This window comes from Armigeres subalbatus, chromosome 2 (assembly GCF_024139115.2).
Source record: "Armigeres subalbatus isolate Guangzhou_Male chromosome 2, GZ_Asu_2, whole genome shotgun sequence".
In the NCBI taxonomy this organism is placed as follows: domain Eukaryota; kingdom Metazoa; phylum Arthropoda; class Insecta; order Diptera; family Culicidae; genus Armigeres; species Armigeres subalbatus.
In genome coordinates, this window is record NC_085140.1 from 283,811,162 (window position 1) to 283,863,771 (window position 52,610).

Below are 52,610 nucleotides of genomic sequence, written 5' to 3' on the forward strand. Positions count from 1 at the left end.
AAGTTACGTACGCTCGTCTGACAACGCGGATTTGTAATAAACGAGCCTATTGCGATTGAATGATCCTGCAAGTGAAACGTTGGTATTTATTGTTTGACTATGACTATGGACGGTGATCAATCACAAGCCTGTCAGCACCTTCTTGACATCAGCCAAGGGTGTTTGGCGTGGCTCACTCACGCAGATTTTCGCCGAGAAATCATTTTACGGGAAAGAATAAATGCCTAATGAGAGGTAACTATTTTTCCCTCACTTTCAGTGCCACGAAAAGTTGGTTTACTCGTTTACTCACTTCTTTCGTCCTTTTCGTGCCTTCACCAATGCAAACAAGAGTACCTTTTATGAAACAAATAACCTATCACCAATAAACTCTCGATGTGGTAGTGTGGCTAGAATGAGCGCAATCCAGGTACATTTTTATTAGTGTTTGGGGTTCGAATCGTTGCGGTTATAAAAATTTTCAAATGACATCGGAAATTGTCGCGAAAAAGGAGTGAGGCTTGTCTTGAGAAAAAAAGTAGCGAGAGATGTTTCCGTTACAGACTTCAAAAAGACTTCTTCGGCCCGAAAATCGTCTCATCGAAACGAAAAATACGAACCCTGGTACTTAGAATGTAATCTGCGTTTCCGCTCGACCCTTCTTCAACCGAATTGTGGTATCCTGGATTTCAACGCCACATTGTTTTCTCAGTGCAGCCACCAGGTCTCCGGCTTCGGTTATTTCACCCAGGCCCCGACACTGGACTACTTTCTACATAGGCCTTAAATGCACCTCACTCAGCACCTCTTCTGTCAACTTTTAAACGCAGCATCATCTTATCCTTCTGTGTTCTGCGGATGCAGTTGGCATCATCACCCATGCCAGCGAGTTTTTCATCGCTTCTCATGGCCCGCGGTACATCGGTGTAGCTTTTGCCCTCAGCTTTGACAATAATTGCCTCGCATCTGTTCCTTCGACTACAGCCATTGGAATGTGCGCTCTTTCGCATCGAGCGTTACCCTTCTTGGCAATCGCTCCTTTCTCTCTCAGTCGTTTCCTTTACGGCTTCGTTTTCTGCTTGTTTCGCCCTTTTTGTAGTTCATGACCTCCCTCCACGGAATGCCTTCTTCAACGCGTACTTCATCACTCTTTTTTGGTGGGGACACTTGCCCCCGACTTTCCTTAGGATCAGCCGTTTTTCTTTCTGTTCTCTCCTTTCTGATAGTTCCCTATAGATAGATGGCTAACCGCAAGTCGAGCACATCTGATATGGGCGTCCATATACGATGTGCTCGACTCGTTACGGCAGTATAGTTCCATAGATGAGCTGAGGCGAAGACGAGTGTACAAACGAACTGTCAGTTAGTGTAGCTAAAGAGCTGACGTCACTATTGCAATCCAAGCAATCGAAAGGCGTGTGGACGTCAAATTAGCGCCTGCTGGTCGACGGCCATGTGGCGTCGGAGTTCTGCAGTCTGGCGCCCCGTCAGCTGTTTTCCTCAGTAAGGAGCGGAATCTTCAATTAGGCTTTCTTCATGACCTACGCAGCCTGCCTCACTACAACTCCTTCTCCTCAGTAAATAGGCGGATCTTTCGTTCCGTCCTGACCTCCATTCCTGCTTTGCCTCTACAACGATGTTGCAGGATGGATACCTCTTTAGATCCTGCTGTATTTCCGCGGTTATCCAGGAAGGACCAGAGATCCGAGATGTTCACCTGAAGTAGTCATTTGTGATCCCATGGTTATCTATGCTTGCCGAGGTAGCAGGAGGATGAGGGTTGACACTTACGTGTTCAGAGCCAGATCAGTAGTCACGAATTATCATCTGAGACTCCCCACTAGTTGGCAAAACTGGTGGCAGGCTTGGACGAGGCTGCAATGTCCGCCACCCTTTATGGGACGGAAAACAGCCTAGCGCGCTGCCAGAACCATAATTGAGGCTTAACTGGCATCAGTCTTAATGCCCTTTTACCCTTAAAGGCGCAAGGCGATTTTTTTTAGAATTCGTCGGAAATATTTTTAACGTCAATAACCAATTATTAACATTAAACGATTTTTGGTTTGTTGTTAAAACAACATTGCGCATTTAAGGGTTGCCCTTGGAGGGCCGTCATATTGCCATCCGAGCCTGACGATATGACCAGATTATCTATATCCCAACGTAACGGGGAAGGTCTGTGTAGATGGAATTAAACTAATGGACAATCTCCGAACCAAACGGTAACTATTTTAGCAAATGGTGTGGGATCGCAGGGCCAAAATTCGAATAGATAGCATAGCAATCAACGGGCAATTTAAAATTTGCTTGTTTGGTTATGGTCATAATGGCTATCAAACGCGCTGACGAAGGAGATCAAAGTGCTATTTAGCTATACGACGCAAGTAGCGAGAGTGAGAACTGGGGAGAACAAGATATATTGGCGGTGTTCTTGATCTCACTCGATGGTGCGGTCGTATTTCCACCAAAGAAAAATTGGATAAGGTAATTTGGGCACACTGCTATTTATAGTCATTGAAGCATAGCTTTAATCGACGAGGGACACAACGCTGATGGTTTCACACAAAACGTGCATTTTAGAAGAAAACAAGGGAAATTTTATTCTCGGATACCTAATGTCTCCGATCTTAATCAAGCTAAAGATCTACTTGGCTCTTTTGCACGATAAAACAATAAAATAAAAAATCACTTAAATAAAGAATAAAAAAACGATAAAACAACCTATCTCGAACTACCGGAATAGTACTAATAGGTACATTCTGATGTTATTTTGATCTTTTTTAAGGGATATTTTCCATTTTGAATTTTTTTAAGAAATATTTTTAGAAGATGAAAAAATCGTCAGCCATCGAAAAACCACAAACATTTAATTAGTTCTGCACTACGCCAAATTTAGGCTCAATCAGGCATGGTTTGGAGGTGCCTCTCAGCGATCGAAATTTAAGTTTGAATTTTACTATTGAACAACAAGAAGAAAACCATAGGACCACCTGTGAAGGTGTTGTGCACATCGGGAACCGGTCATCCGAAATCATTCCTCAAGGTTTTCAGAAATCTTTCTGGAAAAAATTCTGGAAAGATTGTAATGTAAAGATTGTAAATGAACCTTTGTTTACTATCGCCCATCAAGCGGGACGTTGTCAATAACTTGTTCGATGTCAAGATAAGAAACGTATCTCTATAGTAGGATCGAGGAGAAATCAGACCGGAAGCGTTTTAAAGCATACATAAGTCAAGCTGCTAATATCTAAACTTTATTTTTCCATTCCCATTTCAGGATCAATATCAATTCTGCTACCGAGCTGCTCTGGAATACCTGGGCTCATTTGACCACTATACAACTAAATAATCAAAAGCAACCCAGGAGACAACGTAAAACAATGATAGCAACACTTCAATTACCCAAATATGTGAGAAAATGGAACAATCGCCAGTAGAACAGTGACACGTACCAGAATAAGTGAGAACCATTCCAGTAGCAGAATAAATCAAATCATCATCCACTCGCCATCTTCGCCATGCGCATCATCCTCATCGCCATCGACTGATTCTGACTGGTTTAATTAATTAGTGTGTTATCATCATGTTTAAACAATTACTCGCACCATCATGAACCAATCAGAGCGAAGAAAATTACCGGCTATAGATGCCCGAACAGCTCTCCTCTAGTATAGATTTCTTTGTATTGCAATCAATACAAACTCAGATTACTTTCGCATTGTCACCGCATTCACACTCTAGAATATAAAGCCAGCATCAAATAGAAAACATTTTCATTCCTAGACGACGTTTTGTCAAATGAACACTTTTCGATGGAACTTCTTCCTTCAATAAGAAAGGATTTTAATCATACGAAACGAAATTTTGTCGTTTGACGATCCAGAACAAAACAACATTTCACTAGCTAGAATGAAATCTTATAGAGAAAAAATAACGAATTAATTGAATATCAAAAATATAGCATCAGGTTTTAGATAAATTTCAACCAAATATGGAACAATGAAGCATTTTCAGGATAAAAGTTACTACTTAAATAGCAAGTAATTAGCAGCATCCATTCAAATTAAAGAATAGCAACAATATGACTGAGCTGGCAGAAGTGAAACCAACTGAGGAGCACAATAAACTCATATTTGTAAAAAGATGAAATAATGACATAAAAAGCAGGTGAACTAAATAGAAAGGACACAAACAAAGCTTTATTTCATTTACATGATTCAAATAAGACGCTTATGGAAGTATAATGAGAATGAGTGCACAGCGAGAATTCGTCTATATTACAAAAGTATATTTTTAAGGAACGAGTGAACGGTGAAAAAAGGAAATGTTGAACAATATGGAAATATTTGTTAGAGAAGAGGGTTAATATGTCAGACTGATATTGTAAAGAAACTAACAACTACTGTAAAAAATGGTTTGAAGTCGACACTTGCGTGTGACACCTGGTAGCTATTGGAAGAAAGAGGTAGTAGTAGAAACATAAAGTTAAACGAATTAAAATCCGAAATATTAGAAGAGTTTATCTGTTTCTGGAAGATGTGAATACAAGAAAGATTATTAACACAGTATAAGAAATCAGCTTGATGAACATGACGCAAATATGAAGGTGTTTAGGAACACAGAAGACGGACAGAAAACGCATATATCACGCTATAGACTAAGACAGTAAACAGCTAGAGTTGTTTATACAGGAAGCAGACAGAAGCATAGGAAAACAATGTCGCATCAATAATTTTCTGAAGCATTTAGCACGCGCAACACAATCATCATATGCGCGCAAACACGATGAGGCGGACAATTTTTCCTGATGGGCACTATCGTTCCACATTTCCATGGATCTGTTTTGATGAATGCATGGGCTGATCAGCAAATTACGCACGAGGTTTTAGAGTACTTAATTCAAATAAAAAACGGGAACCGTTTATAGCTATATTTCGGATATCGCAAAAGAGAACTAAATAATACAAACATATAGAAATATATGGGTGCAAATTAAAATTGACTTTCACAGCTAAGCAGATCTAATTAATACTTCAAAACACTGTTTCTGCGGAATACAGTATATCAATGAATGCATGATAGTTATTGCTTAAGCTCCCGTTCTCCATAGGTCAGATAACTGACTCTAGCTAACCTAATATCATTGTGGCAACTCTATATGCGGCAGGAAAACTATGCTATTAGCGCGCTAAGAGTTGTTAGACACTGATATAGGCGCCAATTCGTGGGTGACGAGTCGTGTGGTGACATCACAGCGAACTTAACTATCTTTGTCGCTTATCGACTGTAGAATTATTCGAATAAAATAATAGCCCAAACTTTGTTTCGTATATTTACTATAAGTCAATAATCACAAATTCAAAAAATGTGTTCATTCGTTCCGATTAAACTGTAATGTGTTGTATTTTATAAATCCTCCTAGTTGCGTATTCAATACTATAACTGAATTAAAACTCATACCACCGTCCACCAAACGAAAACAGAGATATCAATTCATAGCAATCAAACAAAATAAAGTCGTATAAAGTCTACCAGCAATCTTCGTTGTGTCTATGTAGGTGAGTATGTGAAAATATGAATTAAATTCCCCGCGACACTCAATACTGACATCTTAATAAAATATATGTAATATATAACTGTAATTGTCATTCTTATAATTTCTTCATTGTTCAATTTACCTTCTTTGCCGCATAATTGACATCTGAAATATTAGTATAGGTCACAACACTTAGTCAAATTATAATGCACAGTTTTATATCAATGTCTTACGAAATATATGACTTCAAATTGACTCAACCACAGATAACAGATATTGAAGCTAGAACAAATTTTATTGAAAATCCTGTGTAAACTTTTGAATTGATATACGTTGGCCCACTACTGCCATCTACTCAAGTGATTGCGGCAGTACCTAAGGATGCAGCTGAATTACAGCCGTCGAACGCAGCCAATGCATTTGACAGCTGCATTCGGGCTGCGTTTTCAATAACAATGATCTTTGCGCCATCTCCAATCGATTGCCAAACGCGGTCCCAATTTAAAATACATTTGAATTAACGGTTGCGGATGTTTACACACGTATGTGATGCCAGCCTCAATATCTGTTATCTGTGACTCAACTAAGCAGATCTTATGAATACTTCAAACATTTACTTCGTTGAAATGTATTTTAGTTTTGCAAACATGATAGTCATTGCTTGAGCTTCCGTTTCCCACTGGTCAGGTAACTGGCCTTAGCTAACCTAACATCATTGTGGCAACTCTGTATGCGGCAGGAGAACTATGCTATTAGCGCGCTGAGAGTTGTTAGACCACTGACACTATAGTGTGTACGTGTCGAATAGGGTGTGCAGGTCGGATAGTGAATGCGTGTAGAGATGTCGCAAATTAATCGATTACTTCGATTAATCGATTCATCGTTGCGATAATCGATTAATTTTGAATCGATTACTATCCAACGATTAGTTTCTAATCGATTAATAGGGATTTTACGACATCTCTTAATGCGTGTCGCATAGTTTGTGAGTGCGTATCGGACAGAGCATGCGTATCGGTTGGATAGTGTGTGTGTGTGTTTTTTTTTTTTTTTTTTTTTGCAAGGGTTAAAGGCCATCAAAAATCTGCGCGACAGACACCTCGAGCATCCACACTATGCTTGAAGGCGAACAGGGATGGGCTCCTCCCGACCTGCTAAAAATGTGCCTCCCGGATAAACCGGGTCCCTTATCCTCCTTGCCTCGATCCCCAGGGACCACTGGATGCTGCGACTACTTCGGGGGCTGTGCTCATGCACTTCTTCTAAAATTCCGGCCCCTAGCTTAGGCTAGTTCGCCGACTGGCTTGCTGAGATCCACTACTACGTCTCGATCCCTCGGCGGTTGTGCCGCAAACTTCCTCACTCGAATCCTCCTGACTTCCCCCGGCGTCGAGGGTGGTCCACCAGTTCCGATGAAGGAAACTTCCGCAATGATGGTGCCCCGACTACCGGCGGCTATCGCAAGGGACGCTTTCGCGCATTGCGCCGACTTCGTCTTCGGGTTGCAGAGGTGGTCCGATAGTTCCGGTGGTGGATGACGTCCGCACTGGCGGTGCCCTACATACCCGAAGCACTTCCTTCTTCTTCATTCTTTCTTCAGCAGGTTTGAGGTTCGAGTGCCGAGGTCGGTCCGACGATTCCGGTTGGCAGAAGACTTCCGGTTCGCTGGCGCCCCGACGACTCGAGACCCAACACTGCTCACTGTGCTGGATTTTGCTCCAAACCGACGCTTACTTGCTGGTCCCTTCTCCATCGACGCTGCAGCTCTGACATTATTTGTGTCACGACTCTGGTTACCGCATGCCACGTACCTTCATCGCGACACATTCGCTCTGCGATGTTGTCCGCCCTTATGGCAGGCATTCTCCTACGTGCCTCCGCAAACCTCGGGCAGTCGAATATCACGTGCTCTGGAGTCTCCTCTACGTCGATACACGCCGGGCAGAATGGCGATGACGCATGGCCACACCGGTGCAAATATTGGCGGAAACAACCGTGTCCGGACAGGAACTGTGTGAGGTAAAAGTTCACCTCACCATGCTCCCTGTTCACCCACGTCGACACATTGGGGATGAGCCGATGGGTCCACCTTCCATTATCCGCATTGTCCCACTCCTGCTGCCACTTCACCATAGAGTCCAGTCTCACCGCCTTCCTCACATTTCTGGTATCCCTCCGTTGGTAGCACTCGATGTCCTCTGCTAGGGTTATGCAGACTGGAATCATCCCTGCGATAACGCAAACTGCCTCCGACGAAATAGTTCGGTACGCACTCGCGACTCGAATGGCCATTAGACGAAACACGCTATTCAGCTTCCTCCGGTTACGTTTCGTCTTGAGCGCAGCTCCCAGGCTGGAACTCCGTACCTTAGTATCGAGGATGATACTGACGCAAGAAGACGCCTACTGCTGCCTTTCGGACCGCCGACGTTCGGCATGATCCTTGCTAACGCACTGATCATTTGAGCCGCCTTTTCACAGGAATAGTCCACGTGGGTGTTGAAGTTCAACCGGTCATCAATCATCACACCTAGATGTCTCAGAGTCCGCACCGACGGGATGTCGTGCCCTCCAATGGTAATCTGCATCCGCTGGATTACTTTGCAGTTGCTGACCAGCATCACTTCCGTTTTGTGATGAGCCAGCTGCAGCTTGACTCCATTCATCCAGGTTTCTACTGCGTCGGTCGCTTCCGCCACCAGCATTTCCACCTCCTCCAGTGACTCACCGGTTATCGTTAGGACGACATCATCCGCGAATCCGTAAATCTTTACACCTTTGGGCAACTTCAGCATCAGCACCCCGTTGTACATCACATTCCATAACGTCGGGCCTAGTATGGACCCTTGTGGAACGCCCGCCCTAACCCTGATCGACTTCTGCCCCGAGTTCGTGTCGTAAACCAGAATCCGGTTCAAGGATCTTACACAGCAAGTCGGGGATTCGCATTCCATGCAGCGCTGCGGCGATGGCCTCCCAGCTGGCGCTATTGAACGCGTTTTTGACGTCAATCGTCACTACCGCGCAGAACCGATTGCCGCTCCTCTTCTTCTTGGACGCCCTCTCTGCATCTTCAATGACTGTCCTGATTGCATCCACAGTCGATCTGCCTTTGCGGAATCCGAACTGTTTATCCGATAAGCCAGTCTCACCCTCCGTGAACTGTGTGCCTATTAAGGATAACCCTTTCCAGAAGCTTCCCCAGTGTGTCCAGCAGACATATGGGCCTATACGATGCTGGATTCCCGGCGGTTTTCCTGGTTTCGGCAGCAGCACCAGTTTCTGGATCTTCCACGTGTCCGGAAAATTACCGTCTACTAAACACTTCTGCAGCACCATCCTGAACAGATCCGGGAACGCCAAAATCGCGGATTTTAGAGCCACATTTGGAATTCCATCCGGACCCGGAGCTTTTTTCAACTTCAAACCTTTCGCCACTGATAATAGCTCGTCATTGGTGACTTGCATACCTGCAGCGGTTACTCGGTCTTCATCTTCGTACGGCGTACGCGGCCACGTCGTAGAACCATGCTGCGGGAAAAGACCGTCCACGATAATCTTCAGCTTGTCTGGACACATTTCGGCTGGCGTCGCTGGACCCCTGATCTTCTTTGTCACAACTCGATAAGCGTTACCCCAAGGATCAGCGTCAGCTTCCTGGCACAACTCCTTGAAGCAGTTAGACTTGCTGATTTGGATCGCCCGTTTGAATGCCGCTCTAGCTTCACGGAAAACTATCTTTCGCTCCTCTCTGACCATTTCAGACCGTGCCCTCTGAACGTGTCTCCTAGCTCTGAGACAGGCAGCGCGAAGGTTAGCAAGATTTTCGTTCCACCAGTAACTTGGCCGTCGGCTATTCGTTGGCTCCAATTTCCTCGGCATCGTCGCATCGCAAGCCCTCGCTAGCGTTTCCGTCAGTTGGTCTGCGTCAAGGTTTGTAGCGTCGCTGTTCACTCGAAGTGCTTCGATAAAAGATCCTTATCGAAGTCCTTCGTCTTCCATCTTCGCCAACTAGACCTTGTCTCCCGTCGTACCGTCGGCGTTCGCGTTCCAACACTATATCGGATCGCCTGGTGATCGCTATGGGTATATTCTTCACAAACTCTCCAGTTCATGTTCCTCGCCATCGACGGACTGCAGAACGTGACATCGATGATGGACTCCCTTGCATCTCTGCGGAATGTACTAACGGTACCTTCGTTGCACAATCTTACTTCCAGCTTAGCCAGCGCCTCCAGCAAACTGTAACCTCTGGCGTTAGTCAGTCTGCTTCCCCAATCCACTGCCCAAGCATTGAAATCGCCTCCGATGATCACTGGATTTCGGCCGATCAGCTTCTCCGTGAGTGAGTCCAGCATCCGGTTATACTGCTCCAAAGTCCACCTTGGGGGTGCGTAACAGCTACACACAAAGATCCCGTTAATTTTGGCGATTACGAAACCCTCGCTTGAACTGTCTACCACCTCTTGGATAGGAAATCTGCCCATCACTTGGATAGCCGCAATCCCCGTAGCATCCGCCACCCAGTTGCCGTTGTCAGAAGGAATCCGGTACGTCGCACATTGCTTCTGTTGTCGACTGCCACAACAGCTGCTGTGCGGTGCCGCAATGGTTGAGATTCAACTGGATGATCTCCATTAATCTCGGCCCGCCATCGCCTTCTTGTAGGCAGGGCATTGAAAGCCACCCGTCATGTGGTCGTTTCCATCCTCCGGTTTGCAGAGCAGGCATCTTGGTTGCTTCGTGCAGTCCCTAGCAACGTGTCCTTCTCCACCACATTTCCTACAAAGACCGGATCTGTCTGGGCCACTGCAGTTTCGCGCCTGGTGTCCAAATGCCATACATTTGAAGCATCGCTCCATCTGTTTGGTGATTCGAGGGTGAGTCTCAACGGACACATAGACCATCCGACCTTCACCTTGGCCACCTCCACCATTTTGTTGGCCGCATCTACCGGTAGTCGTATCGCTGCTATTTGTGTACCACCGTACGCTTTCCTCAACCGAATGGTCATCTGAACTTCGCCCAGCATGCATTGTGAGATCAGTGCATCCCTCAGTTCGTCTATCGTGGTGATCTCGTCCAGGTCTATGCATTCGACCACGGCCTCCTGCGTTAAAGCCCTTACGTTTCCTTCACTACCTAAGGAATTGGCAATGGGCTCCCGGAGGGCCGAGCTCTTGACCGTGGGATCCTTCTTCAGCTCGAACAGCAATTCCCCTTCTGAGTACGCCTAGTCCTCACCACTTTTTCACCCAAGTCCTTGAGCACCGGGTCTTCTCTCACCTTCCGTAATATCGCTGCGTATGTCGTCTTGTCGCTCACTTCGACTATCAAGGCGTCCCCTTGACCCGCTCACGAGAAGAGCGATGTTTTTCTTTCTTCTTCTGCTCCTTCTTCTTTTCCACGTACTCCTTCTGCTTCTTTCTCTTCTCTCGCTGACTTTCCACTGTTTGCCAATCACCGCTCTTGACGCCTTCCTTCAGTACGCTAGCACTATCTTGCACGTTCCGCTGCTTCTTCGGGATTTCCTGCTCTCCTGAGAGTCCCTGCTTCGCTTCTCCGTGCGAGTATTTCGGGAGCTCATTGGTGTTTGCAGTGCCTCGACTGTTGTATGCTCCGCTGCATCTTTCAGTGCTTTTCAGCTGCTTCCGCTCTTCTTTTGAGCGCGTTCTGTTCGTGCTCAGCAGATTTAACGGCGGACTTGATGCTCGTCACTAGAAGCTTGATCTTCGTGTGAACATTGTGCTTGTCCTTCACGAAGTCATAGAGCTCGTTGACTCGCTTCCGCACCTCCATCAGGTTGGACCTCCCAAATTGTAGATCCTCCTGAATAGCACTACTTTCCGATTTTGGGGTGGACACCCTATTTCCGGATCCTAGCTCCTGTTGGCCTGCCTGGTTCTCAGCAGCCTTGGCCATACTGCTGGTACTTGCTACTGCTGCCTGCGCCATCACTGGAGATCGCTGCAGCCTCCCACTCTTTGCGAAAACATTCGCACCGCCTGCTCCTTCGTTGATTGTAGAATTTGTTTCCATGTAAAGGGTCCCCCTCCGGGCCGTTATCTCTTCCTGTTGTAGATAGTCGCCTCTTGTGATCCCATGGGTGCCTTTGTAACAGTGAGGTCCATGCAAGGGTTGACTCCGGTGCCTTATAACACCGTGTTCAGAGCCGGATCGGCGTAAATCAGGAATGGTGCATCTGAACCTACTACCCACCGGTATAGGTGACAGGTGTTGAGCGTTACCGGAGGCCTGCCAGGTTGTTTACCGGGACGGAGGCAGTCGAACTATTAGCCTGCTTGCCATTTCGAAAAGATGTCAATCTTCTTACTCAGGAAACAGAATAGCTCGACTGTCGGCCCATATACGCCTAATCCTATCCAAAAACCGAGAATCGTCCAATGTCGTTTGCCGTGACCAGTATACCATAATCAGGATCTTACTGGCATCAATCCTGATGTGCCGGTTGGCACACCTGTTGGGCTTGTGTGCTTTGAGCGGCGCACGGTCGCTGTGATAGGGCCTGCTTGCAAACACATGCAGCTTTTTATAGAGGTTCAACAGAGCCCACTGTCAAACCCCACCACGTTCTAGACAGGCCCCCTAACTCGCAGTGGCCATGGGGAGGGGTCGTGTGTGTGTGTGTGTGTGTGTGTGTGTGTGTGTGTGTGTGTGTGTGTGTGTGTGTGTGTGTGTGTGTGTGTGTGTGTGTGTGTGTATTAGTTAGTGATTGCGTGTCGGAGAGTGTGTGCCTGTCGAACAGTGTGCGTGTCGCATAGTATATGTATGTTGGATAATGAGTGCGTGTGTATCGTTTAGTGTGTGAGAGTGTCGAATAGTGAATGCGTGTTGAATAGTGAATGGTGTATAGTGAATAGTGTATAGTGTGTCGTGTCAGATAGTGTATGCGTGTCGAATAGTGAGTACGTGTTGGATTGTGTGTGCGTGTCGAATAGGGTGTGCATGTCGCATAGTTTGTGCATGTTTGATAGTGAATGCGTGCGTGTCGTAAAGTGTGTCAGAGTGTTGTATAGTGAATGCGTGTCGGATAGTAGGTACATGTCGGACAGTGCGTACGTGATGGATAGTGTGTCGTGTTGGAAAATAAGTGTGAGTACTAGATAGTGTGTGTGTGTGTGTGTGTGTGTGTGTGTGTGTGTGTGTGTGTGTGTGTGTGTGTGTGTGTGTGTGTGTGTGTGTGTGTGTGTGTGTGTGTGTGTGTGTGTGTGTGTGTGTGTGTGTGTGTGTGTTTTTTTTTTTTACAAGGGAGAATGCATTTACACACTAACCCAGTACACGTGCATTGTAGTTGCCAAACTACCACACGGAAGTGTACTGGAGTGTCGGACTCGACCATACCGGTAATACCGACTAAACTCCCTTGGGCTCCACCATCGTTTCCCCCAGGAACTACCTCGCAGTACTACTTCTGGGGGGACGGCAGTACTAAGCGTACTCGCTCATTATCGCTCACACAGGCACTCGTCCCACGCGAGACTGACTTCACTCCATTTGAGTCTTACTTGGATGCTCTCCTGGGCGCTCCGCTGCCATGCCTCGAGGTGTCAATAGCGGTAACTGCCTGGGCCTACAGATATTACGCTACGACACTCCTGCCTCAGCACGAGCAGATCAATCACACCACTGCCGAAGCAGACCACACGCTACCCTGCCGAAGCAGGGACACTCCCCATGCACCACATGTGCACAACTGTAGGTGTGTGGGTACAACCCACTGCTACCCTGCCGCCGAAGCAGCTTCTCCAAAGACCATTCGCTCCATGTGGCCCTTTTTCGGGTGCTCACTCTAACACTCCACTGCCATGCCTCGAGGTGTCGAGAAGGTACCTCGACTCCTACCTCAGCATGTGCAGTCCATACTCAGACTTCTGCTGCGCTTCGAGGTGTCGATAGCAGTAACTGCCTGGGCCTACAGATATTACGCTACGACAGTCCTGCCTCAGCACAAGCAGATCAATCACACCACTGCCGAAGCAGACCACACGCTACCCTGCCGAAGCAGGGACACTCCCCATGCACCACATGTGCACAACTGTAGGTGTGTGGGTACAACCCACTGCTACCCTGCCGCCGAAGCAGCTTCTCCAAAGACCATTCGCTCCATGTGACCGTTTTTCGGGTGCTCACTCTAACACTCCACTGCAATGCCTCGAGGTGTCGATGGGATACCTCGACTCCTACCTCAGCATGTGCAGTCCATACTCAGACTTCTGCTGCGCTTCGAGGTGACAATAGCGGCGGCGACACGCTATGACACTCCTGCCTCAGCACAACCAGATCACTCACTCCCTGCCGAAGCAGCTCACGATACTACACTACCCTACCGAAGTAGGGACACTCCACATGCCGATTGGCTGTGTGTGTGTGTGTGTGCGTGTCGAATAGTATGTAGGTGTCGAATAGTGTGTGCGTGTCGGATAGTGAATGCGTTACCAATAATGTGAGCCTGCCGAACAGTGTTTGCGTGTTGGTTGGTAAATGGATGTCGGGCAATGAGTGCGTGCCGGATAACGTGCATGTGTGTTTTTTTTTTTTTTTTTTTTTTTTACAAGGGTTAAAGGCCATCAAAAATCTGCGCGACAGACACCTCGAGCATCCACACTATGCTCGAAGGCGAACAGGGATGGGCTCCTCCCGACCTGCTAAAAATGTGCCTCCCGGATAAACCGGGTCCCTTATCTTCCTTGCCTCGATCCCCCCGGGACCACGGGATGCTGCGACTACTTCGGGGGGGGGGCTGTGCTCATGCACTTCTTCTAAAATTCCGGCCCCTAGCTTAGGCTAGTTCGCCGACTGGCTGGCTGAGATCCACTGCTACGTTGTCTCGATCCCTCGGCGGTCGTGCCGCAAACTTCCTCACTCGAATCCTCCTGACTTCCCCCGGCGTCGAGGGTGGTCCACCAGTTCCGGTGAAGGAAACTTCCGCACTGATGGTGCCCCGACTACCGGCGGCTATCGCAGGGGACGCTTTCGCGCATTGCGCCGACTTGCAGAGGTGGTCCGACAGTTCCGGTGGTGGATGACGTCCGCACTGGCGGTGCCCTACATACCCGAAGCACTTCCCTCTTCTTTCTTCTTTCTTCAGCAGGTTGACTGATCGAGTGCCGAAGTCGGTCCGACGATTCCGGTTGGCAGAAGACTTCCGGTTCACCGGCGCCCCGACGACCCGAGGCCAAACACTGCTCACTATGCTGGATTTTCCTCCGAGCCGACCCTTGCTTGCTGGTCCCTTCTCCATCGACGCTGCAGCTCTGACATTATTTGTGTCACAACTCTGGTTACCGCATGCCACGTACCTTCATCGCGACACATTCGCTCTGCGATGTTGTCCGCCCTTATGGCAGGCATTCTCCTACGTGCCTCCGCAAACCTCGGGCAGTCGAATATCACGTGCTCTGGAGTCTCCTCTACGTTGATACACGCCGGGCAGAATGGCGATGATGCATGGCCACACCGGTGCAAATATTGGCGGAAACAACCGTGTCCGGACAGGAACTGTGTGAGGTAAAGTTCACCTCACCATGCTCCCTGTTCACCCACGTCGACACATTGGGGATGAGCCGATGGGTCCACCTTCCATTATCCGCATTGTCCCACTCCTGCTGCCACTTCACCATAGAGTCCAGTCTTACCGCCTTCCTCACATTTCTGGTATCCCTCCGTTGGTAGCACTCGATGTCCTCTGCTAGGGTTATGCAGACTGGAATCATCCTGCGATAACGCAAACTGCCTCCGAGGAAATGGTTCGGTACGCACTCGCGACTCGAACGGCCATTAGGCGAAACACGCTGTTCAACTTTCTGCGGTTACGTTTCGTCTTGAGCGCAGCTCCCCAGGCTGGAGCTCCGTACCTCAGTATCGAGGATGCTACTGCTGCCAGAAGACGCCTACTGCTGCTTTTAGGACCACCCACGTTCGGCATGATCCTTGCAAACGCACTGACCATTTTAGATGCCTTTTCGCAGGAATAGTCTACATGGGTGTTGAAATTCAACCGGTCGTCGATCATCACTCCTAGATGCCTCAAAGCCCGCACGGACGGTATGTTGTGCCCTCCTATGGTAAGCTGGATCCGCTGGATCTCGCGGCAGTTGCTAACCAGCATCACTTCTGTTTTGTGGTGAGCAAGCTGCAGTTTGACTCCATTCATCCAGTTTTCAACTGCGTCGGTCGTCTCCGCCACCAGCATTTCTACCTCTTCCAGCGACTCTCCGGTTATCGTTAGAACGACATCATCCGCGAATCCGAAAATCTTCACGCCTTTGGGCAACTTCAGTTTTAGAACTCCGTTATACATAATGTTCCACAGCGTCGGGCCTAGAATGGAACCTTGCGGAACACCTGCGGTAACCCTAATCGACTTCTGCCCCGAATTCGTTTCGTAAACCAGGATCCGGTTCTGGAAGTAACTTTCAATGATTCTACACAAGTAGTCAGGAACCCGCATACCGTGCAGCGCTGCGGCGATAGCCTCCCAGCTGGCACTGTTAAAAGCGTTTTTGACGTCAATCGTTACTACAGCGCAGAATCGATTGCCGCGCCTCTTCTTCTTGGCCGCTTTCTCTGAAGCTTCAATGACCGTCCTGATTGCGTCCACCGTCGATCTGCCTTTTCGGAATCCGAACTGCATTTCCGATAAGCCGGTCTCGCCTTCAGTGAACTGCGTCAGCCGATTAAGAATAATCCTTTCCAGAAGCTTCCCCAGTGTATCCAGCAGGCATATGGGCCTATACGATGCTGGATTCCCCGGCGGTTTCCCTGGTTTCGGCAGCAGCACTAGTTTCTGGATCTTCCACCTATCCGGAAAGTTACCATCTGCTAGGCATTTCTGCAGCACCATCCTAAACAAATCTGGAAACGCCAGTATCGCAGTTTTTAGAGCCACGTTTGGAATTCCATCCGGACCCGGAGCTTTCTTCATCTTCAGACCTTTCGCCACTGATGACAGCTCGTCGTTGGAGACTTGCATACCTGCAATGGTTACTCCGTCTTCATCTACGTACGGTGTAGGTGGCCACATCGTAGAATCATGCTGCGGGAAGAGACCATCAACGATGATCTTCAGCTTGTCCGGACACATTTCCGCTGGCGTCGCTGGACCCCTGATCCTCGCTGTTACGACCCGATAAGCGTTGCCCCAAGGATCAGCGTCAGCTTCTCGGCACAACTCCTTGAAGCAGTTGGATTGGCTGACTTTAATCTCCCGTTTGAAGGCCGATCTAGCTTCACGGAAGATTATCTTACGCTCCTCTCTGACTGTTTCAGACCTTGCTCTCTGAAAGTGTCTTCTGGCTCTGAGACACGCAACACGAAGGCTAGCAAGAGTATCGTTCCACCAGTAATTTAGCCGCCGGCTTTTCCTTGGCTCCAGTCTCCTTGGCATCGTCGCATCGCATGCCCTCGCAAGAGTTTCTGTCAGCTCGTCTGCATCGAGATTTGTAGCGCCGCTGTCCGCTCGGAGTGCTTCGATAAAAGATCTTTGTCGAAGTCCTTCGCCTTCCATTTTCGCCCGCTATTCCTAATCTCTCGCCGTACCGTCTGCATTCGTGTTCCAACACAATACCGGATCGCCTGATGATCACTATGTATAGTCCTCACTAACTCTCCAGTTCATGTTTCTCACCAGCGATGAACTGCAGAACGTGACGTCGATGATGGACTCCTGCCATCTCTGCGAAATGTACTAACGGTACCTTCGTTGCACAGCCTGACGTCCAGCTTTGCCAACGACTCCAGCAAGCTGTAACCTCTGGGGTTAGTCAGCCTGCTTCCCCACTCCACTGCCCAAGCGTTGAAGTCGCCTCCTATGATTACCGGTTTTCGGCCGACCAGCTTCTCCGTGAGTGAGTTCAGCATCCGGTTATACTGCTCCAAAGTCCATCTTGGGGGTGGGTAGCAGCAACACACGATGATCCCGTTGATTTAGGAGATAACGAAACCTTCGCTTGAGCTGTCTACCACTTCTTGAATAGGGAATTTGCCCATCACTTGGATAGCCGCCATCCCCGATGAATCCGCCACCCAGTTGCCGTTGGGATCCGATACGGTTCAGCAATAATTACCACGTCACACATTGCTTCTATTGTCGACTGCCACAACAGTTGCTGTGCGGTGTCGCAATGATTGAGATTCTACTGGATGATCTCCATTAATCCCGGCCCGCCATCGCCTTCTTGTATGCAGGGCATTGAAAGCCACCCGTCGTATGCTCGTTTCCGTCCTCCGGCTTGCAGAGCAGGCATCTTGGTTGCTTCGTGCAGTCCCTAGCAACGTGTCCTTCTTCACCACATTTCCTACATAGACCGGATCTATCCGGGCCTTTGCAGTTTCGCGCCTGGTGGCCAAACGCCATGCATTTGAAGCATCGCTCCATCTGCTTGGTGACTCGTGGGGCGAATCTCAACGGGCACACCGACCATCCTACTTTTACCTTGCCCGCCTCCACCATTTGGTTGGCAGCCTCTGCTGGTAGTCGTATCGCTGCTACTTGTGTGCCACCATACGCTCTCCTCAGTCGAACCGTCATTTGCACTTCCCCAGCTTGCATTGTGAGACCAGTGCATCCCTCAGTTCGTCTTCCGTCATGATCTTGTCCAGGTCTCTGCACTCGACCACTGCTTCCTGCGTTAGAGCTCTTACGTTACCGTCACTGCCCAATGAATTGGAAATGAGCTCCTGGAAGGCCGAGCTCTTGATCGTGGGATCCTTCTTCAGCTCGAACAGCAACTCCCCATTCTGGGTACGCCTAGTTCTTACCACTTTTTCACTCAAGTCTTTTAGCTCCGTGTCCTCTCTCACCTTCTTCAGGATCACTGCGTACGACGTTTTATCGCTCGCTTCTGCTTCTACAATCAGGGCATCACCTTTAACTCTCTCCCGAGGAGAACGACGTTTTCTTTTCTTCTGTTCCTTTCTCTTTTCTACAATCTCCTTCTTCTCTTCCTCTCCTCCCGCTGGCTTTCCACAGTCTGCCAGTCACCATCCTTGACGCGTTCCTTCAGCACGCTGGCAAAGTCTTGCACGTTCCGTTGCTTTTTCGTGCCTTCCTGCTCTCCAGGCGAATCCCTTCTTCGCTTTTCTGTGTGAGTGATTCGGAGACTTTTAGGTGCTTGCTGCGTCTCAACTGCTGTATGCTCCGCCGCATCTTTCAGCACCTTTTCAGCTGCTTCGGCTTTCTTTTTTAGCGCGATCTGTTCGTGGTCGGCTGCTTTTACGGCGGACTTAATGCTTGTCACTAGAAGCTTGATCTTCGTGTGAACATTGTGCTTGTCCTTCACGAAGTCATAAAGCTCGTTGACTCGCTTCCGCACCTCCATCAGGTTGGACCTCTCGAATTGTAGCTCCTCCTGAGTAGCACTACTTTCCGATTTTTGGGTGGACACCCTATTCCCGGATCCTAGCTCCTGTTGGCCTGCCTGGTACTCAGCAGTCTTGGCCGTACTACTGGTACTCGCTACTGCTGCCTGCGACATCACTGGAGATCGCTGCAGCTTCCCACTCTTTGCGAAAATATTCGCCCCTGCCTGCACCTTCGTTGTTTGTAGAATTTGTATCCATGTTAAAAGGGTCCCTTTTCCGGGCCGTTATCTCTACCTGTTGTAGATAGTCGCCTCTTATGATCCCATGGGTGCCTTTGTAAACAGTGAGGTCCATGCAAGGGTTGACTCCGGTGCCTTATAACACCGTGTTCAGAGCCGGATCGGTGTAAATCAGGAATGGTGCATCTGAACCTACTACCCACCGGTATAGGTGACAGGTTTTGAGCGTTACCGGAGGCCTGCCAGGTTGTTTATCGGGACGGAGGCAGACGAACCATTAGCCTGCTTGCCATTTCAAGAAGATGTCACTCTTTTTACTCAGGAAACAGAATAGCTCGACTGTCAGCCCATATACGCCTAGTCCTATCCATAAACCGAGAATCGTCCAATGTCGTTTGCTGTGACCAGTATACCATAATCAGGATCTTACTGGTATGAATCCTGATGTGCCGGTTGGCACTCCTCTTGGGCTTGTGTGCTTTGAGCGGCGCACGGTCGCTGTGATAGGGCCTGCTTGCAGACACATGCAGCTTTTTATAGAGGATCAACAGAGCCCACTGTCAAACCCCACCACATCCTAGACAGGCCCCCTAACTCGCAGTGGCCATGGGGAGGGGTGTGTGTGTGTGTGTGTGTGTGTGTGTGTGTGTGTGTGTGTGTGTGTGTGTGTGTGTGTTAAAGTGGCTAACTTTTGACAAGGGCCTATGCAAAACACCTTGAACACTTTCAAAAAAATATAACTTGAAAACGACTAAGTCTTGTCCGATCGTTTTGGTGTCTGTTTTCTGCAATGTTTTAGGTAATCATCGGGGCTCTTTGAAAAAAATATACACTGTGAAAAAAAAGTTCAATCATTGAAAATAAAACTTAAAAATCAATTTTCTCAAAAACGAATTTTTCGATATTTTTTTTTATTTTTTGATATGTTGTAGCAGAAGATATACGTAATTTTTTGCACTATGGGTCAAAATGAAGAAATGATGGTCAAAAAAATTATAAATTTTTCACACAAGTTGTTTTTTTTTTTAATGTTTGAATTACTTTTTTCACGTTTTTATCAACTCGATTTTATAAAAGTACGTAAAATTTCCAAAGGAAAAGGTGTACATTAATTTTTTTTACAAGTTCTACCGTTTCTGAGATACAGCGGTTATAAGATAAAATACACCGATTTTTAAAATTTTCAGTCGTTTTCGAATGTTTTTCGATTCTATTCAACCTAGAATCCAATTTTACAGAATCATTAATATTTATTCACAAATGCTAGTAATGGATCAGTATACGGCCATTTTCTTGGTGTGAGTTTGTGGAAAAAATACTTTCCGGAGAAAAAAAAAACAAATAATTACAAATAAAAAAAAAACAAAAAAAAAATACAAAATGATAACCCCGAAACGTATATATCATATAAAGATATATGATATTTCAATCAAACGCCCTCATGTTATAGTTGGCAAGTATAACAGAAATTGCATTTTATTCAAGTGACAACGACGAGCAGATAACAAGCTTAAGATAGTTCAATCTAGTGGTTATGATTTATTGTGTAATGGAGAGGAAGATATTCGAATGATTAATCTTAGTTCAATGAAGTTTTCAAGCAGACTCACTGTTAGGACTCTACAATTTCAACTTTTGGCTATATTTCTCAATTCATGCAAGGCCAAAATAAATTGAATACAAGTTCATATTTCTCTATCACTTGTCCATCCTGATCCACCTACAATATTGAATATAAGTCTTCCACTAAATTGTATAACAAAAATTAGTAAGGTAGAATTTTGATTTACTTTTTGCTAAGTAAAGAATTTTTTCTGCACCATTTCATGCCATGAAAATGTACAATCACTACTCCATTACTAGCATTTGTCAATAAATTTCAACGGCTCAATAAAATTCGATTCTAGTTTGAATAGAATGGAAAAACATTCGCAAATGACTGAAAATTAAAAAAACGGTATATTTTATCTTATAAGACGATCCCCACCGATGTGTATCCAAATGAGTGTCTAGTATAGGAACGAAATGCGTTCATATTTTATTTATGCACTTGTTCTCGCACCGGTTGTTTCTATCAAGGTTGTTGAAGTGCAATCATGCTTCGCACCGGTGGTGAATATCCGGTTGCTATTGAGGCAAACACGGAAATAAATAAAATCAGGAAAAAAATATTATTTATTTTCAAATCTTTCAGAACGCGCTCCAACTTTTGTAATATAAATATGTGCGTAATGCATTTTGTGATTATCAGATTAGCTAGACACACATCTGATAGGTGGCGCTAGCTTATATGCAATAATTTAGTGAGGTGGATATCTCGAGATCTATAAGACTTAGAAAAATTTTGTCTTCTACAAAGTTGTTCGGGTAGCCATAACATTTATGATGGAGACTAGTTTAGTTTGGAATTCATACGCATAGCGGCGCTAGTGTATGAGAAATAACCTGTTAGGTTAAATATTTCTAAATCCGTTAGAGTTAGAAAGTGGCCATCTTCTACAAAGTTATCCGAATTATCCGTTAGGTTGATTATTATGTAAGATTTAAAAGGGTAGTCAAAACCAGAAGTTTCCCGAATAAAAAAGTCCAATAGAATTACAATAGAAATTATTGTAACAATACGATAAATTTTATTGTATTTACAATAATCTCTATTGTTGCTCACAATAGAATAACAATTAAGAATATTGTTTCCCACCATAAATCCTATTGTAAATGGCAGTTTTACAATAAAAAATAGGGGTTGTTAGTTACCGTAACAATAAAAAAAACGTTTTTTTCTCGAACAAATGTTTGCCATTACTATAGAATTTATTGTTATTCTATTGTCAACATTTTTCTGTCAATAGATTTTATTGTAAGTTTATTGGAACAACAATAAGGCAATTTAATTGGTACAATAGAAGAACAATAGAATTGAATGTTCATCAATAAAATGTATTGTAATTTAATGATATTTTAATGTAATTCTATTGTATTTTCTATTCGGGTTAGTTTGAAACCGCAATACTCGTTGGCGCTCGAGTTGAGTCGAATCGAGTCAAGTACGAGACACTGAAGATGGTCTTACTGTAGTATCTGCCAAAGGTACAACCAAGTGGTGGAATTAAATGGAATTGTACGAACTCGTCTTATGGCAAGTAACTTTGTAGAATACGGCAATATTCTGAAAATTTTAGATTTTGAGTTATTTAACCTATCAGTTTATTTCTTATACACTAGCGCCGCTAAGCGATTGTGTTTAAAACTAAACTTGCTTGCATCATGACGGTTTTCACCACCCGAACAACTTTGTGGAATACGGCAATATTCTAAAAATTTCAGTTTTCGAAATATCTAACCTAGCAGGTTATTTCTTATACACTAGCGCCACCAAGCGGTTATATCTTAATCTAAACCTGCGTTGGTCATAATGGTTTTGACCACCCGAACAACTTTGTAGAAGGCGGCAATATTCTAAAAATTACATATTTTGAGATACCTGACCTATCAGGTTATTTCCAATACACTAGCGCCGCCAAGCGGTTGTATTATTAACTAAACTTGCTTTCGTCATGATGGTTTTAATCATCCAAACAACTTTGTAGAAGACGGCAATATTCTAAAAATTCCAGATTTCGAGATATCTAACCTTATTTCATATGCACTAGCGCCGCCAATCAGTTGAAATCCAAACTAAACTGACCTCCATCACAATGGTTTTGATGATGAGTACCCGAACAATTTTTCAGCAGACGGCAGATTTTTTATTTATGGGTTACTTTATATTTCCGTGTGATGGTTTGGCAACGGTTGGAGCGGGTCGCCAAATTTGCCAACTCGCTATTCACCGAAGGTTGCGTTTACATTTCCCACACCCGTTTACCAACGACCGGTGCGAGTTCGCGTCATGATAGAGGTTGCTATTTTGGCTTTATTTACGCACTGGTGGGGATCGTCTAACCGCTGTATCTCAGAACCGGTAGCACTTAGAAAACAAATAATGTGCACCTTCCATTGGAAATGTTACGTTCTTTCATAAAATCGAGTTGATAAACACGTAAAAAAATATTCCAACCATTTAAAAAAAAACAACTTATTTGAAAACAATAAAAACAATCGCCATTATGACCTATAGTGCAAAAAATACGTTTATAATCTGCTACAACATATCAAAAAATAAAAAAACAATATTGAAAAATTCTTTTTTTTTAAATCGATTTTAAAGTTTTATTTTCAATTATTGTACAATTTTTTTTCACAGTGTATATTTTTTTCACATAGCCCCAATGATTACCTAAAACATTGCCGAGACACCAAAACGATCGGACAAGCCGGTGCTGCAGACCAATGATGCAAATAATGTCTTTTGGTCACAAAGAATGTATATGCAAAATTTCAGAGAATTTTGAAGATTTTCAAAACATTCTTTAACAAATGCGAGGAGCTTTTTTGATTTCTTTCATTTTAATATTTATTTTTTATTGTCCCCCCCCCCTTGACATTTCGGAGACCACTGGGACATAATTTGAATTAAATATTTGAAACGGCCTAACTGTGAAATAAAACTTATTGCTCAACATGACAGGCACTGATTATAAAAATGACATAAAGCAAAATTAGACCAGCTGAACATAGTTCTTTAAAACATGCATCCTTATTATGTCCATAGGTTGATAAACCATCTCAGTTCAAGTGTACATCAATTACCTCAGCCGCGTTGCATGAGTCGAAAGAAGTGCGAAAAAAATTGGGATCACTGGATGAGCATCCGTCATGTTCTTCTTTCAACGCGAGAGAAGAGACCGGTGTAGCTCCTTTCGTCTTCGTTAAAATAGAAGAACAATCTACGGTAAACGACATAAACGGAATCGTTAAAACAGAAGAGCATCCGAGGTTAGATGAAGCAAACGCGACCACAGCTGGCTCTAGTGGCGATCATAGTCAGGTGCCAAAGGTGGACAAGGAAGACACACCTGTGGTAAGTAATATATTGAACATAATAATATAGAATTACCATCTTAACACCTAAGTAGATATTTTTGGACCAACTGGAAACAGTTGTTTAAGTTTCTTGTTTAAGTACTAAAATTGTTGCATTTGCTTATACTAAAGACACACCTGTGGTACTTGTACCATGGTACAAGAGAACAAGAAAATTTTTCCAAGACTATGTTTGATAAAGACAATAATTGGTATGGTACTCATTTCAAGATTCTTGTACCATGGTACTTGTACCACCAGTGTGTCATTAGTATTACCTTGTTTGAAGATAACTTTGTATTTGTCTAAAACCTGTTCTTTACGAAAATAGTCGTTATTTACCTGGAAATGCTAAACGAAAAATAGAATTTTGCTTTAGAGTAATTGCTTAGCTATATAGACCCCATTCGATTTAATTATATAATTAACATGTACGTCTAAGTTTGGAAGATGATATTTGCATTTCCATATTATTTCCATTTTATTTTTGAAATTCCTTATAAACCGCGTAAATCTCATAATCACAACATATGCCCATTTTAAAATTTCGATTGCATGAAAGCACTTCTGCCACATATTTTTTTTATCTAGCGCTGTTTATACTTAGCGTAGTCAGTATTTAGTCTAGTAGTATACACGATAGCTTATTGAGCATTAATTAATAGATGTATGTATTACAGGAAATTAATTGGAAGTTCCTGACAGCAATAACCTTTGCAGATGTGAAGAGTTTTGTTGAATCCTTGGAAAGCGGGTTTCGCTTCAAAACACAAAATAGCAGCGCTAAAGGAGTAATGCGTTACTATAACTGCCGACGAATTAAGGTGAACGCCAAGGAACAATGCAACAGAAAAGTTATGGTGTATATCCCGAATACGGAAAACGACGAGTGCAGCGTACACATCAAAGGGCAGCATACATGTAACAACATGGGCTCAGAGTCGAAGGCCAAAATGGCCTTACAACCCAATGACTACAGTACCATCAACGAGATGCTTCGCACTGGGACGCCAAAAAAAGAAATCAAGAAACTTTTGATGGCGCGTAATGAGAATATATCAACCAACAGACTCAATTATGCGGTAAAGAAGGCTTCAGCAGAGCTGTATGGTAGTGGAACACTGTCGTTGGGTAAGTGTTTCATCATTTTTATTTCGTATTTTTAAAAGATATTTAAACGAAGACAATTGACCTTTCCCGTCAAAAAGTTGTGTTTGCTCAATCGATTCTTAATTTTATTTAAGGTCAACTTTACGATTTTGAAAACAGTTAGAGGCATGAGTTAAATATGAGCTCTTCGGGAAAGTTAACTCACAGACAAACATACATAGCACTCGTGAAATTTCCATCGCGCCAATCACTCACTCATGGCGCGCGCATCGGATTTGCTCCAGTTTGAAGCTTGCCCACTACCGCCATTTTTTATACCGGGATTTGCCTAACTTAGTGAAAACATTAGATGTTGTTAATGTTTGTACGACGATGAATGTGGTGAGTGTGTCAATGTGTTATGTCTGTTTGTCTGTGGTTGACCTTAAATAAGTCAAAGAATCGACTGCGACAATGAAACGAGATACATTTTTTGACGCGAAAGGTAAAATCGATTTATATATTACAGCACTGTCGCGCTGGGTTTTCCTTAAATATTATAACGTTAAACAAATTCAATATATGTAGCATTGTATCTTTGTGGTTTATTTGTACTACTAATATTACGATACTTAGTTATACATTTTATTTACAAACCGGAGAAATTTAAAAAAAATCCTCCAGTTACTCTTTTGAAAGTTTTTCATGTTTAAGGAAAATTTGAAATATTGGTATGGACCTCATCACTTAGGATAAAACAATCGGAAGACTATCAGCGTGTAACTAAGCAGATCTACAAAATACTGAAATCAAATTCCGCTTTAATACAGTTGATTACTCGCGTCGCGTTTTATAAGTACAGTTGATATTGCTACAAAAATAGTCATGCTCGCTGTGATTCCACCAATCGGCGCCTATGTCAGTGGTCTAACAACTCTCAGCGCGCTAATAGCATAGTTCTCCTGCCGCATACAGAGTTGCCACAATGATGTTAGGTTAGCTAAGGCCAGTTACCTGACCAGTGGGAAACGGAAGCTCAAGCAATGACTATCATGTTTGCAAAACTAAAATACATTTCAACGAAGTAAATGTTTGAAGTATTCATAAGATCTGCTTAGTTGAGTCACAGATAACAGATATTGAGGCTGGCATCACATACGTGTGTAAACATCCGCAACCGTTAATTCAAATGTATTTTAAATTGGGACCGCGTTTGGCAATCGATTGGAGATGGCGCAAAGATCATTGTTATTGAAAACGCAGCCCGAATGCAGCTGTCAAATGCATTGGCTGCGTTCGACGGCTGTAATTCAGCTGCATCCTTAGGTACTGCCGCAATCACTTGAGTAGATGGCAGTAGTGGGCCAACGTATATCAATTCAAAAGTTTACACAGGATTTTCAATAAAATTTGTTCTAGCTTCAATATCTGTTATCTGTGGTTGAGTCAATTTGAAGTCATATATTTCGTAAGACATTGATATAAAACTGTGCATTATAATTTGACTAAGTGTTGTGACCTATACTAATATTTCAGATGTCAATTATGCGGCAAAGAAGGTAAATTGAACAATGAAGAAATTTTAAGAATGACCATTACAGTTATATATTACATATATTATATACATATACATATTAAGATGTCAGTATTGAGTGTCGCGGGGAATTTAATTCATATTTTCACATACTCACCTACATAGACACAACGAAGATTGCTGGTAGACTTTATACGACTTTATTTTGTTTGATTGCTATGAATTGATATCTCTGTTTTCGTTTGGTGGACGGTGGTATGAGTTTTAATTCAGTTATAGTATTGAATACGCAACTAGGAGGATTTATAAAATACAACACATTACAGTTTAATCGGAACGAATGAACACATTTTTTGAATTTGTGATTATTGACTTATAGTAAATATACGAAACAAAGTTTGGGCTATTATTTTATTCGAATAATTCTACAGTCGATAAGCGACAAAGATAGTTAAGTTCGCTGTGATGTCACCACACGACTCGTCACCCACGAATTGGCGCCTATATCAGTGTCTAACAACTCTTAGCGCGCTAATAGCATAGTTTTCCTGCCGCATATAGAGTTGCCACAATGATATTAGGTTAGCTAGAGTCAGTTATCTGACCTATGGAGAACGGGAGCTTAAGCAATAACTATCATGCATTCATTGATATACTGTATTCCGAAGAAACAGTGTTTTGAAGTATTAATTAGATCTGCTTAGCTGTCAAAGTCAATTTTAATTTGCACCCATATATTTCTATATGTTTGTATTATTTAGTTCTCTTTTGCGATATCCGAAATATAGCTATAAACGGTTCCCGTTTTTTATTTGAATTAAGTACTCTAAAACCTCGTGCGTAATTTGCTGATCAGCCCATGCATTCATCAAAACAGATCCATGGAAATGTGGAACGATAGTGCCCATCAGGAAAAAAATATTATAACATCAACTACGATTTGAGGATAATCACGACAGAATTTAAATCAGAACAACATTTTGTACGTGCAGCAAAGCTGGAGAACGGTTCTCGTTTTTGTTTGTTGCTTCTTGATAGAAATTTGTGCTTCGAATACATTGAGTAACTTCAACATTAGATTCTGACGGGGTTCATCATATCTTAATTAAAGTAGAGTAATCGTATAACATTGTGGAAGAGATTAAACTGTTTTACCTTTGCAAATTTCGAATTTTGCTTAATTATTTTATTTTTCAATATTTTTCAAAATATGGGTGAGCTAGAGGAATGGCCAAATCATGCTCAGCAGTTCCACCGAATCAAGAAACAGCTTTCGTAATCGCTTGACAGACCATGAGAATGGACGTTTTCGTATGGTATACAGTAGTGAGAAACTATTGAGTCTGCTCATGTACTTCTGCACTGTTGCCGCAGACTGCACTTTTAAAACCACACTGCAAGGATACCCATTAATGGTCATTTGCGTAATCGATAACATACGTGCTCATCCAATTGCATTCGCAACCATAATCGACAAGAAGAAGTTGATTATTGCTACGTGTTTGCCACATGCGAATAAATGCAAATACTTCGGAATAAGACAGTATCAACGTTCATCTCTGACGTGAGATCCTTTAAAAAGCAGCAATGGAAGTGTTCGGTGAGGATTTAATATAGTGAACTGCTTCTTTCATGTGATGCAGAATTTGCAAGCATCTGAAGAAAAACACTAGAGATTCAGGAGCAAGCTGAACAACTGCAGAAGTTATAGGACGCTTGGTCTCTCCGAAACAACATTTTGAGCTTGCGTGGACTATTAAAGGCGAAGTATTTCGAATGTCCTGACTTTCTTACATTTTTGACAAATACATGAATGATAAGTTTTTCATGAATTGGTACGAAGCATACCAGCCTGGTTGTCCAGCAACGAACAATGCCCTAGAGGCCGTGAACAGAGCAATTAAAGAATGTCACCTGATGAAAGAGCGAGTTCCATTTGGAGTTTTCAAAACTCGAATCCTAACAGTACTGGAAAGCTATTCAACGCCTAGCCGGGTGATTAAATATACGAGGAGTACGTTTAGACATCGAAAGAAAGGCATTCAACTGGCTCAATAACGGCAAAAAATATCGCACGGTGAACGACTTCGACAAAGGATCGAATACGTGTATCTTCCAGGAGAAGAGAAAAGATGTTTCCGTTCATGATATCGATGTTTTCGCAATCCACGCTACGCAAATTTCGACGAATTCAGCAAGAGCATCGGTAATATCCATCGTGTTGAAGTCACGGAAGCTGATTGGCGAGCATGGAATTGTCGTGTTACACATTTTTCAAATCGAACTGCTGCCATCACTTGAGTAGTCAGGTGTCACGTGGTTGCTACAAACTGCGACCCAGGCGAACACTCTTCGCTCACCCATAAACGGCTACCTGGTAGGCCTAAGAAAATGACTCAAGCGCTGCTGATTGATTAGCAGGACATGATCCATACCCTCAAGATCTTGTTGTTACAACTTTTATAAGACATATTTTAATCATTTGTATTTCTTGAAAAGTATATTTCTGAAGTGAAATATACCATTTTAACATGTTCAACATACATATAGAACACTGTTTTAATAAAGGATTGTCTAATTTAAAAGAATAACATTTATCAATGGTTTCTTTTAAATAGCATTCATTGGAGACATAACCCTGTGGTAATATATTTGCGTGCATTTATGTTTAAGACCCTTACACCATTGTAAAGCCTCTACCCTAGAATAATCTGCATATTGCAAGATTTTATACGTTTTGTAGGTTTTTGAGAAATCCAGCATCCATCTCCTTGGACTATTTTGCTTCAATATTATGTTTTCGAATTTATTGCTTCTCAAGCAAATTTTTGCTAATTTCACATTTGCTAATGCTATTTTTCAAATTTCCTTGGCAAAAAAAGTAGTTCAATGCGGCTTTGACGAATTTTACGGAAAATGTTATTTTTCTATGCTATGTTTTCGGATTTTTAGTGCTATTTACAATTTTCGTTTGTTGTTTTAATGTATTTCTTTCATTTTGGTAACACATTTTATTCTTCTTTATCGACATCAGCTCACTGCGAGACACAATTTCACGGCCCATTTCAATTTTAAGCAAAATCATAGTTATTTATAGCCTTTAAACACCTCCAAATTCTAATTTTACAAGCATTACTTCATATTCGATTGGTAAATATGATTGTTCTTCACATTGTTGAATAAAAGTGCTAATTTACATTTTCAATTTGAAATTTCTTTATTTTCTTTGGAAAATGAGTGTTTAAGTGGCTAAATTCATTTTCAAAAGCTTTTCTCGTCGTTTACATAATGAAAATCCACACTTTTTATTGGCAAAATCTAAAGAAATTTACAAATAAATTTTATTGCGTTAATGACCACCGTATTGGAAAATCCACATAAGGTTATTAATTAATAAGGGTTATGTGTGTTTCCACATATACTGCAATTTATATAGCCGTTATGTGGAAATGCTATAGTCAAAATTTATATGTCACATAATGGATATGATTGATTTTTGTCAGTGTATGGAAATTTTAAGTTTTCCAATTAATTCATAAGAATATTCGTGTGGAAAACAAATTTATTCTACTTCACTTTTGTTTATGGCCAGATATGCTCGTTTGATTGGATATTATCGATTATTTTGTTTTGATTATTGTTTTTTATTGCGAATTGTTAGATTTCAAATGGAAAATTTGGTATGGGTTAAAGACTATCATTACTTGTTTAGCGCTGGACCTTTTTATTTTGACGGGAAATTGTTAACTTTTGATTGCGTTTATCATAATTGCCGTTGCTTTATTAGAAGTTTCACCGGTCACTTTTGAATTATTCAAAGTAAATTATAATTTTTTATTGCTATTTTAAGTTTTTAGTGCTGATTTTATTTTTTTGTTGGCAATATGATTAATAATTTATTGGCGATATCTTATTTTTTGTTGCTATTTTCACTTTTTCATTGATGTTTTATTATGCTGCCCTTTTTATTGTAGAAGTCCCAATAACAATAAATTCTATGGTGTATCACAATACATTGTATTGTATTTATATTTGAAATTTTCCTCTTTATTGTAACTTTAATGTATCTTTCTTCTGTAACAAAAAGCTATTGTTTTTTTATAATTTTATTTATCGGCACTCAAAATAATATAAAATGCTGAATTGTAAACTAGGTTTACGAGAAAAATGGCGAAGTCAAATCCATTCAAACGCTTTATGGATGACAATCTTTAGTGGAAAAATATAGTAATTAAAAGTACGTTTAAAACATTTGTCAGTATCTTTTATGTTTTCATATTTTTCATTATTTTTTCTGCAGGTTCAGCTTCAGTTCAATTAATTATATATGCGTCTCTTCAATGGCTCTACATTCTAACTGGGTTGCATTTCAACTTTGTGTTCTATAGCATATCCACAGTTATTAATTTCTAAGATTACTAGAAGCAGTCATCTCTGCTTATAAGTTTCTGACATGTTTCATATTCATTAATGAAATTAAAATAAAATTTCTTCTGATTTGTAGAGGTTTTGGAACTTCTCGTTAGGCGACTTATACTAAGGACACCTGTGGTACTTGTACCATGGTACAAGAGAACAAGAAAATTTTCCAAGACTATCTTCAATAAGACAATAATTGGTATGGTATTCATTTCAAGATTCTTGTACCATGTACTTGTACCACCAGTGTGTCATTAGTATTAGTGAAATTTAGGTGATTATACAATCAACCATGTGCACGGAGAAATTGGAATACTCAAGTGGTGTTTTTCACCCATCTCCGAGAATAGTGGACTAACCCATAAGGTGGGTAAGGTACCCATAAGTGGGAAGAATGGCCGTCAAAATTGATGTGTCTTTCAACCACCTTCAAGAAGCAAATTTTTTTTTCGGATGGGTAAAAACACACACCTGCAGTAAAAGTAATTCAGCATTGAGGATTTTCGTCTAATAATTAATTCTGATCCAAATAATACATTTCAAAACAACACAACAGATAATTTATTTTCTCTTTGATGTTTTAAATTTTATACATTCAAGTTATTGAGCCTATTTGTGCTTTTCATATGAAGTCCAGCAATGTCTTTTGCATAATAGTTGTTTCGTTTTGAAGCCATGTATAAAGGTATCCTACCCCGCCGTTGTTTTGAATATAATACCGTGTACGATGCTTATATAGCATTCAAAGAAAAGTTATCTGAAAAATAAAACACAAAATGAGTTAAACTTAGAATCCGGAACTTCCTAAAACAAAATTTTAACTTACTCAACGCTTATCATCTTCTTTGGAGGTTCCACATTTTACTTATTGTGTAAAGCTTCATACCACTTTTACTTCAGCGTCAGTACACTTACTAGTACTTTATCTGTTTCAAATAAATTGCTTTAAATAAAAGACAGGTTTCTTGAGACGCCATTCTTCAACTTCAAAAAATTGCTAACTATTTTTCAACCATAAGGAGACATGAACTCACATTTCTAACACAATAGAACTATTTGAAGATGACTTTTTCCCCATTCTGCATATAAAATCACTCACCTTTTGACAGCTTCATATAGATTCCGAAGGTGGGTGATTTTCATACTGAAATTGATTCTCAATTCTCCGTGTGTGAATTTCAAATTCACCACACGGTTTTCTCTATTATCAAAAGTTAAAATCTGCGTAATAATTTTCGTACAATGCTGATGAAGTCGATTGTTTAGCATGAGTAAACAAACGATCTACGGATTTTCATCCCCATGGGCGTTGTGGTTCTCTCAATTCGTGCTCTTGAAAATCACTAGAAAAGCACGTGGTTTCCAAGATGCCGATTTGTGGCTTTGTTGTATAACCACCTTAAAGGAAATTTCTGAACTGGACGAATTAATCGGAAACGTCGGCTAAGACTGGTGCAGGCTTGCAAGATGTTCGACGTGAATCCGTGACAATGCAGGAATAAAACCTGAAATATCATCCTGCAGGTGCATCCTGGAAAAGTCTGAAAACTTCTTGTTTCATTCGAAATCTAATTTGTAATTTATGTACAGCTATGATAAACATTAAAATAAAACGTTTTCTTTTTATTTTCTGTTATTTCTGTTAAAATAATGAAAATAGTTTTTTTGGTTTGACAAACTCAATTTCATAAATATTCGATTTTATGAAATTGAGTGATATAACTCAAAATAAAATATCTGACACCATGACTCAAAATTGAGTTCAAGGCCATGAACTCAATTTTGCCTTGAGCAATTTTTACGATTTTGAGTTAAACCCAAATTTGAGTTGAGCCAGACGAGCGTGATATATTTTCTGTCAAATTTGCCGTTTCCGTCGCCGTTCCGTTGCATTGCGTTTGGGGCTTAACGCAGATGGTAATTGTGTGTCGCAAAGTGTGAAATTTCATTTTCTCTTGACCAGTGCATATGGAAATCGGCAACCCTGCCTTTTAGCTTTTTTTCAGTGCAGGGTTTCATATGTTTCAACTTTTCGAAGTCATTTCGAGTTTTCGACAACTGCTGATATGTCAAAAATTGTTTTGATCGAGTATCCGAGTATCCACATCGTTTTATTGAACAGCAGACGCGGGTTTTAATTTCCCTGTGAAAAGTTATTTTCCTTCATATTGGATAATAAAATGGTATGAAATTGATGATAACTGAACCTATTTACAATTGAAAACAAACTCTATCAGCATCCAATCAGTTCCACAACGATTATCCCCTGAGGTGTTTCACATGCGCAGATTATCGGTAACAAGTGGGAATCCTATTTGGGACTCCTACAAGAATATACGGAAGGGTGAGTAATTGATGTCCCTAGTCCGTTCACCAATTATACCCTGAGATATTATACCTATGCGCTAATTCAACCCGAAACTATTTCCTTTCTAGTGATGCTTTGGATGCTCTCGGACTGAAGCGTATGCTGCCGCCGTATGCTGTTGGAGCCATGTCGATCTTATTGAGAAACTGCTGATCGCGCCCACTGAGAAGTAATGTTTTAGTTTTGTGGTTGTATGATCAAGATTTTGAATGTTTGGATGTATAGTGAAACAAATAAATGAATAAACGAGTATTTTAAGCAATAAATTGATTATTTTCATACAACTTGTAAATTTATTTTTATCACAAACAAATTCGTAGATTAGAATTTTATAGGATAATTTAATAATTAAAATTTTATAGGATGATCGGAATAGTAACCCTAATGATTATTTACTTTTGCTTTGGGAGAATAGAGGTAATAAACTACAATTACCTTTATTTATTATACCTCTATTTTTGGGAGGTTACGTTTCAAATTAGATAAGACACACATGTTCGAATATCTTACGACAAGTTTTCATAGATGGCAGTAGTTTACATTATCAATCGAATAGGTACTGACAGAACTATGGATTTTATGGTCAAAATTAAACAGGAATTCTCCGTTTTACTTTTCACGCATTTTTCTATATCTGACTGTACACCAAAGGTTCCATTCATGTCAGGAAGGTGAGAATAATTCAACAAATCAAGACAACTAAATCATCAAAGGGTGGTATTTAGTTCATGGTCAGAAATGTGTTAGGGTCGTACAATAATTACGTAAGCATTTTTCTTGGTAGGGAGGTCTGTTAATTTCTTGTTACGCTCCATATAAAAAGAAAATCATTTGTATGGAAAAAAATCCGACATGGGGAAAGAGTTCGAAAACCCGGAAAATATGCTTAGGCTTCGTATACCACGTGAATAATTTAGGGGGAGGGTGGGGTATGGCGAATGTCCATTATTCATACATTTTTTTGAAAATTTATATGAGCAATTATCCACGGTGGGGGAGGGGGTATCAATAACTGATCAAAACCTGTCCACGTGGTATATGGACGTGGTTCCTTACGTAATTAGTGTACGACCAGTGGCAGCACACGGGGTGATTTTGAAACCTCCCCAAAGACAACATTTTGGAAAATTTTTTCGAAATTTTTTTTTTTCAGAAAACCCCCTCAGACCAATTTCTGGCTACGCCACTGAATGACCCTTGAATCCTTGCTGACGGTTGTTAGTCGTAAGATACGCAGCTATGGGTTCAGAAGAAACTCAAGCAAAAAGATTTCATACGCAACTATCTTCTTCTTCTTCTTCTTCTTATTGGTATTACATCCCAACTAGGACATTACCGTTTCGCAGCTCTCGCAGTGCTCTAAGCACTAAGTTATTAATTCGAAGTTTCTAAGCCAACTTACTTTTTGCATTCGTATATCATGGCTAACACCATCTAAACATTAATACCACAGACAAACAGACATAACACTCTAAAATTCCATCGTTCACTGATTTACTGGTCAATTCAAATAACCATTAGTTGGCCAATCGATCGCTCGTGGCGCGCGCATCGGATTTACTTGAGTTTGACGTTTGCTCACTACCGCCATCTGGTTCATGGTTTGCCCAACTAACTGAAATCAACAGATGGCGTTAGTGTTTGAAGGACGATAGATTTGATAATAAATGTTAAATGTGTTATGTCTGTTTGTCTGTGATAATACTTTTATGTCCAAGGAAGTCGAGAAAATTCCCTAGACCGGATCGAGATCGAACCCACCCTTCAGCATGGTCTTGCTTTGTGACACATCTTACCGCACGGCTGAGGAAGGCCGCACCAAATGTATCATGTACGAAACGCTCATCTAAGACGGGTGGTCCTCCTCGATGCCGTCGTTGCCATTACTCGTTGACAACGAAAGGCTCTCGATTGGTGTATGGATGACGTACGTCGTGTGTTTATGGCGAGAAAGAAGACCCTCGAAGGCTTCGAGACTTCCACCTGTCATTCTAACAAGGTATGTGCCCTCAGGTAAGTTGACCAAACACTGCATTTTCAACTGTTTTTCAACATCCTAGGTACCATTGCACTTTACAAATATTTGTATAATTTTTTAGGCCAAATTCTGTGCGAAATACACTCGTGTGGTATTTTTTACAGTGTCTGTGAGAGTGTCTGTGATGACCCTCTGCAACATAGTTGTAAAGGCAAAGTGAAATCCATTAATTACGAACGCAAAAGACCATTTCAATAACCACTTCCTCCCCTGTCACACTGTTTGTGGAAACAACTGAATTTTTTATGGATTGCCCACTTTAGGCAATACCTCCTTCCAATTCTAAGCGTTATGTGATTTATGGATGTTCCTAAAGCAGGAATGGAGGTCCCTGGAGCTGAAGAGACGGAACGATAGATCCGCCTACTTACTGAGGAAAGGAGATGCGGTGTGACCACGGAACTCGAAGACGCATGACCTTGCTCCTAGACCTAGACCTAGACCTAAGCTCAGTACGGATAGAATTCCGATCATAAAGAAGTTAGTGCCACCAGAGAGATAGATACGATACTGTCAAACGTCGGGATAAGGTTAGGGAAAACGGCTGATTATGTGTGCTGTACATATGATCAACAAATCTGGCGAATCTATAAGCTGTTTTGACGTGCCTGTATACTTCTTTACAGCATGTTTCACAACCTTTTCTCAATCTTTCAAACCATTTAGTAATATAATTCGCTTAATGGTGCAATCAGATTTTTGAATCCGTTATATAAGTTTTATACAGGATAGAAAGACTGCGGTGTTCAAGACACGAGCAAAGCTTTACTTTGAGTAAGAGAGCCCTTTGAGGAGCTGTTGAGGACTAATGACTCAATTTCTTAAATGGTTTCTTGGTCTTTTAAAAGATAAGCGAGATTTACGTTTACCCTCGCGCATAATTTGTCGCTTGAATGGTGTTTTCAGATACTGACAAAGTAAACTTTTTTAAGGATTGTGATATGATTTTTTAAGGATTGTGATATTTTAGTAAACTTGCTTTGAAAATATACACTTAAACGCTAGTGCGATAATATTTTCCAATTCGTAGACCTATTATACAATTGCACACCATTTTCCGAATGTTTCTGTCAGACGACGTGCTCAAAGTTCTAACCATTTCAGCAAATAAGTTGCAATTCTACAATACATAAATGAGAATGTTGCTTAGTATTTAACCACTAAACCTGTAATCTTATTCAGTTGGTTGTTGGCTCGCGGAGATTAATTCATTCGTTTGATAGTTGTGTTATTCAGCTTGAACTGTTTGTTCGGGCCGTTCAGGCCAGCTAACCCCACCTGTAGTCGATTTGCAAGCGATGTTTCGATTCCATTCTCGCGACACCGCCTGCTTGGATACGTCTTCGGCGGTTGCTGAAGCATGTGATCTCAAGGAATTGTTAATATCGGTAGTTGTGCTGCTGCTGCTGCTTGTTATAGTGGACTCCACGTTCCCAGCTACCTTAGTGCGCGTTACCGTCGACGACTGGATGATGGTTTGAACCTGCTTCCTCTGTACGATGAGTCGGGTGGGCTTACTCCTGCCTGTTTCGGGCAATGGTACGTAACGAGTAGCTGCTCCACCAGCGGCATTGCGCTGATGAGCTGCTACCGATTATCCTTTGCGGAGCTGGCTTATTTGCAGCGCTGTTTTGGCAGCCAGCTTTGACGGTGAACGTCGCGGTGGGCATTTTCCGAACTGCTAGGTTGGGTTTGGTAGCAACCGTTGTGATCGACTAGTACCCGTTTAGGAGCCTTTGTGGGTGTGTCGCAGTTGTATTTTGCGATGTACTCGGATCCGCAACTAAGATTGTACGTGTGCAATTTTCAGCTGCGGACCCGCAGAACTATCCGTAACAGAGACCGTTGAGGACCCATTGATTCTGATAGGTTTTTAACAGTCAAAGAAGGTTTTGGGGCGGCAGGCTGCACTATCGTGTTGGCTATGTACGTTTGAGGGTTGTTAACTGCAGGCGATATTATAATTTGTTGAGGATTTCTATTGCCTGATTGAAGAGCTGAGTTACTGTTTTGCCCAACAGACGTCACAACAGAACCTTGCGTACCTCCTTCGTTTTCCGTTTGCTGATGTCAGCTTCTGCGCTCCATTATTTAGCTTTTACGAGATATGATTCATTCTCGTCATACCTCGGAAATGTTTAACAATGTTAAGGATATCCTTTCACTCAAAGTCTGCTCCGGTTTTCAGTTACGGAACGCTTGTTGAAGGTCCCACCGGTAATGCGGCGTGTCCATCATCATCATCATCGATTTCTATTACGTCCATCGGAAGTGGTATCTGGGTATTTATATTGGAATGGCGCTAAATCCGGGACATTGGAAGGTAGGCTTGTTCACTGGTGTTTCAATCAACTGACTCATGGGTCGAACAAAATACCGGCTTTGGCGCACTCGCATTATTTTGATAATTAGAGTCAATAATACGACTAGAGTTCAGGTTTGTAAAACACCATTTTCGAGAGGCGCATCAATGTTCCCCCTAAGATGGCTTAGTTCCTCAATCTCTCTTCTCCCGTACCATCTTTCTAAAAGATTTGTCAATTCAGCGTCTAGATTAGCTTCTCCCTCAATGGTTGGGGCTTTCACAGGAGGAGGCAATAGTTCTGGAATTGTGATCACATTTGTTTGTTCTTCCTTATCCTTCTCCTCAACGCATGCAGCTAGTTGCGGTGGCTGCTCCTTCGCAGGAGACGGCGTAACAACGGCGTTCAACTTAATCGAATTATTAGAACGATGAACTTTCGCCCTCGTTTTCGGACTTCTTATAGTTATCCCTCTTAGGGCACGAATGAAGCTGTAACGTTTCCTCGTGCGTGTGGTTCGCGAAGAATATGCTACTTACATGAGATGATGTGCTCGTCAAACGTGGCTCGACGTCAAATTTGCAGCGACATTTGTGGCGTACAGTTGAACAGGATGCCACTGGTCCAACTTCGCACCCTTCTGAAAGATTTCAACAGCACAGATGACCCAGCTCGTAGCGGTTCGCTTCTCGGAACCGTTTGCTCTGCATCAGTCTTTCAAATTGAGTAGCATGTCTACCGGAGAGAAGCGGTCGACGGTTCCGGCTTTGAATCCAATGAATATCGTCGTCTGGAAAAAGAAATGTTTTTGAAGCAACTAATCAATGGGTGTATAAAGAAAATCATGTGTGCATGTTCACCACTCTATCTAATATAGCACGAGTTACAGAACTCTCTTGTTTGATATTGATCGAGTAATATTTCGTGTATAGTAGAAAATCGAAAATTTGTTTTCAATAAAATGAAATATCTGCAGTTATCAGACGTCGCAACTCATTTCTGATTAGTGCGCATGATAGTATATCCATGCGAGCATGATGCGCACTACTAATGAAATAATAACTAATGTCAATCAAACTCATCAAATGCTTTAGCCAAGCAAGCCTTTGGCACAGCAGAGTGCGATTGAATTCGCATTCTATACCTCCGCCCAGTCCGTTGCTGGGGGCATGGATCGATCCTCTCGTTTAATAAACAATGTGCACTCCGGCTGTGGATATACAACAGTAAAGCAAATGTGGAGATTGGACAAATCAAGCATCCGAAGATATTCATTGCAAAAAGAGGCTAACCGCGTGGAGGTTGGTACTCAGTTCTGATGGCTTTTCCGCAAACGTGACCTTTAAGTGGTCTTGTTGTAGGGTTATCACGCCTATCTAGAGTAGGAGGTTGAGGGTTCAGTCCCTCCAAGACACGTGGATTCTTTTCGCAATTTCATATCAATTTGTCCATTTCGAAACATATGCTGTGCATATACACAAGATATTTAACAAAAAATGGTTTTCGTACGGCCAGGTTGCCGAATAATATCAATTAATTGTCTTCAGAGGTTAATTTCAAAATGTATTTGTGGTGGAATTTTAGTGCAAGTCTTTCTACAACTCTCCTTAACAGGTCGATGTTCGAATTCCACTGCTAAAGGAGTTACGGTGCTAGTTGCTGTCTTACTAAATGATAACAAAATTCAATCATTTGTCTAAGTTACTGCTACTACTATAGCTCTTTATTAGTAACATTCAAACAACGAACTGTTAGGTAGAGTTGTAGATAAACCTTTACTAGAACTCACAACACATTTTTAAATTTAGCCTCTGGAATGAGTTATTGAAAAACTACTAAATAATCGAAGGCAGATTACTAAATGATCGATAACATCCTTGAGCAGTACACTAGGGTAGTTCATAGTCTTGCGGCGAAACTAACTGGCCTTAAACCAGTAGTTGTAAGCGTTGACTGCAATGCGTGGCAGTGGACTGGGTTCCCGGTTCACTAACGCTGAGGTTATATCCTGCTGATCACTAGCGGTATTGAACGTAGTTCTGCTGGACGAAGGTCAAGTGCCAACGTTTAGAGGACCGAGCGGTGGTCACCTTCTGCAGCGCAGGATGGAGAAGAACCAATGGATGGTCCACGAGGGTCATACTTCTAGCGACCATCAGGAGTACGTTATATGGTGATACCCGGAAAAGTACGACAGAAGGGGCGGTGCAACTGATCCCAGATGACGCACCTCACAGTTCAATCAAGAACTGTTGGAGGACGCTGCGCTGGGAAAATGGGACTACAGGACTGAGCGGTAACGAGCTGACGGAGGTACTAACACGTGCCTGTGATATAGCGATGCCAAGAGGCCCAGCCCGGCAATCGACAACCAGTGTACTGGTGGTCTGACACGATCGCAGATCTTCGTAGAACCTGTCTTAGAGCTAAAGAAGGTTGCGACGTGCTAGAACGGACGCTGGGCGATTCGATGACGTGGGTACTCTAGACAGCGAGCAGAGCTCTGAACTACGAGATTAAATGTGGCAAGCCAGCCTGCTTTGAACAACTGTTCAGGATGGCGAATGACACCCCATAGGAGATGCATGCAGGTTTACAGCACGCCACCTGGAAACCTCCGGATATGTGGCCAAAATAATCGAAGGTTGTTTCCGAGGCATGAATCATCGAGCTGGCCCGCTACTCCAGCGAGTCAGTCGACATGATACCGCTAGTGACTAACGAAGAGCTTATCGTAGCCGCAAAGAAATTTAGTTAACGCTCAATAATCAGTTAACCCAGCTCAATAAGAGCCCGGATGGTATTCCCACCTGGCCTTAAACACTCCATTCTTGCCGATCGAATATGTTCAGGAGCTGCCTCAGAGATACATGAACGAAGGAAACATCCCAGATCGATGGAAACGGCAAACAATGGTGCATGAAGCCTGGCAAACAGCGGGGACCTTCGAGCTACAGACCAATTTGCATACTCGACACAGCTGGGAAGCTGCTAGAGAGGGTCATCATGAATAGATTGTCGACTTATACAGAGTGTGCTGGTGCTCCAGCAACCAGTATAGTTCCGTAGCCGTTCTACCATCGAAGCAATTCGAGCGGTAACGGATACGCCAAGATAGCGAAAGCTTAAACAGAAGAGGTATTAGGTACTGCGCGTTGATTACATGATGTAAAAACGCGTTTCTGTCTATGCGGGCAGCAATTGCCGACTCCTGCACCGATTAGAAGTTCCGGATTACCTGTAGGGATACTGAAAAGTTATTTTTAGAATAGAGTGCTGATATACGACACGGATGCTGGTCAAAAGTCGATCGTAGTCTTTGGGGGTTTCACAGGGATCGATCCTCGGACCGGTTCTGTGGAATATTATGTACGATGGAGTTACACTTAGGTCTCCCGGCCGATGGAGATTGAGGACTTCGCGGATGACGTAATGCTGGAGGTAACGGAGACACTCTCGACGAAGTCGACTGAATGCTTCAAACGCGATTGGCAGAGTGGAAGTGGCTCACTCAGGCGGTTGTCCCTTGCACACCGAGAAGGTCATGGTGGTGCATAGAAATGCTGTGGGTTAGCAAGCGAGGATAGAGTAGGACCTGCAAATTAACTCGTGAGGTCTCTCAAGTATCTGGCGTGATGATCGACGATAGCTCAATTTTGAGAGCCACGTCGATTATGCGTATCAGCGGTTTCTTTGCGATAAAATCTTTGTCACGAATGATGTCTAACAGATCGGCGGTGTAGTCAAGTGCGTAGGCTGATAGCTGGCGTAGCATTGTCTATCTCCGTTATGGCGTCCGGCATGGGCCGAGCACTAAAGCCGAGTACAATGAAATAAATTGATCAGAGTACACCGGCTGATGTGCCTACGTGTCAGACGCATATCGCACCATATCATATGAGGTGCGTTATAGCTGGGATGATGCCGATTGACATACTCCTAGAGGAAAATGAGTGCTACAACGAGGGAATCGGTGCAAGTGCGACGTGTCAAGAGAGCAGCCTCGTTGCTCAAATGGCAAAAGCATGGGACACCGCAGTCGGGTCGTTGGACCACAGACTAATTCCGGATGTGTCCAACTGGTTGATGGGAAGCATGGTCAAGTCAACTTCCACCTAACACAGGTGTTGTCTGAAAATGGTTGCTTTAAAAATTCCTACACATGTTTGGCTTCGCAGATTCTGCGGAGTGTCCTGAATGTGGGTGAGGTAAGATCGGCAAAGCATGTGATGTTGCATGCCCGCGATTCGAGGTAGAACGCAATGCCTTGCTGCTTGTTAGCGGTATGTATCAACCACGACAACCTCGTCGAGAGGATGTGCCGGGCAAGCTATATGGAATGCGGTGAACACAGCATCTCAACAGATTATTCGAAACTCAGCGGTGGTGGCGTCTTGAACAAAACCAAGAGTGCGAGTAAGGAGCACCTGTGATGCAGTGAACACTTGCTCACCCGACAACCAACATGTCGCGGGTGGGCTGCGGGACCCTCAGTATGTAAATATAGAGGTCATTGCGGTTTACGCGGTTAACGCACGTCAAGTGCGTTAGCATAGACGTGAGCGTTCTCAATAGTCCTCCCCTGATGTATTGCTTAATTGCGGGCCGGGGTACGGACTGGCGAAAGGGTTTTGGTTTTAGTGTGTCGGTAAGAGTTGACATACCCATCCCCACCTACCTGAGTTACCTCCTCAGGTGGCTGGTTGCAGATTTCCGTTTACCCTTGCTCAAAAAAAGAAAAAAAGGGATGGCCAGTCAGTAGCTTACTTTGCGAACACACCTGGAGACACCAAATGGCAAAACTTGCAATCAGATAGACCATGTTCTGCTGATGGGCGGCATTTCTGGATGTTATCCTTGTGCACATATTCAGAGGTCCGAATTGATTTTTATAACTAACTCGTTGCCAGTAAAATTAACACGATTGGCAGCTGTATCTATCGAAAGATCACGCGCAACACTGCGTTACAATATCCGCAGAAATTGTCGGCAGAAGGAGTAGGAATGGGCGATACCGCGCAGATTGAAAATTCACCGGCGGCGGCGTAATAGATCATTTTAGCCAGCGTCGGCGGCGCGGCTGCGTCACGCCGTTGGTGATCGGCGGCGCGGGTCGTGCGCATGATTTAAAACGTTAAAACCCAGTTTTTCGGCAGTTCCTCTACGAGATAGTTCGAAAGTTCATTAAAAATTCCACTGGACATTCTTTCAGAATTCTTCCGAATTTCCTCAGGAATCCATCCAGAAGTTCTTCCAAAAATTCATCCGGAAGTTCCTCCAGGAATTCATCAAAGAGTTCATCAGAGAATTCCTCCAGGAGTTCCTAAGGGAATTCCTCAAGGAGTTAGTCAGGGAATTCCTCTACGAATTCAATCGTAAGTTTCTCCAGGAGTTCGTCCGAAGTTCCTCGGAAGTTCCTCAAGATTTCTCAGGAAGTTCCTCCGGAATTCTTCCGGAGGAATTTCTGGAGGAAATTCCGGAAACTCCTGGACTTTCACTTTCTGGAGTTCCTCCAAGAATCCCCGGAACCCTCTAGGATCTCCTCGGAAATTCCTCAGGAACTCCTCTGAAGTTCTTCTAGGAATTTCTCCGAAAGTTCCTCCAGGAATTCTTCCGCAAATTTTCCGAAGTTTTCCAGAAGTTCTTGCAGGAACTCCTCCGCAGGTTCTCTAGGAATTCCTCGAAAGTTCCTCCAAAATTCTCCTGATATTTCTTTCAGAAATTCTTCGAAAGTTCCTTCAGATACTTCGAAAATTCTTCCGAAGTTCTATAAAATTCTTCCGGAAGGTCCTTCAAAATTTCTCCGGATGTTCCTTCAAAATTTCCTCAGGTTCCAGAAATTCCTCCAGAAGTTCCTTCAGAAATTCATCAAGAGTTCCTTCAAAATTCCTGCGGAAGTTCCTTCAGAAAATCTTCCGAAGTATCAGCGCCTTCTTTAAAGAAGGAATCATCCACCATTGTCATAATCCGGGCAAGCGCCTCTTTTAAACAAGGATCACATCCACCATTGCCTCAATCCGGCAAGCGCCTTCTTTTGAAGAAGAATTACATACACATGCCTAATCCGCAAGCGCCTACTTTTAAAGAAAGGATCACATCCACCATTGCCTCAATCCGGGCAAGCGCCTTCTTTTAAAGAAGGAATCATCCACCATTGTCATATCCGGCAAGCGCCTACTTTAAACAAGGGATCACATCCACCATTGCCTCAATCCGGGCAAGCGCCTTCTTTTGAAGAGAATTACATACACCATGCCATATCCGGGCAAGCGCCTACTTTTGAAAGGATCAATCCACCATTGCCTCAATCCGGGCAAGCGCCTTCTTTAAAGAAGAATCACATCCACCATTGTCATAATCCGGGCAGCGCCTCTTTAAAGAAGGGATCCATCACCTGGCATAATCAGACAGCGCCTACTTTCAAAGAAGGATCCATCCACCATTGCCTCAATCCGGCAAGCGCCTTATTTTAAGAAAATCACATCCACCGTTGTCATAATCCAGAGCGCCTACTTTTAAAGAAGGATCACATCATCCATAGACATAATCCATTCAAGCGCCTACTTTTAAAAAGGGATCGAATCCATCATGGCCTTAAACCGGGCATGCGCCTACTTTTAAAGGGATCACATCCCCATTGCCATTACGTTCAGCGCCTTCTTTTAAAGAAGGAATCACATCCACAATCCGGGCAAGCGCCTACTGTTGAAGAGGATCACATCCTCCATTGCTACAATCCATGCATGCGCCTACTTTTAAGAGATCAAATCCATCATGACTTTAATCCGGAGCGCCTCTTTTAAAGAAGAGATCATATCTCCATTGCCATAATCCGGGCAACACTACTTTAAAGAAGGGATCACATCCTCCATTGCCATAATCCGGCCCGCCTACTTTTAAAGAAGGAGTTACATTCACCATTGCTCTAATCCGGCATGCCCTGCTTTTGCATGCATTACGATGCATTCTTTCCACGAGATGATAATGTCTTTTAATATTTTCGACGGAGTTATATTACTATTTCTGGTGTTTCCCCCTCTTAGTCACCATTTAGCGAACGCAACGAAACATTATGCCAAATGTCATTTGCAAAAAACCCTCACTTTTGACGCTAGTCACAATTATTAAATGTCCGTTATGCCAAATGACCTTTATGCCTGGACTTATGCCAAATGACTTTATGCCAAATGGCCCGCTCCCAACATTATGGCATAGAGAAACAGACGTTTTACTCAACACATTTTTCATCGTTCACCTTTTCAATGGTAGATTCAATTTTGTGTAGGTGGTCGATCGGTCACCGATGGCGCTTTCATCGATTTTGCTTGTATTTGACATTTTACTACCATCTGCTCCACTAAAGGTGCATTTGGCATTGGGTGATAATGTTCCCGCCCTCAGCAGGACAGCCGGTCCAAAAATTATATCAAAAGTTTGCTAGGTTATTTAAGATTGTATTAAATAGATGTTTCGCTTGAAAATGTTGTTCCATGTTGATTTCTGTCCACTGTTTACGACAATATCAAAATTCCCTAAAGCAAATCATATGCGTTTTGAAATCATCTCTGATTCAGGTGAAACTGTTTTGATCATTTTGAAATGCAATGGTTAGCAAATCTTAATCCTGGAGATGAACTTGTTTCTAATACAATTACTCAATACCGCTCATATATCAGGAGTTTATATCCTATCGATCATTATTACTTTGAATCTCATCAAATAAATATTGTAGATAGCTATAGTTTAAAAAAGCCTTGGTAAATATCACTAAAATTGATTATGCCCAGCATTTATTACATCTATCCACTGTGTGATAAGTATCAGTAAGATCCACCAGATGTCCCAACAGATTTCGAACATTGTTCCAATGTTCGAAACAATAACATTCGAGTCTTCCTAAAGCCTCCATTTTGGAACACCCATTCACCCCAACCCTTCCCCACAAACATCTAATAAATCAAGTTAATAAACTTACCATCAGTTCTTCCGGAAGGCATATCCTGCGCTCCATCAGCGATTGGTTTATCTTTACGAGCCTTGATTTCTTGTGCCTTCAGATTGGCTTCAGATTGGCGACATTCCGGTAGCAGGGCACGAAAATAAAGCTCGAACCCTTGGTAATCTTGATCTCAATCAAAACAAAACCGATACCCATCACGCAATCGATTCCTGGACGTTTCACACTCACGTAGATGCCGTAACTCTTCGACAATCTCCACCGTCTTCTCCTGGTGCAATCGATCCAGCCGCCCGCTAGAGGCATTCTTCAAGCAAATCCTGCAACACTCGTCACATCAGATGCCCCAGGGGCCATCATTAATCAGAACCGTTCGCGTCCGCTGTTCAACGGGACCACTTTCCAGTGCGCTGAGTGCGGGAAATTTGCGGAACCTAACCCGGACGTCGAGGAAAAAAGTGAACCAATCTGCGGTTGATTCGTACAAGGAAGCTATACTTTTCTTTACGGTAACACGACGTCAAAAGAATGACGGCAGCGCAGCAAAACAGCCACTGACAGATATCGCGAGACGACGGAAAGCGCAACAATGGGTCCTCCATGAAAGGAGTAACGTTTCTTGCGTCAACCGATTACCGGACCGATGTCATTTTGCGCTGTCAAGGTTGTCAGTGATGACGATGATGATAAATCACCAGGGTGGGATCTGTGATGTGGATTAAATTAGGTGAAAAAATTATGCGCTTCTCGATTTGAATATGCATTTTTCTTGTATTTTTTTTTATTTCAAAGTTCACATATATTATTCGTTTTGAATCAAGCTTATATCTGAACTTAGTACTTCTAATTTGCCAATCAGCAAATGACTTGATCCACTGAGTATAGATCCAATTCAATTGGCTTAAAGGTGGACATGATTCATTCAATTGTGTTGGATTAAGGTGCAAGAAAATTGGACGAAGAATGAGGGTTCTAGTCAAATCACCATCGACGGTGTGTCATTTGTCTCTTTTCATCTCCCGCAAAATTATTACTGTGGTGTAGTGGAACACCGATCGGCAGCACATACACTCACTTAAAACACGAGTTTGTTGGTTGCCAATTCTATTTCCTCATAAGCTAGTGAATTCGAGCTCTGAGCCGGTGAATACGCTCGAACATGAGCCTGATCTCTAATAGGACCATCCCATCTCCATGCCAAGATTTATCCTGGATGACTATCAACGTATTGATAATTGTGTGTGTGTTTAAATCTAACTCCAATGTCTGGCAGTGGCATTATGATAGAATATTCGTGCACCATTTTATTTATATAATTGCAAGAATCTTGAATCCGGGAGCTAGAGGTGATAGCTCTATTGCGCTCTATAGCCCATTTCAAGAACGCATGCATTCCGATTATATTCGTGTACAATAAGCCCGCATGATAACACCCACATATCATAATGATATCTGAAGTGTTACACTCTTGAATCAAAATTTAATCTATTTGATTCTGGCGTGTATTTAGTGATAGAAAGCATTATTTTGAATCACAGTTTACAATAAAACACCATATTTTCCTACCATCCTTACGCTTACTTACTGATGGTTTCACTTTCTTTTAATTATTCACCCGCATCACAGAATATGATGTTTCGATAATCACCGAACGTTCTACATCCAACAACGTTTTTATTTCAACCACACAAACTATCCCGCGCGAACTATCTGTTCGTGAGCACATAACACGGATTGGTTTCCGACAGCACATCAAAATCGGTCCGCACGAACTCCATTTGAAATGTAGCGATTTTATGTGTAAAAAAAATCACTTTAGCCGAATCACTGTTGGAACTTAAAACACAAAAAAACTATCACTTTCCTGATACCTTAGAGCAAGATTACCGGTGGTGAATATAAGCCGTTTGACAGCGCAGTATCATCACTTGACACTTTACCGGTCGCGACTAAACGCACTGTTAAACCAGTAGCGCGACTGACAGGTGACCAAATTTGGTAGCGCAGTAAGAGCGCTGCTCACTATCAACGTATTGATAATTGGTACTTTATGAAAAACGATAAAAGTATGACTACGGCAGCATGTTGCCAGACCAGTGCTCGTTTCTAACTAGAGTAAGTGTACCGGTTTTGTCGCAGATTGGCCTAATTTGGCCACCATGAAAATACATATTCTTAAAATAATCGATCAGTTGCAGCAGCGTAAAAGACTAGGATATACTCCCATTGAACTAAAACTCTTAATTGCTTTATTTCAGATTGATCAAGACCGGTTCTCCTATTGTGTCAATGGTGATCCTTCATCCCTCAATGTGTCGGCTGGTGATTCCTCTCCATCATTTAGATTGCCACTGTTCCTGCAGTTCAGCCCATGTTGGTGTTACTGCCGATCAAGTGTGCTGCTAAAAAACACCTATGGGCAGCGAAGACTTCACGTTACCCTTTGTCGCCAAAGGAAGAGACATCAGCACTAACCTTTCTATCCTTCAAAGTGGGGTTGAGCATGGCTTGAAATCAAAGCATTATCAACCTCCACATGGCGAAAGGAATTGTCTAGGGAGTTCTGCGACAACAGATCTGACGAAAATTTTTGGCACCGAGACAGCTACCACAGCCGTAGATCCACTGAATGTATCTTCAGAGGATTGTATTTATGGAGTAAACAATATAGTCAAGCCACACCAGACGCATACTGCCGCAAGCTTCGAGTTAGGCCTTATTTCTCTCACCACAGTCAGCCTTCCCGCCAGAGGACAGCAGCCGTCCAGGTCCTGTGTGGAGCTGGGAGATGGGGTCTTCAAACTCCATTTACAGGCAAGTATCAATTCATTTATGCATTCTGTCTCTGATGTAATCGTCGCTTCAGTCAACCAATAAACAAATCAGTCGTCCTAGCTCCGTAAACATTCGTCCTCCGCTCCACTGACGCAGCCATCCGGTCCTCGTCTGAGTTGGAGGATGAGTTCTTCGATCCCTATCAGGGCAAGTATTAAGTTATTTCACGCTTTCTGTGCCGACATCATTTGCCGTTTCTGGTCCATCCATCCATCCGTCCATCAAAATTTTGGATCTTCATACCAAAAGATGTGAGGGGAAGGGGAGTTGAAAATGGCCAATTTTTGCGTTACGTAATTAATGGATCTTCCCTACAGCTTTCGATAAGATTAATCACTCATTAGCCATTGCAAAACTGGAATGGAACTGGGAATGCAGCTCTAAAAGTTTTCATGCACCATCCGGTATACTGAGGTCATCTGGGACCACTGATCTTCCAGTCCTTTTCAACGATGTGCACCTCTTTATCAAATGTCCTCGATTGCCTTACGCAAATGATCTCAAAATCTTTTGGAAATACAAAAACGGAAATGGCAACTTCAACTAGATCGCTTCGCAGATCGGTGCTCTCTGAACCGAATGGTGATAACCAGCCAAGTGTTCTGTCATAACGTTTTCACGAAAAAAACAGCCCATCGTTGCAACTACAGCCTTCTTGGTACAGAAATAGAACGAGTGAGCCATGTGGAGGACCTCGGCGTGATCCTAGACCGCAACTAGTATTCAAGCAACACATCTCATTCGTCGTCGACAAACATCCAGAACTATGGATTCATCTTCAGAGTTGCGAAGAATTTCACCTTCATATACTGTTTAAAGCTCTCTATTGCTCTCTGGTGCGCTCTGACTCTGATAGCTGTTCTGTTGTCTGGAGTCCGTCTTAAAACAACAGTGCTGAGAGGGTGAATATGTTCAACGCCGTTTTCTTCGATTCGCACTTCTGTAGGCTACCGTTGGATCCGTTTCGCCTACCGAGTTACGAAAGCCGTTGATCAACTTGGACTACTTCGCTCAAGGAGAGATGTCGACAAAGCCATTATGATCGCCGATACCCTGCAGGGACGAATCGACTGTGGAGTTATGTTGGAACAAATAGACCTGAACGTCCAGCCACGCACGCTCCGAAACACCATATGTTGAGGCTGCTTTTCTTCATATATGGCATGTGGAGCTATGTTGGCCTACAGCGTGTCTTCAACAGAGTTGTTGCGCCGAAGATTTTCATCGTTGTTCGCAGACATAAACAGACGAATGCAATGACTTGCTTGTTTAAATGTTTTGTACAGACTTTGTATTATCTCTTGAAAACATCTTTAAAGTTCACTTTTTTTTCGGATACTCTACATCATTGGGGCCAAATGTGGCCTGTTCGACAACAACATTAAAGAAAGAAAGAAAGATAGATTCAATATATGTATCCGTCCTGATTTTTTAAAGTGCATAATTATAATTGGGCAAAACCACTGAATGGGCTCGAACAGTCCTCCGATTTTCATCCTTTCACACAAAAGATATGGTTACTAGATAAAGATTGTCGCTACTGTTCCTTTGTTCTGCTGTCCGAAACATGTGTGGTACATACTGTCAAATCGTATGGATTTGCCTTCTTTGACATTTAGCTCCCCTATCTCATGACAAAGATGTTCCGGACAGCGACGACGCGACAATCTTTATCTAGTAACTAAAATATCTTTTTCACACCTTATCCATATTAAGGTGTCCTCTCAATCAGTGTTGGTAGAATCATGCTCAAATCTCACTCACCAAAGCCTCATCCGCAACTGACTCGCTTGCGATTCTGCAGGGAGAGCATCGCGCATGAGTTTTTCACGCAGAATCGATTTCGCTCCAAAAAGTGTCAAAACCCAATCGACGCGTATTTTATGTTTACGTATGGATTTATTATCCATTGTTTTTGTTGGCCAGAGAAGGGAACCCCCTCACAAAGAATAACAATTAGAGTTTCCTCTCTACACCGGCAGGCTACATGATACTTCTGCCAGCAGCTGCGGTTCTCTTTATTCAGCAATAGGTATCTAATCATTCATAACTCATATCCTAACTACAACCAACTGGCGCCCGCTTCTTATCCATCTTCGATCTACAGCGATGGCGTCGCACACTACCTGATATTCCAACACTCCTCCTTAGAGTGCACGCGTCGCTACTGTCCTGGCTCCTCCTAACACCGAACCTTTAGTCTAGAGCTCCTCCTCGCCGAACAATTCCTGGTCCAATCCGTTGCTCCCGTACAAATGGCCTCTATCCGACGTTTGCACAGCACCCTGTTGACTATCTCCTGAATGTTCCGACGCTCTATTGGACTGCTGACCAAGCATCCTACCGAACTTCCATCCTCTGATGAATTCCGTCCGGCGCTACCAAGACTTCGTGGCTGATCCGATCCCACTGCGCCACGCGACTTATGACCGATCCATGATCCCACTGCGATAACGTCGGCAACCATAACATCTCACTAAGATGGAGAACGGGATCGTTCCTGGGCCCATAACCTGTTGGCCAGAGAGAAACCCCTCACAAAGCAATTGAGTTCCTCTCTACAACACGGCAGGCTACTGACTGATACCTGCCAGCAGCTGCTCTCTTGCGCTACCCGTTTGGCATAATGCCATTTGGCATAATGCCGTTCACTCGCCATTGGCATAATGTCCATTTGGCATAGGGCCGTTTGGATAATGGCCATTGGCATAATTTGTATGCAGTTCAAATTGAAGGCCGTTTGGCATAATGGCCATTTGGCATAATGGCCGTTTAGATAATGCCATTTAACAATTTGTATAGTGTCAGTGAGGGCCGTTTGGCATAATGGCCATTTGGCATAATTCATATAAGTTGTTCAATTAATTGCCATTTAGCATCATTCACATCAGTTGTTTATGGCTGCTTGGTATAATTAACATCAAACATCGGATTGACGGCTGTTGGCATAACTCACATCCATAAATAAGAAAGAATGCTACTTGGATATGAAGGTACTTGACTTATATTTAATAATTTGACAAAACGCATATTTATCGGAATTTTTGTGTTTTTTTTTTAATTGAATAAAACATTAAGATATGAGTACATTTTTTATTGACTGACAATTTTACATTAGATATAACGAAATGAAGTCTTCTGTAATATATAACGAGATATATAATTCTCAATCTCCATTGTTAACTATCGTACGTCTTTCAGTTCCATCTAAATATTCATATTGACAATGAACCATACAAAAAGAGAAATAGCGTCGCTGAATCTCTGGTTTATTAAAATAATCGTACAAAGAATGTATTTCTTTCTGATATCTAATATATGATGGCCCTTTCAGTTTTATTATACATTTCAGCCATCTTTCAGGGCAACGTGATCCATTAACATAGAAAAAAGATGTCAACTGCAATCGTTCTTTATAATTGAATGTACGTGACACTATAACTTTTTTTATATATCGCGGCCACATGTATGATGGACCACATACATCCTGGATTACAAAATGGGTCATCCAGTAGTCATTTCACGATATATTTCTGTTTAATGTATTCAATGGGTTATTCATTTTGCACTTTGATTTTTACAGACCTAATAATTTTATTTTAATTATTCGTTACAAAAGACTACTTAAAAATCAGCCAGCACTCTAAAGATATATACTGCCGTGAATCGCATATCTGTCCCATCTTTTGCTGGGTTCCCTATTCATATGGGACAAATATGCGATTCACGGCAGTATATCTCTCCCTGACGGAATGCTTATTGACTATCCTAAAAATCAATAGTGTAGGCTATCTTTATGTCCACAAAATACAGAAACAATCTAAGGAAGGGGTGTGTCTCAGCGTTACATCTGATACAAAGCGATACAAAGGGTGATAGGGAGAGGGATCGAAAAAATTCCAGCTTCTATTGTTTTCAAAATGGTAATCCTCGCTAGTGTTTTGTAAAGCATATGTTCATTTAACGTTCAGTGCCGGGCATATACACCACGTGCAGCACAATGTCAAGAGTGACAGCAATACGTAGCG

At 42.7% G+C, this 52,610-nt stretch overlaps 1 protein-coding gene and 1 pseudogene across 1 annotated transcript; one reads left to right on the forward strand and one right to left on the reverse strand.

The window, feature by feature from the left end:
• The first annotated feature begins 20,346 nt into the window (after window positions 1–20,346).
• LOC134209769 (uncharacterized) lies at window positions 20,347–26,721 on the forward strand. The gene is made up of 4 exons (XM_062685805.1): window positions 20,347–20,373; window positions 23,729–24,037; window positions 24,720–25,170; window positions 26,665–26,721. The coding sequence occupies exons 1-4, from the start codon at window positions 20,347–20,349 to the stop codon at window positions 26,694–26,696; spliced, it is 819 nt and encodes a 272-aa protein (XP_062541789.1). The 3' UTR covers window positions 26,697–26,721.
• A 9,969-nt stretch (window positions 26,722–36,690) lies between these two features.
• LOC134209770 (uncharacterized) lies at window positions 36,691–46,104 on the reverse strand (annotated as a pseudogene).
• Between the last annotated feature and the right edge of the window lie 6,506 nt (window positions 46,105–52,610).

Bases quoted from the DNA above. Each gene is read 5' to 3' on its own strand.
- LOC134209769 (XM_062685805.1), top strand. From the start codon at position 20,347: ATGGATCAGTATACGGCCATTTTCTTG. The intron at 20,374-23,728 runs GTGTGAGTTTGT...TTATGTCCATAG, and splicing joins AGTATACGGCCATTTTCTTG to GTTGATAAACCATCTCAGTT. The intron at 24,038-24,719 runs GTAAGTAATATA...TATGTATTACAG, and splicing joins ACAAGGAAGACACACCTGTG to GAAATTAATTGGAAGTTCCT.